The sequence below is a fragment of the Henckelia pumila genome, chromosome 4, assembly GCF_033568475.1.
Source record: "Henckelia pumila isolate YLH828 chromosome 4, ASM3356847v2, whole genome shotgun sequence".
NCBI classification, from domain to species: domain Eukaryota; kingdom Viridiplantae; phylum Streptophyta; class Magnoliopsida; order Lamiales; family Gesneriaceae; genus Henckelia; species Henckelia pumila.
Genome location: NC_133123.1, coordinates 110,306,220 through 110,378,308, shown reverse-complemented (window position 1 = coordinate 110,378,308; position 72,089 = coordinate 110,306,220). Strand labels below are relative to the sequence as shown.

General features: G+C 36.0%; 2 protein-coding genes, 1 long non-coding RNA gene and 1 other non-coding gene across 4 annotated transcripts; 2 read left to right on the top strand and 2 right to left on the bottom strand.

The window, feature by feature from the left end:
- Positions 1–24,299: 24,299 nt before the first annotated feature.
- LOC140866361 (uncharacterized) lies at positions 24,300–26,747 on the bottom strand. The gene is made up of 2 exons (XR_012144866.1): positions 26,577–26,747; positions 24,300–24,557 (listed from the first exon to the last, which is right to left on the bottom strand). It is a non-coding gene; the product is annotated as an uncharacterized lncRNA (long non-coding RNA).
- A 17,444-nt stretch (positions 26,748–44,191) lies between these two features.
- LOC140861544 (uncharacterized) lies at positions 44,192–45,178 on the top strand. Its single transcript, XM_073264566.1, has one exon. It carries the CDS (start codon positions 44,192–44,194, stop codon positions 45,176–45,178), a length of 987 nt encoding a protein of 328 aa, XP_073120667.1.
- Positions 45,179–45,420: 242 nt separating this feature from the next.
- On the top strand, positions 45,421–47,565 carry LOC140861542 (uncharacterized). Its single transcript, XM_073264565.1, has 3 exons — positions 45,421–45,697; positions 45,845–46,614; positions 46,921–47,565. The coding sequence occupies exons 1-3, from the start codon at positions 45,421–45,423 to the stop codon at positions 47,563–47,565; spliced, it is 1,692 nt and encodes a 563-aa protein (XP_073120666.1).
- Positions 47,566–65,016: 17,451 nt separating this feature from the next.
- On the bottom strand, positions 65,017–65,122 carry LOC140869968 (small nucleolar RNA R71). The gene has a single exon (XR_012146954.1). It is a non-coding gene; the product is annotated as a small nucleolar RNA R71 (small nucleolar RNA).
- Positions 65,123–72,089: the final 6,967 nt, after the last annotated feature.

Below are 72,089 nucleotides of genomic sequence, written 5' to 3'. Positions count from 1 at the left end.
TTTAGAGTAATCACCTACAGCAACTTAATCCAGAAAGCTGTCCGAAGTCTATCCAACAAGCAGTGCCGAAACGTAATCAAGGAACTACATTTTCTGTCCAATTTCGAAGAAGCATTCAGTCCATTTCACGTGCAGATTTCCTGTCCTATTTCCCTACACGATTTGCTTATAAATCGAATACGGTAAGTGAGCTTCTATCTTTCTTTTGTGTAATATAAGTTTCTACACTTACATTCATTTTTGTGTGTGAGTTAAGCTTCATAAAATAAATTTTTTATGTTTTTGAAAATTCGATCGACATGATACGTATATTCGTTTCACTTTGATATGCTATTTGTTGGCTATTCGTGATATTATTTGAAACATGTTAGAATTATTTGGAAATATTTGAGATGCACTGTTAAGAGTCAATTTATAAATGGTTAAGGAATTTCCGATGATTTGATTTGATTTGATATGGCCCTGATGTGGTGGGTTATAATAACCGTTCATTTGGCCTCGCCCCTTAGAGGAGTAACATATAAGGGACTGATCAGTAAACCACAAAAAATGAGATAATTAACAGTGCAATGTTTGCTTCGTATTTGTGTCAGATTCAACATGCTTATTTTATTTCGAAATTATAAAATATACATGTGTACATGTAAATATATTTTGGGGTTTATCATGCTTGATCGGCCCCCATTTGCTGTGTGTTTCCCAAAACACTCACCCCCTTACCTTCCTCCCCAGATAAGAATGAATATGTGTTAGATGACGAAGAATAGAATATGTTCTGGGGCTGGTGAGGACGAATCAGTTCAAGTTAAAGAAATATTTTTACTTTAAATTTCAGTTTCGCTTCGCATTGTCGCACTTGTGTTTTTCTCTATAAAAAACGTCATGGTTTATGAAATAGACTGGTTTTTGGCAAGATTTGTACTACGATACTTGTTGTTTTAATGTTAAATTGTTAAACGCCGATGTCTACTAGGCCCATTTTTGGGGCGTGACAGTTCTCTTTCACCATATTACTACATACGACGACATGAAAAAACGATGGCATTCACTAAAAATGACTAAAATAGATTAAGAAAAGTACAAATATTTTTAGACAACTAGAAACGGATCAAGAAATGTGATCCAATGGTGTGGTTCAACAAATGTGGTCCAATCTACACTATTATATCAAGATCGGATCATATTGAATATTTTTCTAGGAACAAAACTAATTAAATAATGTTGGAAAAGTTGAATGAAATAATAAATGGAAAGAGTTTGTCCCATATTGGGAGTCTTTCAATGTCTTCCCTTCCTTAAGTACTCCAAGGTTGACTTATGGGATTGTGCCCTTAGGTCACCTGAAGTTTTAAGAAGGGGCAAGACGCATAGGGGTGTGAAACTCAACTTAACCTGTCAATCCGACATGAGTAGACCCGAAAAATATCGGGTTAGGGTCCTGATTTTTATTTTTTTCTTTAAATTTTTTACAACTAATCTTTCAAATTAAAATTATATATAAGCTTAGATTTTATTATTAAGTGATTAAATTAAATATTACTATTATTATTGTGTGTTTTGAATTTTTATTTAATTATTTTGTTAAAAAAAAATCGGGTTGGTTCGGGTTGATCGGGTTAGTCGGAGTAGCTGAGTTCGGGCTCGGGTTAGTCGGATTAGCCGGGTTCGGGCTCGGGTTGATCGAGTTAGTCGGATTAGCCGGGTTTGGGCTCGGGTTGAGCATTTTCGGGTTGGTTTGGGTCAGGTGCGGGTTGAGAAATGTTTTAAAACTATTTTCATCAACCCGACCCACCCGAATTGACACCCTTAAAGATGCGGCTAGTCGATAAACTAAACACACACGCGCGGTCGGTGAGGTGGTGGGGTCTTATGACCCTATTATTTTTTTGGAAAAAAATTAATTAAAAATAATATTTATTATTATTTTATTACATTTTATTATTTGCATCTCTCAGTTTATTATTTGCACCTCTCAGTCACAAAGTGATGCATCACTTTTGGATCAGTGTGTGTCTGCTTGATGATGAGTTGCATTCATCCATGTGAGGTGTATTCGTTGATACAAGGTCGTATCCCTTGGTCGCAACTATTAGCGGTCTATAAAGAGTTCTCATGTCTACAGTCGAGATGTACTTTGAGATACATCCTCCGCCTTATACCTTCTCACTAAAAGTTTATGCATATTATGTTTGCTGTCATCAAGAGATTTTTTCTGTTGCTACCTCTTGACTAACATCGTTATATTTTAGAGACGATTAATGTCGCCACTGTTAAGCACTTTATATAGGACAATTTTTTCTTTCGGACTAAGAGTTTCACTTTTGTCTCGATGTACCGTTTTTTTTTCTGTTTCATATCCAGTACTCTAGATACTGAGATACACAACTAAAAAATAACACATATAAACTTGGAAAATATAAATAAACATCCTTCTCGTAATGGAACTCTTTGTAATGAACGAATGAAAATATTATGCAAATGCAAATGGACGAGAATTTTCATAAAAATGAGTTCGAAAAGTATTTTATAATTAAGTGTAAGGCCCGGTTTACTTCACCTCCTTATGCGGAATTTATTAAAATCAATCTAACTATAAAAAAATTATTTTTTCATTCTAATGAGCTCGTCCAAAGTTCGTAATGTAAATTTACTTTAAAATATTAAATACCCTCGATATCATCAATTCAAGTTTACAAAAATATAATATTCATGTCTGCAAACCCTAGGAATGACATCCCAAATCATCTTCTTTTTACACAATCTCGCCTACACATTCTATTTATCCCTATCAGAGTTTCTATCGTGCAGGACGTTGAAATTTGAGAAGCAAGATGTGACTCACATATACGTAATATACCCAGTACGTTGACCCGTAGGAAACAAAAGGTAACTCGCTTACACCATAGCACATGTAGAGATAGAAAATATAAAAAAAACAAGGACTTTTGTGACGAGTATCAGTGATGTTTCTTTCACTCAATTAATGAAGAAAATAAAACAAAGTTACTGTACAGTATCTAGAATAATTGAACAATTGAGATTCTGCATTATGTTCATTTCTAGAATGCTCCTAACCCTAGGAATTGTATACAACAATTGTTGAATTGTGCTTCTGTCAGATTGAATGGGAATAGAGAAGAGATCAGATCAAAGTACAGTAGCCAGATGAGTTCAGTGATCAGATGAGTTCATGGTCAGATCGAATAATGGGATCAGATTGAAAGTGAATGGTCATATGAGTTCTTCGGATGAGTTCAGGCAGATAGTTTTCTCGAGTATTTTGAATTGGTTAGAAGTCAATGAATTGTCCGTGAAGCTGTAAGATTGAAGGCAGATCGAAGTACAAGAGCATATCAGACTGATGTGAGATGACTTATCGGGTTGGACCATGTTGACTTTAAGATTGGGTCAAAGGAAATTGTTGACCTAAAGCCCGAGAAGAAAGTCGGCGTATTTTTCTATATAAGCATATGGAAGCTGGTCGTAACCAACATAACAAAAAATCAAAAATATTTGAGAGAGAAGAAAAAGAGAGAATTCAAAGGAGAGAACTGGGGCGTAGATTGTGATGGGAAGATTCAAGGATTCAAAGCTTGAATTGTGTCTATATGTATCATTAGAGTTGTCTGGTCTGGTTCTGTTATAAGCTCGGGTTTGAGCTTGGATTTCTTCTGTTCGTTATTAATAAAAGTGTTGTGTTGCTCTCCCGTGGACGTAGGCGAATTTCTTTCCGAACCACGTAAATACTTTGTGTTGTTTAAATCCCTTTCGCGTGAGTTGGTGTTTGATCTGTGTTGTGTGGATTTTATCTAGGATTGTGTTCTCGGTTGCTTTGTGTGTGTTTGTTTGTTAACTTTCCCGGAATATCAAGTTTGTTCTTGTTGATTCCTAACAACAAGATAAATAAAAAATGGTACTATGAGCATTATTATCGCATCATATTTCTTAATCATGCCCACTCAAGGTAAATGTGGTGGAAGAAACTACATTTAGCTTGGAACGAAATTTTTCAAACAAGGTCAAGGAGAGTGGTTTTGTCAATATATCAACAAATTGATCGAGAGTTGGTACGTGATAAACAAATAATGAACCAACAAGAACTTTATCTCAAACTAAATATAAGTCCATCTCAATATGTTTAGTGCGAGAATGAAGAACTAGATTGGCACTCATAGAAACTGTACTAAGATTGTCACACCAAATGACCGCAAGATTATTCAAGCTCATGTAAAGGGGACTGAATCCATGAAATTTCAGCAAAAACACTGGCTAAGATTCGACATTCATCTTCAGTGCTAGATCGAGAGTTAGTATTATGTCTCTTGCAGATTGTTGGATCGATTAGGTTTTGGTGTTTAATCAATTACGGCAAAACTGGACTCAAGCTAAACTGAAATATCATTAAGTCAAACTGAAACAAAATTGAATTGGTACATATGATTAACCAAACACCAAACTGGACAAGTCAACTGAATTTAGTAAACTAGTCCATGAGCTAAACTCATATATACTCGACTGGAAAATTTTACTAGAATGAATCGTTTATCAAAACTGGAAGCATTTACCTAGAAAAATTCAACAAAAAACTGATTTGGAATCAAACGGAGTTGATATAGTACAAGTCACTCGACCAACATTCCAAGCTATCAATTTACATTAGAAATTTCAGTTGAATATATGGATAAAGTTTCCCGTACAAACGAATACTGTGCATGTCCCATTTAACAAGATTAATTGATTGAATATGGTTAAAGAAGGGATTAAGGGATTTAATTGGATTTAATTAAAGAAATTTGAAAATAGAACTCGGGTGAGATCGGAGCGTCCGTTCTCAGAACGGACCGTCCGAACCCAACACCAGCTGTCCAATGAGGTGTCAACTTTGGATTGACACGTGGCGACGATCGGACCGTCCAATGATTTGGCTGGACAGATATCACGAGATTGCGACACGTGGCAGAGGCATGCAGATCAGACCCTCTGTTCCTGTGATCGGAGCATTTGATCGTGCTCTACAAATAGGGGTTCCGAAATTCAGTTTTGTGCACCATTTCTCATATCTTTCTCTTGTTTTCTGCTTGGTTTTGGAGCTTTGGAGTCTTCCTAGGCATGGTTCAGGGCATTGGCAAGGTGCTCCGGAGTTCTAGCAGAGCGGTTCCAAAGTTCTAGGGCTATAGCCATCAATGAGCTGACGACGGACGCAGGTATAAGTCTAGACTCTTACTAGCAGGTATAAATCTAGACTCTTAGTAGCTAATAGGAGTAGCTATTAGTCTAGTTAAGGCTTTTAGAGCAAGAATTTAATGTATGAGTATTTTTGCATTGTATTGCTGATTATAGGCTTGGACTTAGAGCTGGTATAGCTTGCCTAGTATCTAAGGTACGAAAGTATTGTTCGAGATACCCTCACTGAGTATGCATGTATTATGTGTTGTATTGTTTATATGGCATGATTTTATCTGCATATATTATGTCATGTTATTATGCTTCATGCATGATCATATTGAGTCTGTATTCTTGAGATATTCAGTAGTATGGTGCTCACCCTACATGTAGTGGATGGTTGGACACGTGGACTCGTGATCAGGTCACTATTATCTACATTAGGTATATAAGCCACCTCCTGGTGCGACGGCACAGAGTGCTATATACCTGGGCGCTGGTCTGTGAGCAGGATTTTTTGATCTTGTGTCTTGGTACTCGTACACTTTCATACAAGCACATATAATATTTGTATGCTCATACTTTCAATCTGACCGTTTTATGCTCACGTTCTTGTACTATTTTTTTGACACCCTATTCCATGGGACAGGTTTGCAACTGGATGAGGCGGATGGTTCTGGGAGATCTTAGGCTGCGAGTTGACAGCAATTGAAGATGTTTGTGTTCTGTTTAAGCTTTCAGTATTTATGTTATTTGGGTTTATACATTACCTTCGATATGGTTGTATAACTTAATTATTTACTGATTTCTTTCCTTGGAATTGTACCTGGTTATGTTTTTCGCTGTTTAAATCTGATTATTGTTTTATTAAGTTAACTGCATGCTTAAGCTCTTGATTAGTAGGTGAACACGGTACGGGTCAGTACATTTATGGTATCAGAGCATGCATAGAAATCTTGGGATCTAGAATTTTCCTTGGGAATTAACTTTTTGATCGTCGTGTAGATGGCGGGATATGATGATGAAATTATCCATGGTAGCGTGGGTGGACGCTGGGGCGTTGAGTACAATCATGAGCATTGTAGGGGCCATCATCACCATCGCCATGATAACCGTAGACGCTTCAGTATGCATCAATTCATGCAGATGATTCCTAAGCCGTTGGTTGGAGATGAGTCTCCAGAAGATGCAGAGAATCGGATAGAGTGCATGGAGAACTATTTTTGGGAATTTTTCTGCACAGAGGAGCAGAAGTTGGAGACTCTTAGTTTCCTACTGGAGGGTCGTGCTCGGAAATGGTGGAGGTCTGCATCTACACCCTTCATCACGGCACGAGGAGTAGCTACTTGGACAAAGTTTTGCACAACTTTTCATAAGCTGTATTTTCCTTCCGCACTTTGACAGGCGAAGGAGAGTGAAAATCTGGGATTGAAGCAGGGCACAATGTCAATTGACTAGTACCAAGAGAAATTCTTTGAGTTAATGTCCTATTTTCCTCAGATTTCTGACATCACTGAAGCAAAGTACAGTCTATTTATCCAGGGTTTTAATCCAGAAATCCATGACCGTGTATCTATTGGTGATGAAATGACTTATGAGGGATTGGTTAGTAGATGTCACCAGGCAGAGGACAGCATTCGCCGTACTTTGCTTCAGTGATGTATCTATTGGTGATGAAATGACTTATGAGGGATTGGTTAGTAGATGTCACCAGGCAAAGGACAGCATTCGCCGTAACAGGTCTTTTCCTTCGTCTAGACCCGCAAGTTATTTGGGTCCCCGTGCTCAGTCTTTCAAGAAGTCTGCTTCTTCTTCTTCCTTCGGATCTGGGGTAGTGATGCATTTTGGAAGGAAGGGTCAGTGTAACCATTGTGGTAAGAATCATTAGACTAACAAGTGTCGCAAGACTGCAAGAGCATGTTTCCGATGCGGGGAAATGGGCCAAATGAAGAAAACTTTTTCACAGGCTGGGGGGAGTTGGTTTTGGTTCTCAAGCCACCGTACATCAGAAACCACCAGGGCAATCTGTAGGAGGATCCAATCTGCGACCTCGTACTTTTGGTCAGGTGTTTGCATTAAGGAATGATCAGGCAATGGAGGATAATGAGAGGGATATCGCAGGTACGTTTCTATTATGCGGTATACCTGCTTTTGTTCTTATTGATACTGGTGCATCTTATTCCTTCATATCTACTCGATTTTTCCAGCATCATAAGTTAAAATACATTAACTTAGACGTGGTAATTTCTGTTTCTACACCGATAGGTCAGTCTGCATTGGCTAAGCTTCTAGTTTTGGGTTGTCCCTTGGAATTTGAGGGTATTGTTTTGTCAGCAAATCTCATGGTATTTGCAATGGAGGACTTTGATTGCATTTTGAGAATTGACATGTTGACCACGTACCGAGCTTCAGTGGATTGATATCAAAAACTTGTATAGTTTCACCCGGTTGGTGGTGAAAACTGGTTTCTCTATGGTGAGGGAGCGCAACCTCCGATGCCTTTGGTATCTGCTTTGATAGCTTGTCGAGCTCTGAAGTTTGATGGGGAAGATTACCTCATCTATACAGTTGATTTTTTGATTTTTCCAATGAGAGTGTTGGTATTAGAGGTCTCCCAGTTGTTAATGAATTTCCGGATGTTTTTCCTGATGATATTCCGGGTTTTCCTTCTGTCACAGAAGTCGAGTTTGGTATTGAGTTAATGGCAGGGACTTCGCCTATTTCGCGAGCACCATATCATCTGGATCCTTCAGAGATTCTTGAGTTGAAGAATTAGTTGCAGGATCTCTTTGATAAAGGATACATTCGTCCTAGTGTATCTCCATGGGGAGCTCCTTTTTCCCTTTGCGAAGAAGAAAAATGGGTCTATGCAACTGTGCATTGATTATCGACAGTTGAATCATGTGACCATCAAGAATAAGTATCTTTTACCGCGTATTGATGAATTTTTTGATCAGTTGCAAGGTACTTCAGTTTACTCCAAGATTACTTGAGATCTGGATATCACCAGATGCGAGTCAGAGATCAGGACATAGACAAAACTTAATTTAGAACTAGGTATGGACATTATGAGTTTTTGGTGATGCCATTTGGGTTGATTAATTCATCGGCTGTATTTATGAATTTTATGAATCGAGTATTTCGAGAATTTCTGGAAAAGTTCGTAGTTGTCTTTATTGATGACATCTTGGTGTATTCACGTGACGTGAATGAGCATGCGTATCATTTGAGACTTGTATTGCAGACTCTTCGGGAGAAGCAATTATACGCAAAGTTGAGTAAGTGTGAATTCTGGCTGGATCGTGTAGTATTTCTTGGCCATATTATATCTAGTAAGGGAGTTTCAGCTGATCCGAGCAAGATTGAGGCTATATTGAACTGGTCGCGTCCAAAGACAGTGGCTGAGATCCATAGTTTTCTGGGTTTGGCATGATATTATCGTCGTTTCATCGCAAATTTCTCGCAGCTAGCTCGACCATTGATGCAACTTACTTGGAAGGGAGTGTAATTCGAGTGGTCCTCAGAGTGTGAGGAGAATTTTTGTGAACTTCGTCGACGGTTGACTTCTGCGCCTATGATGACATTACCGTCAGGATCTAGAGGGTATGTGTTGTATTTTGATGCTTCATTACATGGGTTAGGTTGTGTCCTGACTCAGAATGAGAATGTGATAATATACGCTTCTAGACAGTTGAAAGTTCACGAGGATAATTATCCAGTGCATGATCTTGAGTTAGCAGCTATTGTCTTTGCGTTGAAGATCTGGCATCATTATCTATATGGCGAGAGATTTTAGATCTTCACAGATCATAAGAGTCTCAAGTATTTGTTCACTCAGGCTGAGTTGAACATGATACAACAACGTTGGATGGATTTATTGAAATACTATGATTGTTAGATCAAATACAATCCGGGAGCTTCTAATCTCACCGCTGATGCCTTGAGTCGCAAGGTGAAAGTATCCGCACTTCAGAATTATTTGATATCCAGTGAGATTGAAGATTGCTGTTCTTCAGGGTATACCGTCAAGCATAAGAAAGGTATGCAGAGTATCCAGATGTTGTGATTTTATCTGAGATAGCTTTGTATTCTCGGATTCCAGATGCTTAGTATCCGATCCAAAGACCCAGCATTTGGCTCGTCTAGCCAACGAGGGTAGAATGTCTGGATTTCATTATTAGTCAGATGGTTTTCTTTGTTTGTCTGACCGTATTGTAGTTCCGGAGGATGATATTATGAGAGAAGAGATTTTATCTCAGGCTCAACGTACTAAGTTGAGTATTCATCCAGGGAGCAACAAGATGTACAAGGACTTGCGTACTCGGTTCTGGTGGAAAGGAATGAAGTGTGGTGTGTATCAGTATGTTTCGAGATGTTTGGTTTGTCAGAAAGTCAATACAAAACACCAATGACCTAGAGGATTGCTTCACAGTTTGCCTATTCTTGAGTGGAAATGGGAGTTTATCGCGATGAATTTTGTGACCCATTTGCCTGTATCCTTGAGGAATTGTGATGCTCTCTGGGTTGTGGTAGACCGACTCATCAAGACAGCACATTTCATTCCTTATAACCGAGACTATAGTTTTGACAAGATGACTCGTTTGTACATTAAGAAAATTGTACAATTTCACGGAGTACTAGTAAGCATTTTCAGTGATCGAGACGCCAAGTTTACTTCCAGATTCTTGGGGAGTTTTCAGCACGCTATGAGTACTACTCTTAGTTTGAGTATTGCTTATCACCCTGAGACTGACGGGCAGTCGGAGTGCACTATCCATACTCCTGAGGATATGCTTCAAGCTTGTGCTATGGATTTTGGTCCAGCTTGGCATGACCAGTTGCAAATTCATTGAGTTCTTGTACAACAACAGTTACCATCGCAATATTGGTATGGCACCATTTGAGGCATTGTACGGGCGACAAAGTCGTACTCCACTATTGTGGGAAAAAGTGGGGGAGCGACAGGTAGAGGGAACAGAATTAGTCCAGCATGCTATTGGTATTGTTGGACAAATCAAGAAACAGATTAAGACTTCACAAGATTGTCAGGACAGTTATGCAAATACCAAGCGTAGGCCTTTGCAGTTTTAGGTTGGTGAAAAGGTATTTCTGAGAGTTTTACCATTCCGCAGGATTCTGAGATTTGGTCTCAAGGGTAAGCTATCTCCGAGATTCATTGGTCCGTTTGAGATTTTGGAAAGTGTTGGAGATTTGGCTTAGAGATTGTCTTTGCCGCCGTATTTGTGTATTATCCACGATGTGTTCCATGTATCGCTGTTGCGACGGTATGTGGCGGATGAGTCCCATATTTTGTAACCGTCTGAAGTTCAGTTAAATACATATTTGACATATCTGGGGACCCTTGCGTATTCTGGATCAGAAGGTTAAGATGTTGCATACCAAAGCTATTCCTCTTGTTCTAGTTCAGTGGCAGCGAACTTGAAAGTCGTATGTGTGTAGACTATCCAGCTGTTTTGATTGTTTTGTATTTCAGTTATATCTTGTAAAATACTCAAGTTTGAATAAAGGATGTTATTCAGTATCTTTTTTTGCATACTTAAGATGTAATTTCGAGGACGAAATATCATAAGTAGGGTGAGAATGTAGTAGCCCGGTCCCATTTTACAAAATTAATTGACTGAATATGATTAAGAAAGGGATTAAGGGATTTAATTGGATTTAATTAAAAAAATTGGAAAATTGAACTCGGGTGAGATCGGAGCGTCCGTTCTCAGAACAGACCATCCAAACCCAACACTAGTTGTCCATGAGGTGTCAACTTTGGATCAACACGTGGTGATGATCGGACCATTCGATCTGGAGATTGGACCGTTCGATGATTTGGCTGGACAGATGTCATAAGATTGCGACACGTGGAAGAGGCATGCAGATCGAACCGTCCATTCCTGCGATCGGACCGTCCGATCAAGCTCTATAAATAGGGATTCCAAAATTCAGTTTTTTGCACCATTTCTCATATATTTCTCTCATTTTCTGCTTAGTTTTGGGAGCTTTGGAGTCTTCCTAGGCGTGGTTCGGGGCGTTGGCAAGGTACTCCGGAGTTCTAGCGGAGCGATGCCCAAGTTCTAGGGCTATCTCCATCAAAGGGCTGACGACGGACGTAGGTATAAGTCTAGACTCTTAGTAGCTAATGGGAGTAGCTATTATTCTAGTTAAGGCTTTTAGAGCAAGAATTTAATGCATGAGTGTTTTTGCATTGTAGTGCTGATTATAGGCTTGGACTTAGAGCTGGTATAGCTTGCCTAGTATCTAAGGTACAAAAGTAGTGTTCGAGATACCCTGACTTAGTATGCATATATTATGTGTTGCATTGTTATATGACATGATTTTATCTGCATATATTATGTCATGTTATTATGATTAATGCATGATCATATTGAGCCTGTATTCTTGAGATAGTTAGTAGTAGGGTGCTCACCCTACATGTAGTGGATGGTTGGACACGTGGACTCGTGATTAGGTCACCATTATCCACATTAGGTATATGAGCCACCTCCTGGTGTGATGGCATAGAGTGCTATATACCTGGCCGTCGGTTTGTGAGCAGGATTTCTTGACCTTGTCTCTTGGTACTCGTACACTTGCATACATGCACATATAATATTTGTATGCTCATACTCTCGTGCTGAGCGTTTTATGCTCACGTCCTCGTACTGTTTTTGGGACACCTTATGTAACGCCCGAAAAATTTGCTACGTAAACCCGCATGCATAACTTGGGGGATTTAATGATTTTAATATTTTAGAATAAGGGGTTAAATGATTTTAAAATTTTATAAAAATGGGTTAAATGATTTTGAGGTTCTATTATGCGAATTAAGTGATTTATTTGCATGCTTTAAATGTTATTACGACACTTAACCCGCTATTATGTAATTTATGAATTTATTTAATAAAGTTATTTTGCGATCGCGTAGACGGGACCGTGGACGAATGAGCTAAAGACTTTTTATCCAAAATTTTTACGAGGGATTTTTAAGGGTCATAAATTATTTATTTTGAGATTTTATTTGCAGAAAATAAGAGTTTCACATATATGTATATATATAAGCCCGATTTTCACCAAAGTAAGCCATTTTAAGGGCATTTATCCCACTTTTAAATTTAGGGTCATATTTATTAATAAAATTACATGTTTATATTAGATTATTTTGTGGGTTTAGATGTGTCTAAATTTTTTCAGTTAGATAGTAAGCCCAGCCCAACTTTCATACAAACTTATACCAAGGTTTTGATCCCATATCATCCTCCATTTTCACGTTTCATCTCTTAGCCGCCAACCACCAGATTCAACAGCCTTCTCCCTTCATTGTACACACACATCACGATCACTTTGAAGAAAAACAAAGGATTTGAAGCCCCGCTCGTCCCGAATAACGTTCTACGCAACGGTATTGAAGTTTCGAGCGTAAATAACGCAAAGGCACGTTTGATTTCCATTCTTGAACACCATTTAGATCATATACACTGATTTTAATATGAATGATTTGTGAATGCATGTGTTATTCAGATTTGAAGGATAAACTTCATAGTTCATGCAAGATTTCACGTTTTTTATGCATATGACCTACGTTTGGAGTTGTTTTTTACTTGTCCTTGTTCAAGCTTTCTATCCATGTTAGGGAGTTGATCTAGGGTACCTTTGGGTCAGGTTTGGTGGGTGGAATGGGCCTGGAGTAGCTGGACATAGGCTTGAAAGCCGTTGGTATTGAGCTGTGCGCACAGGTTAGGGTTACGGGGAAGAAGGGTTCGGTCTCCCTCCTCAGGCCACGACTTGGGGTAAGACTTGATGGGTTGGAACCTACTAGATGTTGGCTAAGGTGGAAGTGGTTTCGCGGTCATTGGTGGTCGGAGCAGGCCGTACGATCAAAAATACGGCCGTTGCTCCTGTCTACGCGCGATCTAGGAAAACAGTTTAGTGCAAGTGTTTGTTCTCCTTCCTTATTCCACGGTTTGGGCTGATTCTTGGCTTGATGGAAACGTCTAGGTGTGGGCTAAGTATAGGGGGTAGTGCTCTGGCCGGTGGTGGCCGGAGCAGGGCGGCCGACAGCTTTCTTTGCTGCTGCTTATGGCCGCAGCTGAAGGGAGAAGAGGGATAATGTATTTGGGCCTGGTTCGGGCTGGGCTCGGGCTGGGTCTGGTCCGACAGGTCATGGGTCATGTCAGTTGGGTTCGGGTCTAGATTATGTTAGTCGGGCTCGGGTATTTTTATTTTTAAGTAATTATTAGATTAAGTGTTATTTTGGGCTAAAGTTAATTTTTATAAAAATTAATTGGGCTAGTTTAATGGGCTTAAATAATTAATGAAATGAGCCCACTAATTTTTCATGGACCGCGTGATCAATGAGAATTATTGGGCCAAGTTGTGTCGGGTTTAGTAATTTTAACGGTCTAATCCCTAGGTTAATGGACTAGTTAATAATTTATTGGATTAATTTTAAGATAAATAGTTTAATGGGCTTAATTAATGTTTTAAATGAGCCCATTAGTTTTCCATGGACCGGGGGTCCATGAGAATTAATGGGCCATGTCATGTTGGGATTAAGGCTTATTGTGTCAGTCTAGAAATTTTTGGTTTAAGTCAAGTGGTCAGCAGCTTGAACAAGTCCTTGGAAAATAATAAAATGTTCGTAAATATATATTTAATTCATGCTTTATTTTTATTATCTATATAAGTATGATTTTTAAGAAAATTAATTAAATATATATTTACGGGAAAATTTTCAGCAAAATAAAAGAATAATGAGAATTTTTAAGTTCATGCATCATGTAAGAATTTTTATGTTAAGCTTAAATGCATGTTCAGCAAAATAATATTTTATGAAAGTTGAAGTGAAGGTGGAAAGTGATGTGGTTGGAGTTCGGGATACTTGGGTCCTGTGACCTTCTTGTTAATGTTTATGTTATGATGAGCTTATGGATCCAGCATTGAGTGTTGGTGAAGTGGCAGCACAGAGGTGGAAATCCCACCGCCACGTACGTTGGTTTTTATGATTGATCAATCGTTAAGTATGAGGCCACCGACATGGAAACGACCTGTTGAGAATTAAGAAATTAAGACATGCCAATTTATGAAATTTATTAAGTATGATGTTTATGATTAACTTATACATGTTCATATGCATATATTTTTAAGATCATGCACATATAAGTATATTTACGTATTTTATATGATGTGTGCTTGTGTGTGGTTTCATTTGTTACATAAGGATAGAACGTGCTGAGCCTCTAGGCTCACTAGATTTAAATGGTGTAGTAGAGCATGAGAATAATGAAGAAAATGTGTTTCCGACTGGCGGCGAGGGCGTATGAGCATCCAGGAAGCTAGTACCCGCGACCATAGCTCTATTTATGATATTTATGTTTGAGAGTTAAACTAAATGTTCCGCACATGTTTTATTATTTTGGATTTTTAGAGTATGCATGAATTTTAAATTTAAGTATTTATTTTAAGTTTGCATGGATTTATGGAAGAAATATTATTTAAGAATTTAGTAATGGGATTTTTATGCATGATATATATATGTATGGGCATGAATATATGTATTAATATTATTTTATAGTAAATAAATAAATTAAAGTATAAAGTATATTTTTTTAAAAAAAAATCAGTAGTAGTTTTTAGGTCGTTTCACCATATTCCATGGGGCAGGTTTCCGACTGGATGAGGCGGGTGGTTCCGAGAGAGCATAGGTTGCGGGCTGACATCAGTTGAAGATGTTTGTGTTCTATCTAAGCTTCCAGTATTTACGTTATTTGGGTTTATACATTACCTTCGATATGATTGTAGAACTTAAGTATTTACAGATTCCTTTCCTTGGAATTGTACCTGGTTATGTTTTCCGCTATTTAAATCTAATTATTTTTTTATTAAGTTAAATGCATGCTTAAGCTCTTTATTAGTAGGTGATCACGGTGCGGGTCACTAAAGTACAGGAACATTATTTTTGGAACGGAAGTCAGAGACAAGGGCGTGAGCTAAAAAAAATGCAACATATAATATATTTGTAATAATTCCAAGTTTGAATAATATGACTGTTGTAATTGGAAGCTATAAATAGCAGTTCAAGATCAGTTAAGAAGAAGTTAGAGGCTCTATAAAATCAAAGATTATTCTTTCGCGCACTTATTGTTTATCACTCAACTGAAGCTATCAAGATCTATTAGAGTCTACTGATCAAAGCACAATTTACATTGTTTTATATCGATCAAGTGTAGGATCATATTGTGCTAAATTTTGAAGTTGTAACACTTTTGTAATAGTTTTGTCAAGGCGTTGTAAATACATTGTAAAAGAATCAGTCAAGGACTGCATTCTTCAGTTGAGGAGCTAGGAGTTTCAGTTAGGCAGTGTGGTAAGTCCTAAACTGAATCGTGGTGTTGCAAGTAGTTGAAATACACAAAGTATTCTAGTGATAATCCTTCTAGTGAGTAGAAGAAGAGATGACTTAGGAGTAATAAAGTCTCTGAACATTCAAAAAGATATCGTGCATACTTACTTTCAGTATACCTTTTTTATAATCATTTTACACATTTTTCAATCTATCAGTTGACCTCTTTTCGCACATAATCTTTGTTGGTCAGGAGTAATAAAGTCTCCGAACATTCAAAAACATATCGTGCATACTTACTTTCAATATACCTTTTTTATAATCATTTTACACATTTTTCAATCAATCAGTTGACCTTTTTTCGCACATAATCTTTGTTGGTCAACTGATATAGACAACCGAGAAAGATAGAGTATAGTATTCACCCGACTAACTCAGCATCGTAGAATTAAGAATATGTTATAGTTAGTGTGTGTGTGTGTGTGTGTATTCACCCCTCTCTAAACACATTCTCTGTAGTGACCCTACCTGGATCACCTACTAACCAGAGTCTTAGCATGCAATAACAATAATAAAAAAACTTAATCAGAGTTACTATGGAAAATAATACAAACCAAGGTGAATAGCAAAAATATCAATTACAAGCTTAATCTAGAAACCACCGGCAACCCCTTCTACCAGGTCCTGATCACCGACCAACCACTGGTCTAGCTCCTGGTCCATCTGCATAACTGTCTCCTCGAATGAGGTGTCCAACAAATACAACAACATGTACGTGAGCGACTATGCTCAGAACGTAAAGCACGAGTATACAAACCTTACTATGATACATGCAAATGACTGGGTACTAGGTATTCAAAATATCTGCTCTGTCTTGGCGCCAATGAGTATATAGTACCATATGGGGTCAACTCCACAGGGTACATCCACACATTCATCTGAACCACCATTACGTCAGTCTCCGTCAACACGGCGTCTCTCGGTGTAAAATAATAACGAAGAATACAGGGTTGAGCGACCCTTCTACAATGGCTATCTTGAAGGAGACTCGGCTCAACATGAATATGCATGTGCAACATAATATATCAAAGCAGTGAAACATGTATCATGACACATAATATGCAACACATAAGAATTCATATACGTTGGCCATCTCAATCAGTATTTTACGTACCTCAACAACTATCCTAGATGTACAAGTATCTACAGTCTAAGCCTACAAATCATGATAATAACATATTACTAATACTGGTCTATAAGTTTTAACTAAGCTAATACATACTCTCTAATACTAATAAGGATCTTGGACTATACCTGCGTCCATCGTCGGCCCACTGATGTCGAAGGTCCTGACCTAAGAACAGCTTCGCTACAAGCCCCGTAGCACCTCGCTATCGTCCGGCCCTCAAGTATAAGGCTAAAATCCTAAGAATATATACTCATACACTCTCAAACACCTCCAAACACACACTAATTGTGAGGATTTAGACGTCTATTTATAGGCAAGGGTTTGAAAGCTCCGATCCCACCCTTCAGACGTTCCTATCTCATGCATGAGATTGCGTGTCAAAACATTGGTGACACATCACTAGTGCACATGACCTAACTCTTCGGAAGTTTCGATCTTTCCTACGGTGGTTTCGATCTCATGCTCAGCTTCCGAGCTACATCGCTTAGTCCGAACTCTTCGGACCTTCCGAGCTCACAATGGTCCATGTTCGGACCTACCGAACTAATAGTGTCAACTTTGACTGTGGGGACCTCGGGTGCTAATCTCATCTTAAGGGCAATTATAAGTTAAACATAGTTAACTCATAATCAACAACCAAGCATGAAAGAATTGAAAACAAAAAAAAAATTAGAGAGCGGCTAGCTCGAGCGAGCCTAGGGTGCGCTCGAGCGAGAACCACTCGGGTCAAGGACCCTCTTGGCTCGCTCGAGCGAGCCCAGGCTGCGCTCGAGCGAGTTGAGTTCTGCCGGCCTGCTGAATTTCTGCTCTGTTGTTGATCTTTCTTGTTTTGTTGATGTGAATGCATCTATACATGCCAAATATGATGTACAATGAAAGAACACATCAAAAACACAAACTAACCATGTATTGCTATCTCAATCTTTCCAAAGGTTGTACCAAACATATACACATTCTAGATACAAACATAACAAAGTGTTCTACAAGGTTTATTCATCTACAAAGAAAGTTCCAACTAAAATCAATACAACGTTTGATAGCAAATCTAATCATAGCCCGAAGTCACCACGTGCTAATCTTTCTATCTTGAGCTATTCATGACCTCTTTGTCCATCTCCTGCCCCATCTATTGTCATGCACACATACAAACAAAGCAACAGCCGGATAACTGCGGTGAGAAATACATCTCATTTTGAACAACATGCATATACATCATTTAAGCATATTGAATCTATATGACATAATAATCTGAAATCACAAAACATGTAATAACATGTAAAGTATAGAAGCATATTCGATTCTTAAAGTCAAGCATAACTGTTCATCTATAGCAATCTCAACCAAGCATATAAACACATTCACATCTTGAATGACATATAATAACATGCTAGCATTTATAAACGCATATTCTAAACCATAGAAATCTCTAGGTCAATGCATAAATTCAATGCATGTTTCAAGGAATAGGCTATCAAGCCTGATAACAATCAAATCTCGGTTCTTGGGATCCCGGGGAATAAAATCTCAAACCAACCACCGACTCTCCCAATCAAGGTGGCGTCAAGTATCTTAATTCCTTTAACATTGGTGCAACTATAATGAGTCATATAGCTCTGGAAGCGAATCTACAATCCATGCCACTCAACTATAGTTCTCCAAACGTCATTTCGCAATCTAGGCCAATCAGCCCTCTATGCTTTTCAAGGTAGGGTTCAAGATTAATGCAACATAATCATGATGCATTAAATCATACAAATATGTATAAAAATCTTGAACACACAATTCAATAATCATTCAAGGCAACAATAATAAGTAAATCACATAAGAGCACTTAAACAAATAAGTATGTGATTTTAGGAAACTCGAAAATCAAAACAATCTCGAGTTGTTCTTCCCATCTTATTTAATGTCTATTCGTACCTTTGATCTTGATTCAAATATCTTGAATCTCTAGCAATTCTGTATCAACACAAGCTGTCAAATCTGTCCTCAAATTCTGTTCATTTCAATCGGTGCTACTTGAAGGTATTCTTGATTCAACTTCAACATTTCAAGTCATTCGAACTCGAACTTGTCGATTAGAATTCGATATCTTCACATTCAATTCTGAAATGAAGCATGAACAAGCTCAATACAAGCTTCCAATCTTAATCAATGCCTATTTACTATTTACACATCTCAAGACTTGATAATACAACCGGAATTCAAACCGGCTGCGTAACAGTTTCGAAACGGAAATTCCGAAAGCTTAAACATCAATATGATCATCATCTTAACAATATAAGATCACCAATTTCAGCAGCATAACACGTGAGTATCAGCCCCTAATTTTTAGATTTCTGATAAATCTTTCTAAAATCATAAACATGTTCAAACGACGATCTTTTCTTGATCCGTCTTAAATATGCTATCGTCGTATATACTAAAACACGTTTATACAATCAAATCTTAATTCTAACAACATCTTAAAATTTAATATTGTATAACTTCATAAAACTTACGTCAAAACGAAGTCGTCGACGCCAGGATCGTAAAGATACGATCAATCGAAAATTCTATCGGGCGGATCACTTTTCATCAGAGCTTGAAATGTGAAATTTTCTTAAGACAATTTCTTCCAACCTTGCTCTCGGATTCTTGAAAAACATTCCGAATGAAATATGCACAATGAATATATACATCCCACGTGTGATTACCACTTGCATGGGAATTGCACTTTGGTCCTCCAACTTTGTCATAATTGCAAATCAGACCCCGGACAAGCGATTTAATTCAATTCAATCCTAAATAATTTAAGAATATTAGAATTTAATTATAAACTCTAAATATTCTCAAATTAAATATTCTCGGATTAAAATTAAATCATTTTGGACCTTATCGCACTTTAGTCATTGAACTCCTCAATATTTGCAAATTGGTCCCTGCTCGGATTTCATCCTCAAATTAAATTCTTCTTAATATCAAACTCATAATTGAAATATTAAATCCCATAAATATTTAATTCAAATATGTTTATCTTTTAATTTAAGAATTACGGCTATTAAAATCTTAAAATCCGAAAATCCTCAAATTAAATATTTTCTATCCGAAATTAAATTTATAATTTCTTAAATTCTTCAAATTAATATTTTCTCTTATTCGGAATTTAAATCTTAAATCCCATAATTAATAACTTAATATTTTTGGGCCTTACAATTGCGCCCTTTTATGTGATGGACTGGGTGCGTCCCTCTGCCTTTGGCCCATCTGGCCTCAGCTCTGGGGGCCCGAAACCATACTCATGGTCTTCTCCCCACCTGGCTGGGGGAGTTTTTGCCCTCCCCAGGAGTCGAACTTGTACCACCAGGCTTAAGTACAAATTCTTATGATTCCTGGTACCACTTGAGAAGACTCCTGGGGAGGGCAAAAACTCCCCCAGCAAGTTGGGAGAAGACCATGAGTATGGTTGCGGGCCCTCAGAGCTGAGGCCAGATGGGCCAGAGGTAGAGGGACGCACCCGGTCCATTACATTGACTCTTGGACCATTTTTTGACATTCTCGTATAGATTTCTTGGTCCGATTAATCGTATTAAAATCCCTTAATCAAGTTTAATCATTTAAGCACGTAAAATGGGATACGAGTTACTACATTCTCCCCATATTAAAAGGAATTCATCGTAAAAATCAGTTCTAGGTCTTACCTGAAAATACAATAGAATTTCCGTGCAAAATCACTCTTACATGTCATCAATCTTACACTGGGAAACATTAACATGCCCAACTCCTGGATCAAAATCAGCCAACTCTATCATTCTAAGAAACCGTAATACATTCAATCACTGAGGTCATTATACGAAAATCACTGCATACAGATACTACTTCAGTTCTAAAATCTTGTCATTCATGGTCATAAGTTACTGAACTCACTCTTATCATAAAGCTTAATATAGGAACGGTCTATCTAAAATGGATAACAATACAGTCTACCAACTATCCTCAGGAACTGTGTATTTATCTGCTACACTGAGAAAATAGTGTCATCCTCGAGGACTGACTGACTGCAATTCATGTTGCTTTGAAATCTATCTAGAGATAAGACAAACGTGTCTTTATTTACAAACAACTAATTACCAATCCAACCAGAACTGAAACTGTAGAGGTCTACGTTGCGTGTTGGCATAACTGGCCTATCGATCCTGAGCAGCTCTAACTCTCAACCCAAAAACGTTGAGACGCACCAGAATCACCTAACATAGTTCTAGCAGATTCTTCGAAAGTTATATTCCTCCTTTCTGCAAACACCATTTTGCTGTGGTGTTCTAGCTGCTGAAAACTCGTGTTTAATTCCATGATGCTCTAACTAAAAAGTTGTTTAAAAAGCTTGATCCACTGAAAATCAGTCAGGTCTTTTGATTTTAAAAGAATTACCCCGGTGAATCGTGAGTAGTCATCTACCACAACTATAGTATACTTCATTCCCCATAATCTAGTCACTGGAATAGGACCGAACAAGTCCATTTGCAGCAGTTCCAAGCTTCGAGTTGATGAATTATACCCTTTGTTTTTTAAAAGAAGACCTAACTTAATTCCCAAGCTAACATGCTGAGCATACTTTGTCTTTATAAAAATCTAAGTTTAGCAAGATAATGACCAGGACATTCTTACTCAGACTATAAATAGCCTCGATATTTAGTTGGTTTAGTCATTTATGCCACAACCAGTTCTTCTGATGATTTGCAGCTACAAAGCATACTTGATTTACTTGTTTATTTGTCCAAATGATTTGGTATGTTTTTCCACATCTAATTCATGTTAAGAGAAGATCGCCAGTAGAAACTCAAGTGAAATGGAAATGACACAGAAAATTTTTATGGATGTTCCGAGATTAATGACTCCTACATCTCCCTTCTTCTTTTTTGGAAGGATTCAATAGAATATTTGAGTATTACAACTGTTTGCAAGACCCTGATTCAATTAAGGACTTAACAATGCCTTTAACTGAAACTCCTAGTACTCAATTCAATACAACATACAATCCTCGACTGATTTACAAGTAAAATGTGTATACATTGAAAAACATGGCATAAAGTGATCCTGAATGATCAAATATGTAACTTGAAAGATTGTGCTATATCAGTTGTTGTGAACTTGTGATATTGAAAGATCGACTGAAATCTTGAATACACAGATAACTTAGAATGCGTTAAATTTGGAGAGACTTCTTCAACTGATTTTAAGCATATTTATAGGCACTGATCTGCAACAGTCATAAATTGTAGGGACCCGACCAGGATCACCTACTAATTAACTTACTAAGAATGAAATCAATGAAAATCCTAAAACAGTAATCCAACAGCAGAAATAAAATGAGTTAAAACCCAAAACCGACAGTATACAACCGGTGACTGAAAACCCAAAGTAGAAATAATGTTATACAACCAAATCAAAATCAGTATAAAAACCATTGAAACAAACCCTTCAATAGGAAAACACAACACTGCAGCTACTGGTCCACTCTCCACCCTACCTCGAACCATTAGCCTAGCCCAACTTGAGCCATGTACCGTCGGTTGGGATGTCCAAGAAAACAAAATAACAAGGATGTGAGCGAAATATGCTCAAAACGTAAGCACGAGTATACAAACCTACTATGATGCATGAAAATGACGGGGGTACTGGTCAAATCTCAAGTCCTGCTCAGTCTAGGCGCCAATGAGGGTATAGTACCACCTGGTACCAACTATGCTTGGTAAATCCAAACACTTGCTGAGGACCACCGTAGCGTCAGTCTCTATCATCACGACATCTCTTGGTGTCCGAAAATATAACAAGAATAAAGGGCTGAGAGACCTCACTTAAATGGATGTCTCGAAGAAGATTCCGCTCAACATGAATATGCACATGCAGCATAATATATAAAGCAAAAATACATGGATCATGGAAAATAAAATGCAACATATAAGCATGCATAGTCGCTAAAAATCTCAGTCAGTACTTACATACCTCACTCAGGCAGTCCTATCAATACAAGTCTAGGGTCCAAGCCTACAAGACAACAATTATCGTATCACTAAAGATGGTCTAAAATTCTTAACTATGCTAATAGATACTCTCTATTACTATTAGAGATCTCAAACTATACATGTGTTTGTCGTTCGCCCTTTGTTGTCGAAGGTAGGGGAGATCAAAATTCGGATAAAACCAAAAAAACGAAATTTTATTAAATTAATAAATTTATTTATATTATATATTTTATGAGATGATATCTAATGAATAAAGAATCATTTTTAATAATTCTTAGTGCATTATTGTTTATTTAAGTCATTTAGACTTTGAATTTAAAGATTTTACAAAGAAATCATCTAAAAAGATAACATATTATGTTTTAAAATATATTTATAATATTAATTAAAATAATAGTATGAAATACGAAATAACTGACCGAAATAACCAAACCATTTTAGTCGAAAACCGAACCGAACCGTTTTAGTAGAAAATCAAACCAAACTGTATGAAAACAATTCGGATATCGGATTATATATTTCTAAAACTAAAAATCGTAAAAACCGAAATAAAAAACCAAAAACCGAACCAAACCGACCGATGAACACCACTAGTCGATGGCTCCAACTCCTGAGAATTTCTCCACAGCTCCTTTAGAAGCGCCTCGCTATTTCCTGGGCCCCGATTAAATGTTTGAAAACCCTCAAAGAACTCAAGACAAGAGAGAGAAGTTGTGAATTGGCAAGTTGAAAGTGAGTCTCGGATTTCCTATTTATAGGCGAAGATCGGAACATCCGATCCCTGCATGCGTGCCACGTTCTGAACTACCCTGATCGGAAGGTCAAATCTCATGCATGTGATTGCGTGCTCAAACACTGGTGACACGTCACTTAGTGAACATGGTCTAACCTTTGGAAGCTTCGATCGCCTTTCGGTGGTTCCGATCTAACCCTCAGCTTCCGAACTGTGCATCTTTATGTTTAGTGATTTTGAATGCACTTCGGAGGTTTCGAACTCATCGGTGGTTCCAAAGTCCAAACACTAATTTTTTTATCCAATTAAACATCTGGCTAATTAGGATTCTGATATCTTAATCACATTTTACTACTTAATATTGTAAAACGGGGTACGGATTACTCCATAAATGCTCACAAAAGTATCTGTTCTTGTAACGCCTAAAATTTCTACGCTAAACCGTATGCATAATTAGGAGAATTTAATTATTTTAAAAATAAATTAAGGGTTAAATGACTTTTATGTGCCATGTTTATGAGTTTTAAATTTATTTGTGGCATTTAACCCTAGTATTTTGAGATTTATGAGTCTTTAAGTAAAATTCAATTTACGAGTGCGTAATTGGGACCGTAGACGAACGGACAAAAAGTTTTTATCGAAATTTATGTCTAAGATTTTAAGAGCCCAAAATAATTATTTTAAAATTTAATTTATAGAAAAGTTCGGGTTATATATATATATATATATATATATATATATATATATATAATATAAGCCCATTTTTCAACTTAGTAGGTCATTTTAAGGGCTTTTAGGGTATTTTTGAATTTGGGCTTTTTTGTATTACGAAAAAAAAATTATTTAAAAAAACACCGTCTGTTGTGGCGGGAGTTTTGGCAGACCCCTACCTGTTTATTAGAAAATAAAAGGGGAAATACAAGAGAGGGGGACTAGGCCAAGACCTCTCTAGAAATCATTACAATTCAAGAAATTTTAGAAGTAGTTCTAATATAAGGAAACCCAGTCCTATCTAATCTGCAAATGCCTTGAAGTCTGCCTTGAATTTGCTCCAAAAGAAGAACAGTCGAGTCCCAGATCCCCAAGTTAGCCAGTTCGTCTGCTGCAGCATTCTCTTCCCTATAAACATGAGACATAACCACTTGAAATGAAGATAAGATGTAAGACCCCGAAAATATTAAGTTATTAAATTTCGAAATTAGATATTGAAATTCAGAGTTAAAAATATTTAATTTAATGATTTACGGATATTAAGATGTAAATTCTGGGATTCTTAAATTAAGAGATGAAACTATTTGAATTAGATATTTATGGGATTTAAGATATAAATTTCGAGATTAGAAATAAAGAGGACTCAATTTGAAACGACCGATAACTAGAGGATTTTATTTTATTTTAGAATATTACATATATGCCCAAACATATATGCGTTTATACTAAAACTAGGTTTATTTAAAGTAGTATAACATATAATAAGTTGATTGTACTCTAGCAATTTAAAAAGCTCGTATAATTTAAAGGAAATCCATGCATGAAGAAACGACATCGTAAAAATACGAAAATCCAAAGTTTGGAATCCAACCACACGCAAATCATAGTGTAAGTAGGAAACATTTGCGGAAATTAGTTTAGTGCAATCCTCAGTAAAAATCTCGTAAAAATGCGAAAATGAAAATACTGCAAAAGTCACGGGCAAGCTAGCCAATTGCGGATGCTCAGAGGTCCTCACCACCTGTCGGGACCATATCCTCAAAACTAGCATCAAACTCACATGCACACCACTTAGATCTAGTGAGCTTACAGGCCCAGCATGATCTACCTTTAATAACAAATACTACTAAATAAAACAACATGCAAACACGTATCGTATATAGAAGTAACTTGAGGAGTCTAATGCATGCATGGTTGTAAAATCATATGCATCATACTATATCGTAAACATAATCATAACATAAATAAATACGTCACATAAGTTATGGCATGTAATAAATCATAAAATATTTTGTTGTGTGGGTTATCTCAGTGAAGTGTAACCTAATTCGATTGATCAATCTATAACCAACGTACGTGGCGACGAGGGTCACCGAACCTGTGGGGTTTCCCTACGCCTCCTATGCCTCGTCACCAAACCTCTGGGATTCCAAAGGCTCATAATCATAAGTGAAAAGGTCATCGGACCCGGTATCCCGACCTCCATTCCCGTATTTGTCACAAATCACATCAATTATCACAAAATATTTTTCTTTCACATGTCATTAACTTAACATAAAATATATTAATGAATCGTGAATTAAAATATCATTTTCTCTTCAAATATTTGCTCGTAAATATATATTTAATTTTTTTTTCATAAAAATAATATTTATATCAAAATATACTTATACATATATTAAATATACGGACTATTTAGTTTGCCACGCCTGGTTCGAGTTGCTGCCCCATACCTAAAACCCTTAAACTTAGGTTGGTCCGCTACCACTTGTACTAACCCAAAATATTACTTACATTAGCCTCATAAGACTTAAATTGGTCCAATAATACTTAGATTGGCATATTAACCAAAATTTAAGCCCAATCCATACTTAAGGCCCATTTAAAATTACTTCAAGACTAAAATTTACTATTTAAGTCCAAAAATCATATTTTGACCCAATATTAAATTTTGACCCAATGTACAACTTGGACCCTAAATTAATTTACCCGTCACGAATTAAAATAACCCAGACCCAAGACCATAACCTATGACCCTATAACGCTTGACCCGAACACGGACAAAAGAAATCTCTTTTTTTTTTTTGGCTTCACCTAACGCAATTGCTCTTCACCTAGTGCTACTGATTCCCAACCTAGCACAGCAACCCACAAAGCTTAGCCCAGCCCTCCCAGGCCGACACCACCACATAACCATGACCCTAAGGGTTCAACCCGACCATCAACCCTGGTCAGCAATGACCGAACCTACTTGGCCAGAAAAAAAAAAAAAACCAAGCCAATCGCAAACAGGGGAAAAAGAGGAACATGGTGCACAAATCTTAAAATCATGAGTTCAAAATCACACACAATGCAAACACTGATTTTTATTCTATCAACTAACATTATATCAATCTAAATGGGTGCCAATAAAAGGGAAAGACATGCCTTAAATGAGAAACGAAGGGTAGGAAAACGAAGCCGGCGACGAGGCGGTCGAGATTCCGCAAAAATCTTGAACTTTTCCTTGAGATTTTGTGATGTGTGTGCAAGTGAAATGAACGGAGGCTGCAAAAAGGATTATCTGGTTCTCAGAAACGTTGCGAGGAAGAAGGTGAAAGGTAGGGCTTCCACGGGTCTTTAAGAAAAATGGTTCATGGGCCCAAATATAATTACATTCTTATGGGCTTTAAAAATAAATAAGAACCCTAGCCCACCTTGAAGAATTTGGGCAATTATAAATTGATAAATTCTCGAAATAAATCAAAGGCTCAAACTAAAAAGTACCCAAAAAGCCCTTAAAATGGCCTATTTAGGTTAAAATGGACTTTAAAATATTTATATATATATATAACCTAAATTTTATATAAAATAAATCTTAAAATAATTATTTTAAGCTCTTAAAAATTCTAGGATAAAAATTCCTATAAAAATTTTATCTCAATCGTCCACCGTCAAGCCTATGCGCTCGCAAATTGATTTTTCTTCAAAAATTTATAACACTCAAAATATATAAAAATCCTAAATAAATTTAAAACACATAAACATGGCGAATAAAATTTATTTAACCCCTTAATTTATTTTATTATTATTTTATTCTATTTTAAATAATTAAATTTCCTAATTATGCATACGGTTTATCGTAAAACAAATTCTAGGCGTTACAACTCTCCCCACTTAAATGAAATTTCGTCCTCGAAATTGAAGTACGTACCAAAGAGCTCAGGATAACGCGTTCGCATGTCGGCCTTGGCCTCCCAGGTAGCTTCGTCCTCAGAATTATTTAGCCATCGAACCTTGACCATGAGAATAACTCGCGTCCTCATCCTTCGCTCCTCTAGCGCCAAGATCTGCACCGGTCGCTCCTCGAACAACAAATCTGACGCCAACTGTAGAGACTCAAAATCCAAAACATGCGATGGATTGGAGATATAATTCATCAACATCGAGACATGAAATACGTTGTGCACTGCTGCAAGGCTAGGTGGTAACGCTACACGATATGCCAACGTACCAATCCTCTCCAGAATCTCAAACGGAGCTATAAACCTCGGACTGAGCTTGCCTCTCTTACCAAAACACACAACGCCTTTCATGGGCGCGACTCTAACAAAGACGTGGTCATCAAAGGCAAACTCGAGGTCTCGTAGCCGTCGGTCAGCATAACTCTTTTGACTACTCTGTGCGGTCCTCATCTTATCTCGAATCCAAATCTTGATATCTGCAATCTGCTGCACTAACTAAGACTCTAAGATAATCCTCTCGCCAACCTCATCTCAATGCATGGGAGATCTACAACTTCTCCCGTAAAGAGCTTCACATGGAACCATACCTATAGATGTCTGATAACTGTTGTTATAGATGAACTCGACAAGAGGAAATCTCGACTCCAACGAACCTCAACAGTCGATAGCACAAGCCCTCAACAAATCCTCGAGGATAAGAATAACCCGCTTTGATTATCCATCTGACTGAGGATGAAAATCAGTACTGAATAATAACTTCATCCCCAAAGCTGCATGTAGACTCTTCTGATTCTCTTGCTTAAATCAAATCGGATCGAGGCATATCTATTCGAATCGACTGTGAATCTACTTCAAAATCTAACTCGAAATACTATAATCCTCAATATCAACAGTCTCACGACTCTATCTAGTGTCCGCCAAACACTAAACTCTAATGGTCCTATCGACCATATCAGTTATGAGAAAGTATGTGGTTTATCGGGACAACTCAAGAAGCTTCATTCTTGAGTTTCAAACCCCTGACTCTCGATGTCTTATTATACCTTTTGTTCTCGAGTTTGCAATGCTTCATATTGATAGGTATATTTTATACACTTAATTTATATATGATTTTAATTGTTAATTGTTTGTTTCGAGCAGATTTATGCGGAGTTTTGTTGTTTTTGTGTTTGTAGGAGATTATGGAGATTTTATGAAAAAAGAGAAGAGAAAATAAGATTTTGTGAGAAAATGGAGAAAAGGAAAAGAAAAGAAGAAAGGAAGAAAAGAATCGAGAGATGTTAATGGGCTTTCTAATGGGCTTATTGGCCAGCGCTACTTTTTAGCGCTAAAGAGAGGAAGAGAAAGCGCTATCGCGCTGTTCTTGTCAAGGAAAGAAAGTAAATTCCAGAGAGTTATACGCGCCCGCGTGAAAATCGTAGAGCGGCCACGCGTGACGAGATTTCAGAGTTTTAGAGTTTTTTTCGGGAAGAAAACTTTAGTATTTTATGGGCTTAATTCTTGGGATTTTGTGTGACGATATAAAAGGGATTTTATTATCAGACAAAAAAAAGTTAGCCGCCACACACAATACATCAGATATCAGAGTTTGATCGTGGAGTTTTTCTGAAGAAATCTGGAGCTTTAACGTGAAGAACGAAGACGGAGATCGATAGTCCGGACACGGCGTCGACGACGGATTTGATTCTTATATTTTATTTATTTAATTTTGAATTTATGTCTGGATTTTTGAATATGATTTGGTGTTATTTGAATTCAGTTATGAACTAAATTTTTATAGTCTAGAGGTCGGATGGAACCTGGTGTAGACACTTTCATGAATTTTTTATTTTATTGAATTGAGTTTCTTCTAGATTAATTGTTTTTTCTTGAATTGATTGTCTTTTCAATTATCTGATCAATAATTGAATTGTAATATTTATTTGAAATCTGACACTCGGGAGAGGAGATTTTGAATAGGACCATTAGAAAATACACTGTTAATTATTTATATCGCTCGGGAGAGTGTATAATTTTAATAGAGCTTTTAAAAAGAACATTGTTTTGAATTGATCACTGCAAGTAGATTCTTAATAGGGATAGTGAAATTGAATTGTAGTTGATATAGTTTATTCGGCACTCAGAAGAGGGAATAATACACTTAAGTGTTCTTGGATATTAATTGATTGAAATTCATGAAGATTAATTAATTAGGATTGACTGTTGTTGAAACCAGGTGAAATCTAAACCTCTATACCAGTTTTTTCTGATTGATTATATCTGAAAGTTGTGTGTGTGCTGTTAAAATTCATTGATTATTTTATTTTTCTGCAAAATTATGAGATTTTGATTTTCTAGATAAAGTTTAGACTATTTTAATTACAAGCACTGAATATTTTTATTTTACTCTCTGTGGGATCGATACTTGATTTTATCACTATATTAAAACTTGACACTCGTACGCTTGCGAGTATTTTTTACAACATGTTTTTGGCGCCGTTGTCGGAGAGTAAATTTTGATTATTTTTTAGTCTTGTTACCAATTATTCTAGATTTTAATTTAGAGTTTTATTTATTTTATTTTAAGTTACTAATTTATTTCTTCTTATTTTTAATTGCATTCTATGCGACGATCTCAAAGTAAGAATTCTTTACTTTTTGATATGGAGATCGAGCGCACTGCACGTGCTTTAAGAAGAGCTAGAAGAGAAGAAATTGAGACAATGACTGAAGAAGAAGCACAACAACCTCCACTTGTTCCAATTAGAGATCACTTTCGACCGACGATCCAGGCTCACTATTCTGGAATCGCTCGAGGGACCATTAACGCCAACAATTTTGAACTGAAGCCGGCTTTGATCAACATGGTTCAACAGAACCAATTTAATGGGAGAGCCACTGTTGATCCTCATCTACACCTACGGACTTTCTTGGAAATAACTGATACGGTAAAAATTAATGGTGTTCATGAGGATATTATTCGATTACGCTTGTTTCCTTTTTCTCTCAGGGATCAGGCCAGAAGTTGGCTCCAATCACTCCCGCTAGGGAGCATTACTACTTGGGAGGGGATGGCAGAAAAATTTCTTGAGAAATATTTTCCACCTGCTAAATCTACCCAATTGAAGATCGAAATTAGAACTTTCCGGCATATGGAGTCTGAACAGCTCTACGAGGCGTGGGAAAGGTACAAAGAATTACTTAGACATTGTCTTAACCACAATTTTTTAGATTGGGAACAGATCGAGTGGTTTTACAACAGACTGAATGCGCCTACGAGAATGAATGTGGACTCTGCTGCTGGAGGTACTATATTTGCAAAGGACCATGTTCAGGCCTATGATATGTTGGAGCAGATGACGGTCAATAGTTTTAAATTTCCATCTGAGCGTATGGGAGTTAAGAAGCCAGTTGGAGTGTATGCAGTGGATCCTCTCACATCTATCACTGCTCAATTATCTGCACTGACTACACAGGTAGCTGCTTTGAATAAAGTGAGTGTTACAGAACCAGCAGGTGTTCCGGGTGCGATGGACGAATATCACTATCATGAACAAGCCCAGTATATCAATCAAAGAGGTTATGGAGGCTATCGAGGTAAACCTGTCCCTAATACTTACCATCCTAGCTTGCGTAATCATGAAAATATTTCTTATGCTAACAACAAAAATGTGTTGAATCCTCCGCCGGGGTTCAATACAAACAAGGATGAGGGTAAGCCCTCTTTGGAGGACGTTGTTAGTAACTTTGTGCAGGAATCTGGTAAGAGGATGGCGAGGACTGAAACTCGTCTAGATAGCTTGGAGACGCATATGGCCAACATGGGTGTTGTGTTGCAATCCATGGAGACCAGCATTGGGCAGTTGGCGAATGCACTGAAGGATAATAACCGAGGCCAGTTTCCGAGCAACACTGAGGTAAATCCAAAGGAGAAGTGTAATGCCATAGAGTTGAGGAGTGGAAAAGAAGTTGGAGTCCAAGAACATGTTGTTGAAGAGAAGAAATTTGAGGAAAAAGTCGAGGAGAAGGAGACTGAACTTGAAGAGAAATCGATGTACAAGCCTCCACTCCCCTACCCGCAGATGTTCAAGAAGAAAGCTTTAGATGAGCAGTTCTCCAACTTTTTGGAGATTTTCAAGAAAATTCATATCAACATCCCTTTTGCTGATGCTTTGGATCAAATGCCGAATTATGCGAAGTTCATCAAGGAGGTGATGTCCAAGAAGAGGAGGCTGCTAGAGAATGAAGTTATGAATCTAACTGAAAAGTGCAGTGCAGTGCTACAAAAGAAGATGCCACAAAAGCTTAAGGATCCGGGGAGTTTTACTATCCTTGTTCTATTGGTGGTTCTAATTTTACTACTGCACTTTGTGATTTAGGGGCCAGTATTAATTTAATGTCATTATCTATTTACAAGGCCTTGGAGTTGGGAGAGATGAAATCGACTATGATTTCATTGCAATTGGCGGATAGAAGCATCACATATCCATTGGGGATTGTTGAAGATGTGCTAGTCAAGGTGGATAAATTCATCTTCCCAGCGGATTTTGTGATCTTGGACATTGAAGCGGATCATGGTGCTCCACTAATTTTTGGGAGACCATTTTTTGCTACGGCGGATGCCAAAATTGAAGTGAAGAAGGGTGAATTTTCAATGGGTGTGGAGTGCGAACGAGTGATTTTTAACTTATTCAGGAAGACAGCCAATCCACCCATCGAAGAATTGTGCTTAATTGAGCCGATTGTGAAGTTGGAGAGCTGTCCAAGAGCTGATCTTGCAATTGATTCATCAAAGGAGAGAGCGCTAAATTCAACAAAGAAGGCCACGACGAAAAAGAGAGCAAAATTTAAAAGGCGGTTCGTGGAATTTATTTGGCCTGTTAAAGAGAAGGGGAAGAATTAATACCGGTGAAAGTCGGGCTGACGACTATAAACCAAGCGCTTTTTGGGAGGCAACCCAACATTTTTGTTTTTTTTTTATTTTTATTCAATTCATGCTTTAATTTTTTTTTTGTTCATCAGTTATTTATTATTTTTGAAATTATTATTGAGAATTTTGGAGGCTGATATTTTTAAATTTGTTAATTTTTTTATGATTTTAGAAGTTTGGGCAGAACTTTGTGCGTGCTCGCTCATGACTCCCCCACGCCCGCCTGACCTCTACGCATCCAGTGCGCGCAATCCAACAGCGCACACTTAAGCGCTATCGCGCAATCCAACAGCGCACACTTAAGTGCTATTGTGCATACAAGCCACGCTACACCTTGCGCTATCGCGCACTCCAAGGGAGCAGACTTAAGAGCTGTCGCGCATCTGAACCGCGCACATTCAAGCGCTATCGCACAACTTAAGGGCTTATTTCTACTTCCAGTCTGCTAGTTTCCAGTCCCTGTCTAAATCTCACAATCTTGCACGGCCTTGCCATCGTAAATATTCCACTCAACAAAATATCACCATCTCTGGGATTTTGATCTTCATCACAAGGCCGAGATTCTCAGAATTTGTTCTTTCTCCATCCACGCTCGCACAGAAACAGGGGCATCTTGGAGGGCTTGGGAAGTTTTCTTTTTAACGGTAAAAAAGCTGAAATTTTCTCTACTACATTTGAGTCATGTTATATTTTGTGATTTGAGGCTGTTGGGTTGTTTGAATTGTGGTGTGAAGAACGTTTGATGCCAGTGAATTTTGATATCATTGACTTCGTGCATACCAAGTGTTTGTTGAATTGCTTGGGTTAAAGTTGTGTTTGAACGTTGCTGGAATTGTTTGGAGTTTAGTGCATTGTTTGAGGCATTTTATTTGAGTTGAATTATTGAGTTACAATGCCACCGAAAACCAAAGGAAAGGGAGCACTTTCTTCGTCCTCTGCTGCCTCGTATGATCGACACAGATTTTGGAATGCCACAGCAGAGGAGTACTACATTGATGTGATGGAGAAATGGATGCAAAAAGAAAGGGGGATGAGATTGAGAGAGTGTGATGCTCCGACGTTAATTGAAGCTCAGAGAAGAGGTTGGGAGACATTTGTCAGGAGTCCGCCAGATGCTGTTATATCGTTGATTCATGAGTTTTATGCAAATTTGATGGTCAAAGATGTGGATCTGAAAGTTTGAGTTCGAGGAAAATTGGTGGCTTTTGATAGGAGTATGATTAATAGTCTCTATGGCATGCCGAACTTGGAAATTGAAGAGGATGAGTATCAGGTATTCAAGAATGATCCATTTCCAGATAATCTTGTACTTCAGACTTTGTGTCATGATGGTGCGGAATGGAAGAGGAATGCGAAGGATGAAGCTGTTACATTTTCATCCATCTTTCTTAGAAGAGAAGCAAATAATTGGCATGAGTTTGTGGCTGCCAAGATGTTGCCATCTGGGCATACATCCGATGCGACTAAGGTTAGAGCTGATCTTGTGTACTGCATTGTGACTGAAAAATCTGTTGATGCTGGGAGAGTGATTCAGGATTCTATCGTTGTTGCTGTTAGGGGATCCTCGACTATCAGTTTATCCCACTTGTCCTTGATTACTCAACTTTGCCGGTTAGCCGATGTTGTGTGGGATGATACGGAGCAGCTTCTTCCGATTCGAGGTCCTATAAAAATTACTGGTGCACTGAGACGGGATAAGAAGAAGAAGGCGGCCAGTACTTCTGAACAGGCAGCTGAACCACCGCAGCTCTTTGAGCCACTACCACACTTTGAGCCTTATCAACCTCCCCATTTGGAAGGACCTATGTCACTACCGTCACATCCGGCCAGTGAGTATTCTATTCTTGATGATTCTAAGGTCGTGCCTGCTCAGATGAAGAAGCAGTGGAAGATGATGCAAGCACATATGACATACATGCATGAGTTCACTGCAGCTCTCGCCCAGAATTATCCTCCCACAGTTGTGCCTTATCCACCTCCTCCATAGTGGTCACCTGATGTTACTGCTGATGCTGCACCTTCTTTCCATGGAGATGATGATGATGACGCCGAGTCCTGATGCTCGGTGTTGAAGGTAAGAGTCCCTTGTTCCTTTTCTTATTTTTTAATCATTAGGGACAATGATTACATTAAGTTTGGGGGGTGAATCAGTGTTTGATTTAGTTGGTTGGTTGATAGTTGTTTCGTTGAGTTTTATTGTGATTCATAGAAAAAAATTTTGTTTGAGTTTAGGAGTGTTAGTTGAGTTGTGAATTAAGTCGAGAAATAATTGGATGCATGGCTGATGAGAAAAAAAATTTTGTGCTATCACTGAAATCCATGATTGTCTACCTATCTGATAAATATTTTTGAAAAAATGGAACCAATTGAATGAACAATTTTCTATATACTCTGTGATTAATACTTGAGAATATGAGTTTTGAAATATGCAAACATAGATATGATTGAGGCATTATTTGAAAAATTTGGGCCTAATTTGCATTGAATTAATTTATCCTTAGTTGCCCATTTGAGCCTACACTTATATGAGTACTTGAGGTACAAAAATCTGAATTTGTTGTGAAAATCAACGTTTACTGCTGATGATTATCTTTTCTGCACTGATTGAAATTTGTATGATTTAATTGTGGATTGAGACTTGTCTAGAACTAGTTCGAACACTCTTCGAGGCGAAATACGGGCATAACTGTGATTAAGAATGATTTAGGCAATTTTTCTGAATTTGTTTGATTCTTTCAAGCTACGTATAATGCATGTATCCCTAGTACATTGTTTGATCCTTATTGAAAATCGAATGGCATGCGTATAAACGTGTAATTAAACTCTCATTCGTCATTATTTCAAGGTCCTACATTGACTACCTGAATAGCCTAAACATTATTTCCTACCTTTAAGGAAGTAATTTGAATGCTAAAATGTTATATGCTCCTAGTTTTTATTTGTGAATATGGAATGGTGTGGTGGATGAATTTAAAATTAAGAAAGAGGTAGTAGAAAAAAAAAAGTGGTTGAAAAAGTTGTGAAAGAAAGAATGAGAAAAAAATGAAGTGAAAAAATAAGTGTAAAATTGTGAATGAAAAGGAGTTGAAGTTAGATTGAGCATAAATATAAATTACTCCTTATTTTGAATTCTTATTCCGTCATTTGTAGTCATGAGCCAGACCTTACGTTATAAGCTGATTAATTCCTATTGACCAAGTCTCAGTTGCCCAATATACTAGTGGAGAAGAGTTGCGAGAATTTAGCCTATGGACTGTTAATTGATGCTTTTAATAATTATGAATTTTGATCAAAACACGCACACACTATTATTCTTTGCATTTACCTGATTGTGAGTGTTTTTGATAGATATCCTATATTTGATCTCTTTCTACCTTGAAAAGTCCTCATGATCTATGAATGTATGAATTGAACTTGGATAAGGGTGTTTTGAAACGTGAGTTGCGAAAATTATGAGTTTATGCGGTTATTTTGTTATGGCTGAAACTTTCAAGTGTTAGTAGGTTGGATGAGATTGGATTTGAATTTTTGAAATTATTGCTGAGGCCATTTCTTCATAATATTTCTTGACTATTTTTGGTGATTTGAGTTTTTGGAAGTATTGTTTTGATAGTTTTGCTCGGGACAAACAAAAGTTTAATTTTGGGGGTATTTGATAAGTGTATTTTATACACTTAATTTATATATGATTTTAATTGTTAATTGTATGTTTCGAGCAGATTTATGCGGAGTTTTGTTGTTTTTGTGTTTGTAGGAAATTATGGAGATTTTATGAAAAAAGAGAAGAGAAAATAATATTTTGTGAGAAAATGGAGAAAAGGAAAAGAAAATAAGAAAGAAAAGATGAAAGGAAGAAAAGAATCGAGAGATGTTAATGGGCTTTCTAATGGGCTTATTGGTCAGCGCTACTTTTTAGCGCTAAATAGAGGAAGAGAAAGCGCTATCACGCTGTTCTTGTGAAGGCGAGAAAGTAAATTCCAGAGAGTTATGCGTGCCCGCGTGAGAATCGTGGAGCAGCCGCGCGTGACGAGATTTCAGAGTTTTAGAGTTTTTATCGGGAAGAAAACTTTAGTATTTTATGGGCTTGATTCTTGGGCTTTTGTGTAATGATATAAAAGGGATTTTATTATCAGACAAAAAAAAGCTGGCCGCCACACACAATACATCAGATATCAGAGTTTGATCGTGGAGTTTTTCTGAAGAAACCTGGAGCTTTAACGTGATGAACGAAGACGAAGATCGATAGTCCGGACACGGCGTTGACGATGGATTTGATTCTTATCTTTTATTTATTTAATTCTGAATTTATGTCTGGATTTTTTAATATGATTTGGTGTTATTTGAATCCAGTTATGAACTAAATTTTTATAGTCTAGAGGTCGGATGGAACCTGGTGTAGACACTTTCATGAATTTTTGATTTTATTGAATTGAGTTTCTTCTAGATTAATTGTTTTTCTAGAATTGATTGTCTTTTTAATTATCTGATCAATAATTGAATTATAATATTTATTTAAAATCTGGCACTCGGGAGAGGAGATTTTGAATAGGACCATTAGAAAATACACTGTTAATTATTTATATCGCTCGGGAGAGTGTATAATTTTAATAGAGCTTTTAAAAAGAACATTGTTTTGAATTGATCACTGCAAGTAGATTCTTAATAGGGATATTGGAATTGAATTGTAGTTGATATAGTTTATTTGGCACTCGGGAGAGGGAATAATACACTTAAGTGTTCTTGACTATTAATTGATTGAAATTCATGAAGATTAATTAATTAGGATTGACTGTTGTTGAAACCAGGTGAAATCTAAACCTCTAGACCAGTTTTTTCTGATTGATTATATCTGAAATTTGTGTGTGTGCTGTTAAAATTCATTGATTATTTTATTTTTCTACAAAATTATGAGATTTTGATTTTCTAGATAAAGTTAAACTATTTTAATTACAAGCACTGAATATTTTTATTTTACTCTCTGTGGGATCGATACTCGATTTTATCACTATATTAAAACTTGACACTCGTACGCTTGCGAGTATTTTTCACAACACATATCTGAACCATCAACACAACAAACTCCTCAATCAAAAATCTGTTCACACTCTTCTCAATCTTTAAGGCTAACAAGTCACAACCCTTGTTCTTTCGTCATTCGGTTTCGAAGTTGATCTTCTTAACTTGAAGCCCCATGTTTTCAATCTGAAAACACATCATACATATCCAAGAATATCAGCGAGAACTCAAACAATATCCAGCTCAATTACATCTCAAAATTCAAGGAAAAACTAGTTGCAAACTTTGCTCAATTCTTAGCAGATTCGAAATTTAGATTCTCGAACTCAAAACATTCAAATACAATCTGATATAAAGTGTAAATATGCTGCATATATCAGCAATCAACTCCAATCTAACTCGGCTCAAGCAATCTAAACTCAAATTTCATCAAATTCTTGAACCGACGGCATAACGATATAAAATCAGTAATCGAAACAATATCGAACTCGAATCTCAATATCATATCAGCATATATCACATAAAACCAGCAAAATACATCCAAAATCTAAATCTATCAGATTTTCAAGGGTTCGAATTAATGCTGGAAAATCATAACAATTGTAAACGGCATCCAATCTCCGAACCGATTTCGATATAACACTATATAGAACTCAAGAACTCATAGTCATAATCACTTCTGATTTTTCCAACTTCCAACTTTCAAAACATGCTGGAAATAAGATAAAACTTACTCCAAATCGAATCTCTCATTGCAAGGATCGCAGCGCTATGTCCGGAATTGAAATCGGATAACCGGATCAAAAGATATCTAAGTTTGAAAGGTCAAAAATGGCTTCAACCCTTCTCTTTTACTTTCTCTCGGTTCTTGCTGAGTTTTTGGGCTGAAAATCTGATCAATTTATTGCCTTACACGTTTTTATGGCCACTTGCAAGGAAATTGCACTTTGGTCCCTGAACTTTGGCTTAAATGCAATTCAGTTCCTGGACAAGCGATTTAATTCAATGTCAATCCTACATAATTTAACAATATTAGAATTTAAATCTAAACTCTAAAAATTCTCAAATTAGATGTTCTTGGATTAAAATTAAAAATTGCATTTTAACCCTTGAAACTTTGATATTTTCAAATCAGTTCCTGCTCGAGTTTCACCTTCTAATTAAATCCTCTTCAATTTCTGGAACATGGAATTTCCATCTTACATTCCAAAATATTCAATTCAAATATTTTATTCTTTTAATTTAAGAATCCCGGAATTAAATCTCAAAATCCGTAAATTCTCAAATCAAATATTTTTGACTCGCAAATTAAATCTATAATTTCCATAAATAATCTAATTGAATATTTTCCAATATTCGGAATTTAAATCTCAAATTCCATACTTAATAACTTAATATTTTTAGGCCTTACAATTCCTCCCCTCTAATGAATGATTTCGTCCTCGAAATCACAAACAATCTTACTACTGAATCTCGTCAGTGTAAGCTGACTGAAGTAATACTTACTTCAATTCTGTAAGTTCGGGATATATTTATGATATCTTTTCATTTCTATCTTCTCATATTCTCTGCTCTAATCGCTTCAGATCACTTTGTCAATGTCCTTGTAATCCCTGAGCTAACTTAAATCTAAGCTGCTCTTTCTTGTGATTACAATATGTAACGATCATTATGATCAGTCCAAAATCTTATCTACCTTACCTGATTACAGTTTACAGGTAAAAGTTTAGCTGAAGTAATTCATACTTTAATCATACAACCCGAAATCTCTACTATCATATCTGAATATATCTTTTCAAGTTCTTTCTTCAAATTGCGTCTATTCTGCTGACTGGAATTTGATTTATCTCTGAGCTGTTTCTCTGTCCGGTTTAGTATCTATATCGGATACTTGAAGTAACTCAGGCTCTTATCAAATTCTACTTCTGCTGACGACAGTACATCGAAAGAATCTAATTGATTCTTTAGCTTAGACATATAGATCATATCTGATCTCTCTTATCAATTCTGGAAGGAATATATCTGTCAGTAACCACATTAACTGTATTGAAAATATCATACAGTACAATTCAGCTTTCGTGACGACTTGTTTCTTTTTATATATCCTTCCATGCTTGGCAAAGAACATATATCAAGTCTACTCTGTCATGCTGGTTATCATTTCGAAATTTGTATCTATCATACACTGTTCATCTTTCATTCTATACAGATCAATCTTCACATCTTCTTTCTTTTCTTAAATTATATCTGATTTGATACTTTAGAAATACTATCTCAACACAAGAACTCTGATTTTCTTCGCATCTACTAATCAAAACATTATCTCTACATCTGTCAGATAGCTGTCACATGAATTAAAATCATCAGGAGGCAAAATCAATCAGTTGGTACCGAATCAGGTACTAGAGTTCTGAGTAACTTATCAAAATCTAGATAGTCACCTCAGACAATCCATAGATCAGAGGATGGTATAATGCAATCGCATACAACCAATCACTCAGAATCTCTGTTAATCAGTGCCACAATCTATCCAACATAATCTAATGTTTTCATCTCAACAATAGATTTCAATAATTCCTCTCTTTTCAAACATCTTTATCTTCCAAATCAAATCTGTATTACATCTAATACCGCATATACAAAAATTTGTCGAACTCTATCTCAATTCAAATCGCAAATTCTTGACTATCTAAATAGTTTCGAATTACAATTCTGTCGAAACAAAACTATTTGCATTTCGACTCCAATGTGGCTAAACTATATAATAGACCACTTGCATTCTTCTTTTCTATTTCTTCCTTTGGAAATCTTGATATCCAAAAATTCAATTCTGTCATATCTGCATTCACTTCCTTTCATCAACACTGATTTCCAAAGTCGTTCATACATTTTCAAAAAACTAGATGGATATTAAATATGTTGTAGTGTGCCTCTTTCAACGTCGAATATTCTATATCGAGAATATCTGGCATCATTCAACGATTCTTCACCACAAAATCCATCAATTCTGCTCTGTTATCTTCAATTCATATCTTGACCTGACATTCTCTAGTGAATTCTAACTACTTTGATTTACTTTATATGTCTCTTTCATCTTCTTAACAAATCTGGCTTAGTTTTAATCGAAATCATTCGGATTGGTTATGCATTCGTCTGCATATTCAAGCCATAATACACAGAAATCTGAAATCAATTGATCGAATGCCGATCTCATTCCTCATTTTTGTTTCCCAAAGTATTAAAAATCACACAATCAACCTATAATCTGGATAGTAATCTAATCTTTCTATCAGTTATGAGCCAATAATCTCAATAAATACTGAAATATCCATCAAAGGATTAATAATTCTCAAAATCCAAAGAAATTCACTACAAGAAAAATGCTCATCAACAACACTCAATAGACAACGTTTTTATGTAAAAACCGTTGTCTTGCACTTTATAACAACAGTTTTAATTAAAACCGTTGTGTTTTACTCTTGTGTTAATAAAAAAGACAACATTTTACTTAAAACCGTTGTCGTTTAAGGGTATAAGACAACGGTTTTAAACGATTGTTGTCTATGAGCGTGTATTTTGGACCTACGACAACGGTTTTAGAGGACTGTTGTCTATGAGAGTTTTTTATTGACAAAGGACAACGGTTTTAGAACACTGTTGTCTTTAAGCTTCTTTTTAATTTATTATGTCATTTTTAATTAATTTTTTTTAAAAAAAATAAATTAAAACCTAAAATCGCTTTTGCAACTCACGCCTTTAATTTTCTCACTCCCACACTTAACCTTTTCACTCACCCTCGATCGGCCTCACTCACGCTCAGAACTCTCAACGCCCGATGGAAAAATCTGGCCGCAACTCCAATCTCTTCCTTCTCCGGTGATTTTTCTCTATCGCTTGCGTGGATTCATCTCGTTTCTGTCCATCTGCTCCACCGTACGTTCAGCACTCTGCCGTGACAAGAAGCCCTAAATCCAAAATTGTATGTTTTCAGAAGTCACCCAAATCGGTTCGTGAAATTTCAAGATCGTGAGCTTTTCGTGAATGTTGATGACTATAATCATTTTTACATAAACCTCTATATCATTGTTGGTTTGCTCGCAGGTTTGAAGCAAAATCCCCTGGACCCATGTAAAACAGCGAGCAATAGGCGTTTGATGAAAAGTGTATATTGAAGGCTTGAATTGATTGAGACATGCTGAACCCAAGGGAACTTTTGCATTGGAAGCTATCAAGTGGGGAACAGATTATTTCATAAGGCACACCCTCATCCTCGTGTCTGTGGGCTCAGTTATATTTATAGCTACATATTATTAGATGAATAAATTATGATATATTTAAAGCAATGCAATATCTTTTCAGATCTGCTTTTTGCGTGGCTTCTCTGATTTGGGAGTTGGAAACTTTGTAGTCACAGGTTCGTTTTTCTCTGATTTTTTCTGTTTGTCTTGCTTCCACATGTTGTAAATGTGCTCTATCTTTTCAGATATTCTTGTTGTGTGGCTTCTACTTGGTACGCGTAATGGGTTTGCTATTCAACGTGATTTATGTTCTTAAATCTTTGTTTGGTTCACAGTAAAACGTGATTTATGTTTTTAGGTGTATGCTTAGATTCTTTTTACCCTTCTATGTGGATTAGGGATGATGTTTACCTCCAAGAAAGTAACTGACTGACAGTAAATTTATTGGCTTTACTTAGACTCCTTTTGTGATAAATCATCGTCCTTGTTGTTTTCAGATATTATTTGATAAATTAATCCACCGTAGCATTACTAAATTTTTGAAAAGATTCATTTTGTGATTGTGACTTAAAGTTGGAGAAGAGATATATATTGAAATCTTGAACTCGGATAGATTCAAAGTATAGGCGCAAATCCCATTACTCATCAGCTCATAATTACGATTTATTAAGATACAACTCTGCACGCCTAGCTAATTGAGTCGAGTTCAAATTGTAAATCTTTATTTTATTTTGAATTTAAAATGATTTCAATTTAAGTTGCATATTGCTTCCGTAATCGATTAATTTATTTTCCAGTAGTTAATTTTATATTAAAAAAAAATTTAAAAACACTTGCATTATTCTGAACTTCGCATAAATAATTGAGTTTGCTTGAGTTAAATCAATAAGTATATATGAATATATTATATTATTCATCTACTCGTTTAATGGTCCATATATAGAAAGAAATTTTAATAGAATAATATATAATGGGCATGCCCATGCTTAAATCAATAATTCAATAAATTCTTGCTGACGAGAGATTTTTTTAATGTGTAAAATATTGTCACCTTTTGAGCCTTCAATATTTTAAATAGAGGCTGCAAGAAAGCTCACCTTTTGAGCAGATTTCCTGTTTGGACTTTCCATGATGAGTAGTTTTAATGAAATGAAGTAAATATGTGTATATATATATATATATATATATATATATATATTAATATTAAGCAGTAGAAAGTCCCTTTGTCTTTAATGCCACAAGTGGCTGACTTGTGCCTTCACACAACAAAACAAATTACTAATAGTATCTATGTTTGTTTGTTTTGGTCACCCATTTTAATTTATACATTCAATAATATTAAAAAACATATATTTATATATATTTTATCATATATGTTATAGCTGGTGATAACGGTGTACATGAATAATATTTCTCGTTTCGTGGTTGTAATTTTTTTCCAGAAATAATATGATCATATGCGTCTCTATGCAAGAAAACAAGGTTTTGTTTGAAGTAAAAGCCATTAGGAGGGCCTTTTATTTTAAAATTTGTATGTGTTGTTAATGTTGTTGCATTGCAATCTCCTACTATCACCCAATTAGAAACTAGCAAAGATGTTTATTTGGTTTTGGTCATACATTACGTGCTTGGAATTGTGCTGTGTTGGAGAATGACACCAAATTTTGGCCAGCTTTTTTATTCACATCCACTATGTATATATAATGACATAAAAAAGTTTTAATGGGGACTTACATTTATTAGAGGGGAGGAGTCTGCATTTTTTCCAAAGTCCACATTGTTCTGAGCCCTTCCACGAAAACAAAGCAATAAGGACAAAATATACTACTTTTGAATTATTAGACATGCACAAAAATCAGCCATGGAAAAGTCCTTCCAGACAACTAATAGTATAGCAGTATACGAATTATTAGACATGCACAAAAATATTCTGGTGAGTTTCTTGGTCTTTCTCTGTTGTGATTAACATAGCAAAATAGTATATGATCATTCCCAAAACTAAGCTCAAAGTTTTTTTTTAAATAAAATAAATTGATTTAAATTTCTGAGGTTGATTTGTGTGGGTACTGGTGTCTGTTTCCTCTGTAAGAGATCTCTGAGAAGAAGGGTGCAAAGGAATTGTTCATTTTTATAGTTTCTTGGTGTATGAAAAAGTTAAGTTCATATTTTAGAGCAGAATTAATATTCATTTTCTTACTAAAAAGTTAATCAGTGTGAACTGAGTTTAGTAATTAATTACTATTAAAAATTGTATTAATTAAACATAACATTAATCGTATATTAAGAATCAGAAGGATAACCTGTTTGTCCGCACTTGGTGGTCAACTCGATTCATAATTTTATTGCAAGGATAGATACTGGACGCTAACATTGCAAAAGTTAGATTAATTATGTATAATGTATTTCTTTCCTTTTTTAAGAAATATTTTTCTCATGCAGTTGTGTAGAAAATATGAGACATGTTATATTTCATGTTATATTTTTTTAAAAATATGGATTATATTTTCTTATGAGTACTGTTTTTTCTGTCACAAAATTTTATGATTATTTGGTTACTATTTGTAATTGGGGTTATGTTAAGATCTTGTTGTATGACCTACAAACTATTTTGAAGGTAGGTTCTAGATAATTTTTGGGTGATTAGCTACATCAACAATGGACAAAGAATGGATGTGTAAGGATAGGCTATCACTTGAATATGAAATCGGAATAGAGTCTTTCTTGCAATTTGCAATGAGCAATTCTAATGATCCTAATGCAATTCCTTGCCCATGTGCAAGATGTGGTAATTTGAAGAAAAAAAATGTTCAAACTATAAGGGCGCATTTGATCTATAATGGTATAGATTTGACATATCATACATGGATATGGCATGGGGAAAGATCTATGACAGTGAACTCAATGAACGGTACTGATGGATTTGGGCAAGATGAAGACGCATCTTTTGCTGAAGAACCTATAGATATGGTACATGTTGTATATGATTCGTATGCTGAGAATCCAAGTCAATTCAATAAGCTACTTGAAGATGCCGAGAAAAGTTTATATCCTGGATGTACTAAATTCACAAAGTTATCTGCCATTGTGAAATTATTTAACTTGAAGGAAAAATATGGTTGGAGTGATAATAGTTTCACCGATCTACTTAGTTTGTTTCGAGAAATGCTTTCAGATGACAATGAATTGCCTTCATCATTGTATGATGCCAAGAAAATCTTACGTGCACTAGGGATGGAATACGTGAAAATACATGCTTGTCCTAATGATTGTATCTTATACCGGAAGGAGTACGAAGATCTTGCCAATTGCCCTACTTGTGGGACATCGAGGTGGAAGTTGAGCAACAAATCTAAGGTAAAAGAAGGAGTTCCTGCAAAGGTCTTGTGGTATTTCCCACCTATCCCAAGATTTCAAATAATGTTTCGGGATAAGACGGTATCCAAAGAGTTAACTTGGCATTCTGACAATAGAATTCGTGATGGATACTTACGTCATCCAGCTGATGCACCATCTTGGAAATTAGTTGATTGCATGTGGCCAGATTTTGCTTCCGAGACAAGAAATTTGAGATTGGCTATATCAATAGACGGGATCAATCCCCATAGTTTGATGAGTTTTCGTATAGTTGTTGGCCAATTTTAATGATCACCTAAAATCTTCCACCATGGTTGTGTATGAAGAGAAAATTTGTGATGCTCACTTTGTTGATTTCTGGTCCTAGACAACTGGGAAATGATATTGATGTTTACTTAGCACCTTTGGTTGACGAATTAAAATGCTTATGGGATAAAGGTGTTGAAGCATACGATGCATATCGATAAGAAAGTTTCTCCCTTAGAGTTGGGCTACTATGGACAATCAATGATTTTCCAGCATATGGGAACATGTCAGGTTGTGTTGTGAAGGGATATTATGAATCTCCTATTTGTGCAGAAAAAACTTATTCGACAAGGTTGAAGCATTGCAGAAAAATGTCATACATGGTCCATCGAAGGTTTTTACCTTCAAATCATCCGTATCGAAGACAAAAGAAGGCATTTAACGGGAACCAAGAGTTTAACACTGCACCACGTCCATTGAGCGGCCATGAAGTTTTGGAAAGAGTTGAAAGAATTAATTATCGTATGGGAAAATTCGGCGGAAAGCTTCAGTTGAAGATGGGTGATGGAGAGAAATGCTGGAAAAAGAAATCAATTTTTTTTGAACTTGAGTATTGGAAAAATTTACATGTTTGACATGTTCTTGATGTGATTCATATTGAAAAAAATGTATGCGAAAGTGTCATCGGTACGTTACATGACATTCCAGGAAAAACAAAGGATGGAGTAGCAGCAAGACTTGACCTTATGGAGATGAATGTGAGGTCTGAATTGGCACTAAGGATTGGGGATAAGAAAACGTTTTTGCCACCAGCCTGCTACACTCTAAGTAAAGATGAAAAGAGAAGTATTTGCAATTCATTATCAGGAATGAAGGTCCCCGAAGGTTACTCTTCTAATGTTAAAAACCTTGTGTCGATGAAAGATTTGAAACTTGTTGACCTTAAGTCACATGACTATCACACTCTAATGCAACAATTGCTTCCTGTGGCCATTCGCGGTGTCCTTCCAAAACATGTCAGAGATACAATCACTCGGTTGTGTTTCTACTTCAATGAATTATATAGTAATGTGATGGATGTCTCAAAGTTGGATGAATTGCAAAGAGAAATTGTGATGATATTGTGTTTGCTTGAAAAGTATTTCCCCCCTTTATTTTTTGATATAATGATTCATTTAACAGTTCATCTCGTTCGAGAGGTGAAATTGTGTGGACCGGTTTGGAGCAGACACATGTACCCATTTGAAAGATACATGAAGATTTTGAAAGGTTATGTGCGCAATCGCAATCGGCCTGAAGGGTGTATAGCTGAATGTTATATTGCTGAAGAGGCAGTTGAATTTTGCTCAGACTATCTTTCTAATGTCCACACAATTGGGATACCATCAAGGGACCGTGAAGTACAACGCACCAAGCCTTTGTCAAAAGCAATTGTGCACTCCGCTAGTCATAATGAGTTGCAGCAAGCACATCTTTACGTATTGACAAATGATATTGAGATTGATCCTTATATTGAGTAAGATCCTCAACTTATCAATACTTCCTTGTGCATTCAACACATTCTATTGATTTTTGAATTCTAATAATTCCATTAGGGAACACATGGTGGAGTTGAGGACAAGATTCCCTCATAAAGCAAAGTCCAAAAAGTGGTAACAAGATGAGCATAACTGAACGTTTATTACATGGTTGTATGATTTTGTAAGTTCCAAAAGAACCAAGTATAAGCATATATAAAACCCTTGCTTTCTTATGCAAAATATTAAGATTATTGTTAAATCTAGGTTGAACGTGCAATTGACCATTCCACGCATCAAATATCAGAAAGATTAAAGTGGATATCACGTGGACCTAGAAAAAAAGTGTTAAAGTATTCTGGTTATTTGATTGATGGGGTTACTTATGCTACAAAAGAACGTGATGATGTAAGAGTTACTCAGAATTCTGGAGTAAGCTTAGTCGCAAAGACCATGCAAGTTTCCAGTGCAAAGGACAAAAATCCAATTATGACAGACATGGTTTTCTATGGACTTATTGAAGAAATATGGTCACTTGATTACCACAACTTTCAAATTCCAATGTTCAAATGTCATTGGGTGGAGAATAACAATGGTATTAAAGTAGATGATCTTGGTTTCACATTAGTGAATCTGAACAGAATTGGATTTAAATCAGAAAGTTTTATCTTGGGAAGTCAAGCAAAGAAAGTATTTTTCGTTGAAGATCCTGAAGATCCATTATGGAGTATTGTACTTGCAGCCCCTACAAGAGAATCATTCGAGAACGCAAATGGGGATGAGCTGGAAGACATTGTAATCCACTATGAATCTTCTACCAGAGGCTTACCATCAATGGAAGTCGACGATGAAGATGACAATGAGCCCCAATGCCTTCGTGAAGATTGTGATGGAACATGGATCGACAATTAATAAATAAAGATATTATTTTGCTGTAGAAGATATATTTGTAGACAATATTGAAATGCATCTTCATTCTAAATATTATTTTGAAGACTATTTCTAATTTTATGCATCTTTGTGTATGCTGATTTTAATTCAAAAATGACTTTATTATGGTGTTTCTTACAATATTGATATTATTTTTTACTTTTTAAATGACTAGATTACATCTAGACTCAATGAAATCCTTTGGGAAGCTCAAAATCAGGTCCAATGAGGAGACAATTGAAGCGTGGAGCAAGAGAATTGGGCAGCCTCCAGCAGTGATTGGGAAGGGCAAGGAAAAAGTTGCATCTACATCGACTAACAAGAGCGTCGAGGGCAAGGAAATGCAAGAATCAGCAGACACCGAAACAACAAGAACATCTAGAGGTCGTACACATCTAGATAAACTTGCTAGGCAAAGGGTTCAGGGCATTCGGAAACAGGTAAGATTCAATAAACTTGGACAACCGGTGGGAGATGCTGCTATTGAGATGCAAAGTTACATAGGCATACTTGCTCGAGAAATGGTGAAGATAAATTGCAAGACGTGGAAGCAAGTTCCAAATGCAGTTAAAGAATCGATATGGGAGTCTGTTAATGTAAGTAAATGACTTTCTTTGTTCACAATCTAGTACTCATATTTTTACAATATATTTAATGTTATAGGATTCTTTTTAATGTATTTCCAAATCTGATTTTTTCAGTTGTCATATGATGTTCCTGCAAGTTGGAAGAAGGGATGTTTGAATTCAACAAATAATAAGTGGCGCCAATTTAAATCTCATCTCACTCAGACATATATTATGGACAAGCTTGACAAACCAGAAGAGTTGAGTGAACCACCTAGTGGCTATGGTCTTGCAAGAGATGATTGGACTTCTTTTGTCATCACTCGCATGTCTGATGACTTCAGTGTAAGTTTAATTTTCAGTTCAGTGCAAATTAAAACACATTAAGGTTCTTGACATGTGGAATGCTTCATTTGACTAGCAACTAAGCGACATCCAGAAGGAGAGAAGAAAGATGAACAAATATCCCCATCGCCTTGCTCGCAAAGGATTTGCACGATATGCCAAAGAAATAGTATGAATTATTCCTTTGGCACCTTTTAATTTTTTATAGCACTTGCACAATTAACAAATTTAGTTACAAATTTATTTCTCATATGTGTAAATTGTTCGAATTTGACATATATCATTTGATTTTTCTTATTTGTAGGTAAATGATTTATGTGACGATGGTGAGATCAATCGAGCACTTATTTGGAAAAAAGGAAGAGTCAATAAAGAAGGGGAGTTTGAAGGCTACGAGTTGAAAAAAACAGTAGACAAGATTGTGAGAAACTATACAAGTACAATAATTGTATAATTTCAATAAAACCTTTTGAAATTAATTATTTCTTTCAATTGGATGACAGGATGAGTATATACATCAGAAGATTGAGGGTAAATTGGAAATAAAAGGTGCGAAAGAAGATATCCTCACCAAAGCGCTTAATACAGGAGAACATGGTGGACGTGTCAGGGCTGTTGGAGGTCATATCACTCCAAAATTATATTTTAATGTTGGTAGATGTTTGAAGACTGACATTGTTGACCGAGAGGTGATGATTGAGCAAGGGAAAGAGTTGGTAGAGGCTAAAAAGTTAATTGCAAAACAAGATACACGCCTTGAAGAACAAGATACACGCATTAAAAAACTTGAAGCAATCATCTACAAAAATGGTGCTTGGGAGAATGACGTTGATGACAAAGGAAGTTGCTCAGTACACTTGCAACAAGTGAATGATAATGAAGTGAAAATCAACAAGACTTTCCCAAGTTTTGAGGTGTTCAAAGATGTTGAAATGCGAGTTGTGGACAAAGAAATTTCTTTAATGGTATATTAGTCGTCGTGTATATTAATTAATGTTATTTACGTAAAGAGTTGTTACAATTCAATGACACAACTATTTTTCTTTTAGGGTGAATCAGTTATTTTGACCTTGGATTCTAGCACAGAAATTGTTGCATACGGAACAGTTGTTGAGGTTAATGGAGCTGGTAAGTTGCTCCATGGTCTTCCAATACCCAAGAATTGCATGCGTGTATCCATCGATGAAGCAATGCAAAAATCAGCACGTTTGCCATTTCCAATTCCCAATGAATGTGAAATTCTTGGTGATGCTGTTGGAACACATGTTGCTTGGCCAGAACATTTGGTAACTCTACGACACTAGGTAAATGAAATTTATTTAATTTCTAAGTACATATGCATTTAATTTTTGGTATTGCACCTATGTTTACATTTTCAATTATTAGAAGCATCAAAAGAAGATAACTGGCCATGCAAAAAAAAATCAGACTTTGTCGTCAAATGTGCCAAGATCGGTGCGATCGTTGTATTGTTATTGTAAGCAAGCTTTTGATAACGGAAAGAAATTGTCAATTCATTTGGATGAGGAGGTATTTGGAGATAACTATGAACTAAACTTGCACCATGAGGACATCAGTCCTTTGTATCTGTTGGAGCCAATTTTAGCAAATTGTATGGTTGCTTACATATGGTAAGTCTTCAAATTGCCTTACACTTTGTTTGTTGTTTTATTAAATATAATAATCACTTGCTTTATTAGTAAGCTATGTATTATTTAATGTAATTCTGATTGTATTCTCTTCAAAATTGTAGGCATCTTTATAAGAAGTTGGTCAAGGAAAACAATATTGGTAAATTCAAATTTGTAAATCCACACAACATCCCAAATTTTCAAAGAACCACAAATGACAAAATAGGTAAAACTGAACGGTTGAACCAGAGGGCAAGCTTTTTATCAGACCAACTGATCGGTGCATTAGTTAATCAATTGGTTTTGGTGCCAAGTAGTAGCGGGTAACTAACATCCATAATATCATTTTCAATTGATTTTCTTAGACATTTGTATGTTTCGATTGCATGTGTGTGTGTAATTATGATCTTGTGTTTGTGTAGATTCCATTGAAATCTCACTGTCATTGAACCTCACAAAGAAATGGTTTACTTGTTGGATTCTGCAAGTCAGCGAATTCGCGATGACGAATGGAAATATGCCGTGGAAATGTGAGTTCATAATTAATTTTAAGTATTAATTTATTTTATTATGAAAACTCATAAATCATATATTTTAAATGTATGCATGAAGGGCATTAAATTTTTTCAATTCAAACAAAGGAAAGAAAGGAAGAAAGCATGTCTAATGGGAAGTAATCAGCGTATGTGTACTTCTATTTCAATCTAAAATATTGGGTATACTAGCCATTAAAATTTTGACATTTTTAAAGGCTCCTAGACAACAAGATATGAAGCAATGCGGTTACTATGTGATGAGATATATGAGGCAAATTACTGAAAAAGTTGCAACTATCGAGGGAGATGCACTACGATCGATTGTAATATCATCTTCGTCAATATCTCATATATTTGGAAGTTATCTACTTATCAATTTTTAAATTATTTTAGTTTTGTTTCAAGCTCATATACATTTTTGTTTGTTTTCACAGTTCACAAAAGCAGAGTACTCTCAAGAAGAAATTCATGAAGTGCGATCTGAGGTAGCCGAATGCATACAAGATGATATCTATGAATAGGTATGTACATGAGTTTGTCATATTGAGTTTGAATAGGGCTGTTTTGAGCTGCATTTTGGGAATGTGTTTGGAGTCTACTTTGAGTTGTATTGGTGGTTATTTTGTGGCTATTTTGGAGGTTGTTTTGGGGGTGCTTTTAGAGCTTGTTTGGAGCGGCTTTGAGAGGTGATGGGGCTGTTTTGGATTGATTTTGGAGAGTGTTTGGAGTCTATTTTGGGGTTGTTTGGAGGTTGTTCTGGGGCTATTTGGAGGTTGTTTTGGAGTCTACTTTGGGTTGTATTGGTGGTTATTTTGTGGCTAATTTGGAGGCTGTTTTGGGTGTGCTTTTTGAGCTTGTTTGGAGCGGCTTTGAGAGGTGATGGGGCTGTTTTGTATTGATTTTGGAGGGTGTTTGGAGACTATTTTGGGGCTGTTTGGAGGTTGTTCTGGGGCTGTTTGGAGGTTGTTTTGGAGTCTACTTTGGGTTGTATTGGTGGTTATTTTGTGGCTATTTTGGAGGCTGTTTTGGGTGTGCTTTTAGAGCTTGTTTGGAGCGGCTTTGAGAGGTGATGGGGCTGTTTTGTATTGATTTTGGAGGGTGTTTGGAGACTATTTTGGGGCTGTTTGGAGGTTGTTCTGGGGCTGTTTGGAGGTTGTTTTGGAGTCTAATTTGGGTTGTATTGGTGGTTGTTTGTGTCTATTTTAGAGGCTGTTTTGGGTTGGTTTTTGAGCTTGATTGGAGTGGATTTGAGAGGTGATGGGGTTGTTTTGAACTGCTTTTGGAAGGTTTATGGAGTCTATTTTGGGGCTGTTGGGAGGCTGTTCTGGGGCTGTGTGGAGTGGTTTTGGGAAGTGCTGAGGGTTGTTTTGAGTTTGCTTCTTTTGTGGAGAATGTTTGTGGCTTTCTCGAGAATATCATGTTCATTATCAAATTTTATTCAACTCATTGCAGACTTGGTATTTTGTGGAGTTGTTTGGAGATTTTTTTTGGGATGTTATGAGACTATTGTGACTTCATTAACTTTATTTATTCTTCTCTATAGGAATGCATGGAATGATATCTTAGAAGATGCACAAGTGGAGAAAGTTTATCAGCAAAGCAAGATATTTTGGGTTTGATATGCACGATTATCTATCTTTTTGGGGTTTTTTTCGTTTTGTAAACCTGGTTCAAAACTTTTTGGCATATTTTATGTCTCGTTTAGTTACTGGTAGATTGTGAATTTTTTGATAAATCGTCTATTGTAATTCAAAGATATATTTTCTTAATTAATGCTATTTTGGTGATGTTTAGTTTTATTTTATATAAACTGTTTTAATTACTTCAAAGTTTTGTTTCTTAATTATAAAATAATTTAAGTATTAAATATTAAATATAAATCAAAAGTATTTATAATTCCATTATTATTAAAAAAAATATTTTTGCCTAAAAGACAACGGATTTTTCACGTTGTCAAAGTGTTGTCAATCTCAAGTAATAACAACGGTTTTTATTTGTTGTAAAACTGTTGTTTATTTCACCCAAAGACAACGGTGTAAAAATGTTGTAAAACCGTTGTCTATATCACCCAAAGACAACACATTAAAAATGTTGTCAAACTGTTGTCAAATATACAAAATCACAACAGTGAAAAACCGTTGCACAAATGTTGTCGTATATCCAAAGACAACAGTTTTTAACCATTGTCTATGAGCGCCCCTTTCAACAACAGTGCTTTTAACAACAGTTCTCTGGGGCCTACGACAACGGTTAATAACCATTGTTAATGACCGTTTTTCTTGTAGTGAAATGAGTCAAGATCGAGAAATCTCTCAATCAGGGTCATCCATAATCAAATCTTCTGGATAACAAACTCTGCTAAGTGAAAACAACTCACCTGCTTCATATAACTCAAAACGAGTGAATCAATTCTGGCTCTATGAATAAAGAATGAGAGCCAAAAAATATCGATTGAGGTTGAATAACAAAAACCCCAAAATCGATCTCAAAAAATTCAAGAATCATATCTCCAATTGATGTAATATCTTCAGCATAATCAAAGAAAAGACTCAACTGGAACTGATTTCCTTATCAACATCTATTCTATAAACTCTCAATCACAATATTCATTTCGTAATCTTATGTTTCTCTGTTGAATTCCAGTTCACAACTTAATCTAAAGTCGACAATCGCATCTGGAACATATTTGCAAACTTCAACCATTGGTATTTCTAACAATTCCGTTTTACCTTGTGAACAAATCTAGTGCACAGAATATAATTATTTCGGGATTTTATTGTAATCACATACCGAAATAAAGAAATCTGAATTCTAGATTCCATACCATATCATCATATTCATATGCACTTCCTATTTTGGTTATTCCAGTTTAATCATTTCCGAGAAGCAATCTCCTGTTATTCTGCACTTGATTAGTGCATCTTCGTCTATCATGAAAACATCACTAAATAATCCCAAGTACGAACGCATCATGTTCAAGCATATCTCGTCAAAATTCTAATTCAACTAGTCAATCAAATCCACATATTTTCTTCTTATACAGAGATCATAACATAACAAAGCTTTCAACTATCAAAATATATCTCTTGCACCAAAAACATAAACAGGTTAGCTAACCAAAATCATCTGTTACCTGCAATCTCATTTTCTGGTTCATTTATGTCTGATCCTCTATATGGCTCTAGGATTAATCTTCATTCTGATTTCGTCTTAATCTACTTCAGTTCATACACATTCTGGAAACATGTGTCATTTGCTTGCATCAATTACATCTTTCTGAAATTTCTCTGTATTGATTGCTAGGATATCTCCCCCGACAATGAGTACAAAACCATCAGCACACTTTGCATTCTGACCTAACTAGTCTGTTTCGGTCCACTAGAGCTAAAGGACTACTCCCATAACTCTTACACTGTTGACTCTTAAAATGAGGTTAATCGTTTCTGCTACTGCCACTACCTCTGGCCTCAAATCTACTCTGTTGTGGGAATTGCAGCTGAGGTTGTGATTATCTCACATCCTCTGGCATGTCTAATGTTCTTTCTACTTCAGAAAACTAGTTTTAACTTCCTTGGCCCTGTCTATGGCTTCCATAAAAACTTCGGTCGTCATCATCTACTCAAATATAAATCTCTGAGTTCAGGCCTTTCATACACAACTCAACTTGAGGTTTCTTCATCATCAACTACTCAAGGAACACATAGCAGCAACCTTGAGGATCTAATTTCATATTCCTCAATAATCAAATTGTTTTTCCTCTAATTAGCATATTCTTCTTTCTTGGCTTATTCTATTCCCATATCTTTTCTATCTTATATGGAAAGAAATCGCTGATAAAACAAATCTGTTCTCAACATAAGCCAAATAAATAAAATACCTCGGCTCTCAACGGATTTCTTCGTAACAATCCACAAACGTTTTGTCAAATCTTGAAGTTGGTATTCAATCATCCTGATTCTACATTCATCTGAATGTTGCAAAGAATCATCAACTGATCAAGCTCTATAAACCAACTTCCACATGCACTGGCATCATCAGTACCTTTCATAGTATGCAGATGGTATATCTGAAATCTCTTCAATACTATCTTCATCAAGGTAAGCATAACATTCTTTGATTCATTCATAAACAGTTCGGCTCAATCTGAGACACTTTCTTTATCTAAAGACTACTGTTCTGTTTCATCTGGGGTACTGTTCTGTTTCATCTAAGGTACTTACCTTACTCGAAACAAAGCACTGTTCTGGGGTGCTTACTTCACCCGGAAAAACCTTATAACAAAAGATATAAGAATTTACACAAATTATAACTCAGTAAGGCAAGAATTTCTGTCAATAGTAATCATACTCGCATGCAATTCATCAAATCAAGTAAAGCATTAATCATTCAATACTATAAATTCATACGATTGAATCAAAAATGGCCTCGCTCGATCCGTAATTTATGACCGATCGAGCGAGACTAGGTTTACTCAAAACTGAACACAAGCTCTTGACCTCTCGCTCGATCGGTTGGAAATGGCGGATCGAGTGAGTCAGAGCTAGCAGAAAATTTGCTCTTCATTTTGCTGTCAAATGCCATTTACTCAAGTGCACCATCATCAAAACATTTCATATCAAATCTTGACTGAGTTGTATACATACTATACGAAATCAACATGAATCTCAACATGCTTGTCCATATCAAAAGTTATTACAACAAGATCTTAATACAACTTGTTCAAGAATCAAAACAAGATAAGAACAACAAGATCTCCAATCCCTATCTAAATGCGGAACATAATTATCCTCAACATGCTATTATTTTAAACATGTTCTTCTGAAATACATTTCACAATATAGCATACAAATGGCATAATCTTCAATATTAATACTTCTCCGTATACAAGAGTCATAGCATACAATATAATCCAACTAGTTCTCAAGTTGTAACAACAAGTTCTTGACAGCAGTTTCTAGTCTTAAGCCCGAGTCTCCATGCTAATCTTGATCTCTCACATTCTTCTCTGCCCTGTTTGTGTCCCACCTATTGCCATGCACACATACAAAACAAGACAACAGCCGGAAATATCCGGTGAGAATATAATTCTCAGTATAAAAGACATATACATAACAGTTCATATCAATTCAAAGCTTCAAATCAATAATTCAAATCATACTTCAAATCAAAAGATTTATATAGCGCGCTAACGAAGAATCGATTCATAGTAAATCATTGCCATCAAGATTCGTATACGATCTTGGCATGGATATCCATCTATCATAGTCGTCTGACTCGAAAATAAGGTCCACGTGACCTTGGCAAAAGAATCAATTCAATTTTCTTCATATCATATATAACTCAAATAAAGATCCACTACTTGAGATGGATCGACAACATCAAATTCTAAATCAAGAATAAAGAGCAACAAGTATGTGGTTTATCGGGACAACTCAAGAAGCTTCATTCTTGAGTTTCAAACTCCTGACTCTTGATGTCGTCTTATACCTATTGTTCTCGAGTTTGCGATGCTCCATATCTGAACCATCAACACAAAAAACTCCTCAATAAAAAATCTGTTCACACTCTTCTCAATCTTTAAGGCTAACAAGTCACAACCCTTGTTTTTTCGTCAATCGGTTTTGAAGTTGATCTTCTTAACTTGAAACCCCCTATTTTCAATCTGAAAACACAACATACATATCTAAGAATATCAGCAAGAACTCAAAAAATATCCAGCTCAATTACATCTCAAACTTCAAGGCAAAACTAGTTGCAAACTTTGCTCAATTCTTAGCAGATTTGAAATTTAGATTCTCGAACTCAAAACATTCAAATACAATCTGATATGAAGTGTAAATATGCTGCATATATAAGCAATCAACTCCTATCTAACTCAGCTCAAGCAATCTAAACTCAAATTTCATCAAATTCTTGAACCGACGACATAATGATATAAAATCGATAACCGCAACAATATCGAACTCGAATCTCAATATCATATCAGCATATATCACATAAAACCAGAAAAATAAATCCAAAATATCAGTCTATCAGATGTGCAAGGGTTCGAATGAATGCTGGAAACTCATAACAATTGTAAACGGCATCCAATCTCTGAACCGATTTCGATATAACACTATATAGAACTCAAGAACACATAGTCATAATCACTTCTGATTTTTCCAACTTCCAACTTTCAAAACATGCTGGAAAGAAGATAAAACTTACTCCAAATCAAATCTCTCATCGCAAGGATCGCATTGCTATGTCCGGAATTGAAATCGGATAATCGGATCAAAAGATATCTAAGTTTGAAAGGTCAAAAATGGCTTCAACCCTTCTCTTTTACTTTCTCTCGGTTCTTGCTGAGTTGTTGGGCTGAAAATCTGATCAATTTCATGCCTTACAAGTTTTTATGGCCACTTGCAAGGAAATTGCACTTTGGTCCCTGGACTTTGGCCTAATTGCAATTCAATTTCCGGACAAGCGATTTAATTCAATTTCAATCCTACATAATTTAACAATATTAGAATTTAAATCTAAACTCTAAAAATTCTCAAATTAGATATTCTCGGATTAAAATTAAAAATTGCATTTTAACCCTTGAAACTTCGATATTTGTAAATTAGTCTCTGCTCGAGTTTCACCTTCTAATTAAATCCTCTTCAATTCCTGGAACATGGAATTTCCAACTTACATTCCAAAATATTCAATTCAAATATTTTATTCTTTTAATTTAAGAATCTAGGAATTAAATCTCAAAATCCGTAAATTCTCAAATCAAATATTTTTGACTCGAAAATTAAATCTCTAATTTTCATAAATAATCTAATTGAATATTTTCCAATATTCGGAATTTAAATCTCAAATTTCATACTTAATAACTTAATATTTTTGGGCCTTACACAGACTTGCTTAAAACCATTGAAAAAACATAGAATTTTGATCAAAGCAGTTAGAATGCAATAAAGAATGTCAGATCAAGACATGAGTTGAAACCTCAGATCATAGTGGATGGACGTTATTGTGAATAATTAGACGTTTGTTCCAGATGTTTCAGAAATAAGATATGAGATTCTGAAAGAGACGCACAACAATAAATCCAATATCCATTCAATAGGCCTTTTGTCAAAATAAAAATAAAGCAGATGTGGCAGAATTCGTGCGTTTCAAAGCCACAACGTATAGAGAGTTAAGTTGAGAAAAGTTGAAAGGCATTGACCAGATGAGTTAAGTTATAGTTTAGCAACTCTAGAATTGAAATGAGATCGCATTTCGACAGATTTTGTCACTGAACTATCAAGATAACTAAGAATTTGTGATGCAGACTGTGGTAGTTATCGCCAGACTGGTTAGATTTTCTATATAAGATGTTATATCGATATGACTAGATAGCTTATATGTAGGTCAGAATTGTTGTGAGATTACATGATAAGCCAATAATTATTGTTTTAGATTGAGACTTTAGGTTTACTATTGATTTATGGTACATATTGTCAGAAAATCTGAGTACTCTTTGATATCAGAATACAGCTTATCATCCTCCGACTGATGGATACTCAGATCATACTATCCAGATTTAGAGGATATGCTCAGACTTGACGGATAATCAGAGCGAGTTATCCAGATTTTGAGATAATGCTCAGAGTTGTAGTGCTAGATCTAGACACTAGTTGAAAAGATTTATTGTCACTTATTTAATTTTATTACCAACAGCTATCAGATAGAAATAGATATAGTTGTTTTAGAATCATTATAAGATAAGAGAGATAGAATTTCCCTTATTTTGGGATAACATTTTAGAGGCCTTAGTTATCGGGCTAGATTTAATCAGAAAGAGGACAAAGAAAGCGAAGATCGATCCAAACTAGAAGAAAGGCAGTGTAAAACATATAGATTAAAAATGTGAATGTGAGATATAGATCTCGAATCTGTTAGCAGAATGACAGTGTAAACTTGATACATGTCCTTTTCCGGGCATAGAACGATTTAGAAAGAGAAACAACTCGTCACTGAAGCTGATTTCACTGTATAAGATCTCAGATAGATTTAGTGATTTCACTTACAGATGAATTCTTTTAAGCTCTATAAGACAGATCATATATGTTCCACGTGTCTAAGCTGTGGGGACCTCGGGTTGCTAATCTCGTTTTAGGGCAACTAATGATTAATTAAACAATTAATCAAACATTAAAAGAATAAATAAACCAAGAGCACAAATTTTTTTTTTTTAAATTCCATCACCTCGCTCGATCGGTCAAACTTCACCGATCGAGCGAGCTATAAAAATCAAACTCTCGGGTCTGCATCATTTTTGGTCTCGCTCGATCGGTCAAATCTTACCGATCGAGCAAGCAAGAAAATTCAAGTTTTCTGCCTGATAAAAACAGGCCTCGCTCGATCGGTCAAGTCTTACCGATCGAGCGGCCACTCTGCACAGAAAATCTGCAGAAATGTTTTGTGCTGACAAAACTTGGATCATCAGTCCAAATAAATACAATATCAACTCAATTCATGATTTATAAATTCTAAAACATGCATATCAACATGTATAAAGTTTAAAGCATCAAATCATGCTTTCATTACATCAAACAAATTGCATAAACATCACAAAACTACAAGAGATTTAATACTTCAAATCTCAACTTCAAGTTTCTAGTTTTCTTGCTAAGGTTGATGTAATCTCACTATCATTCTTCCGCTTAAACCCGAGTCCACACTTGCTAAGTCTCGCTCCCGAGCTATCAACGACATCTCAGACTAGCTCCTGCCCCATCTGTTGCAATGCACACATACAAAACAAAGCAACAACCGGATAAACTCCGGTGAGAAAACATTCTCAGTATAATCGACATATAAAGCATTAAATAACTCATATCAACTCTATTTGTAACGACTCAACAATAGAGTAAATAACGCATATCTCGATTAAGAATTGATTCATATTTCATCATTGCCATCAAGATTCGTATCCGATCTTGACATGGATATCCATCTATCGTAGTCATTCTAGACTAGAAAATAAGGTTAACCGCAACCTTGGCACAGAATCAATTCAATATAGCCTCGTATCATAATCGTATCGACTCAAATCAAAGATCCACTACCTGGGATGGATCGACAACATCAAAATCAAATTGAAACATAAACAAGTATGTGGTTTTTGCGGGACAACTCAAGAATAATCGATCTTGAGTTTCAAACTCCCTGACTCGCGATGTCGTCATTATACCTTCGTATTTCTTCTGTTTTGAACGCTTCAAATCTGAAACATAGCATCAAAACATTCATATCAATCTTCATTCTAGTCAATCATTTCAGAATCGAATCAAAATCATCAATATATTGTCAATCAACATCATTTCAAACCTCACATCTTCTTCTTTGGTTCGAATTCGGAGTCTTGAGTTGTTAGCCTTCAAAACTAGTCTGAAACTGAGAAATAAAATTGCTATATCATCAATAACATCTAAAAGAACATCTCATCTCAGTCATAGGCTATCAAAACGTCTTCAAATCATCAATCGACGGCGTAGCGATTAAAAATCGGTAACCGACGAAATATAAAATTCGAATCTAACTTATTTAATCTCATGAAATTGTGATATATCAGAACTATAACCTCATAAACCAGCATATCAACACAATCAGCTGCTATAACTCTCTATATACATACTGGAAATCATAACAAGTTCATTCAAGAATCAATCTTCGATTCGTTTTCGATATCGGAATGTAAATACGTTGAATAACGTAAACATAACATCAATTCCTGATATATATCAAATTTCAATCTTCAAAACTTGCCGAAGTAATTCAAAACTTACATCAAGTCGAAGTACTCGTCGCAAGGATTCCAGAACTCTTTTCAGAATCGAAATCGGATGATCAGAACAAAAGTTACGGGGTTTTGAAAATCGAAAATTCAAAAGGAAATAAGGTTTCGGGTTCTGTTCTCTATTCCTTATTCGATTTTTTTGAATTCCAAATGCACTAACACGTTAATAAGCTGAGTAAGCAATTTCAATAATCGGATATGTATTGCTTAATTGCAATTTAGTCCCTGAAACTTCACCAATTGCAATTCAGTCATCGGCCTTCGTTATACCGCTGGTTTGAGTTTTGGTTGATCGATCAAGTCTTGTAGTTGTTTAAGATTGATGAGATTGAAATAATATTGGAAGCTGATTTTGAATTTTATAATACTTCATTTCAGACTTGAGTTGAAGATCATCGAGCTCGAGTCAAAGTATTCAAGTCGGCAAGAAGATGAATCAAGAAGTAGATCAACTAGATGATTGAACAAGCAAGATTGGAATGAGCAGAATTTTAAGAAGCTTGTTGTTGATCAAGTTTGCAAAGATTCAAGAAGGTTGGAATCAAGAATAGAAAGGTATGGATAGACATTATCTAAGATAGGAAGACAACTCGAGATCGTTTCCAACTTTGAGTTTCCTAAATCACATACTTGTATGATTATGTGTTTTAATTACCTTGAGCCACAATTCCTAAATCACATACTTGACTGCTTAAGAATGTTTGAATCATTTCAAATTGATTTTTATAGATTTATATGCGTCTATTGAATTGTGGTAGAAAGATTATAGCTTATTTTGCATTCATCTTGAGCCACAATTCCTTTGTGATTTTAACGGCAGATTAGCCAAGATTAAATGGATGTTTGGACTTATTTGAGTATCATTGGTGGTAGATTATCTTTTAGAGTTAGATTACTGAATATAGTGTACCAAAGTCCAGGAATAAGAAGCTCAACACCACCACGATCGGGTAAGTAGGTGGGAGATATGTTGTGCCTTCTTTTCCAGGATCCCAAAGAACTTATTTTCAGACTTCTTTTCAAGAATTCAGAAACCCATTGATATTCAACAAGCATTGAATTTATGCATTAAACTAGAGATGTCTATGGTTTAGAATATGCTCTTTTAAATGCTAGCATGTTATGGTGTTCTCTTTAAGATGTGATTGTGTTTATATGACTTGTATGCTAATGCTCGTTAAGATCAGTTATTAGATGAGATTGCTAGCTTATCAGATTTGAATTCAAGATTTAAGAACATCTATGGTTTTAGCCTCAAGAAGTTATTATGCTCACATGCTTTAGATGTGTTCTTATTTGATTATCATGGAATGAGTTGTGTGAAATTGTTATGCTTAAATTCTTTATATGTATGTCATTCATACTGAGATTTATTCTCACCGGAGTTATTCGGATGCTGTTTTGTTTGTATGTGTGCATTGCAACAGGTTGAGCAGGAGCAATTCCAAAGAGTCTTGGATAGCTCGAGATTTAGAGTTTTAGCCGTGGGGCTTCGGGTCTAGAAGTCAAGTGGCTTTGTATTTGTATTGAAATAGATCAAGCTTTGTCATATCGCATGTTTAGTTGTTGAGTATCTTGTTTACTCTAGTTATTCCATGTATTAGCAAGATTTTCTTCAGAGATACATGTATGTTTCTTGGTCAAGTTGAGTTTATAGATGCATTTTCAGATTTGGAACAGCATGAGAAAAGTTCAGAATTTTTAGCAGGGCACGGACCCTGGACTTCCCTCCGTGCTTGGGTCCATGTGCCTTCGCATTTGTTTTTGGTATTGTTTTGGTTGTGCACGGACCCTGTACATGCATCCATGCATGGGTCCGTGTGATTTTGTGTTGAGGCAGTATCACCCTTGTTTTGAGATTTTGGGCACGGACCTTGACACGGAGGTGGCACGGGGTCCGTGTACCTTAAAGCCATGGAACTTTGGCTACAGATTAATGCACGGACCTGATCACGGACCTGTGCACGGAGACCGTGTATATTTTAAAAAAAAATTAGTACTTATTTCTTTTGGCTTGCTTATTCAGATTGAATACTTGTAATTACTTGTGTTTCATAATCAGATTTATATTGATTATGTTTAAAAATTGAGATTAGCATCTGAGGTTCCCACATAAGTTGTTCTGAATTTGTACTAGAATATTGGAAATATTCCAACAAGTAATATCTGCCTTAATGATATGAAAGGAAGCCATAGAATCAACTTATAACCAAAGAGGAAAATAATTATTCTCTTTGAAAATGATGAGCCCTCGAAGAATAGAAATTAATTCTGCTCTGATATTTGATCCTGCTTCAATCCTCTCATGAAAATCCCAAACTTTAAACCACATATGATCACGAATAATTCCACCTATAGCTGAAACTCCACCATCTTTAGAACAACCATCAGTATTAAGCTTGAAAGTACCTATCGGCGGAGGTATCCATTTCACCACTCTAATTGATAAGTGCATTTTATGCACTTAATTTGGTTATGATTTGAAATGAATTTTGCATTGTTCGAGCAGATTTATGCGATTTAGTTGTTGTTTTTGTGTATGTAGGAGTATTATGAATTGGTGAATTTAGAGATGAAAAGAAGAAGAATTTACAAGAAGGAGCCACATATTCATGCATAAGCGGAAGAAGGCAGAGAATTGAGAGATTCAAAGGCGCAGATGCGGTAAATTAGGTGCATATGCGGCAAAATCCAGAAACTTGGAAGGCAAAAGAGCGCATATGCGGTACAAATTGGTGCAGAAGCGTGAATAGCCAGGGAAGTAAAGAAACAAGGACCGCATATGCGGCAAAAGTTCATGCATATGCGGTAGATGTCCAGAAACCTAAGAACGAATGGAGCCGCATCTACGATTACTCTAGTGCATCTACGGAAATTGGGAGATTTTGAATATCTGCATATTTTGGGAATTAGATCAGGTTTTTTAGGAAAATCTTTACGTTCAAGATTGATGGGCTTTTATGGGCTTTTATGGGCTTGGAATAAAAAGAGAAATTTAGAGAGAGAAGCGGAGATTCAGAAATTTTGCTGTAATCAATCGGCTTTAGAAGATTGTTGGAGAAAACAAGAGCTCGATAATTTGGTACGAAGACTGAAGACGGCGGCATCCGGCGACGAAAAGCTTAATTCTACTTCGTTCTAATTTCTTTTGAACTATATTTTTTTTAGTTTGATGGATTATTTAAAGAACATGTCTTATTTGATTTTGAATTGCGTTATGAACTAATTTCCTAGTCTAGAGGTAGACGGGTCTTGACTGGAAACCATGATTGAGATATTTTGATTTATATATTTGAATTCTTCGCACAATTTATTTGTGTTTTCCTGATTTTAATTCTTTCAATTTACTGGTCATAGATTGAATGATAATTTATTTAGAATCTATCACTCGAAAGAGGAGATTTTGAATACGACATAGGAAAATACATCTTTGGTGTTTATATTATTCGAGAGGCATATAACTCCATAGAAGTTACTAGAAGAATTCTTGTGCCATTTACCGGATTTAATAGTTGAACTTAGATAGGCATATTGAGTTGGCTATTGAATCCGAATTTCTGCTTGACACTTGAGAGAGGTAGTAGAAAAATAGGAATTATTGGCTAATAAACTAGAAGAATTTATAATTAAACAATCATTAGAAATAAATTATGGTGGAAAGTCAAGTGAAGTTGAACTTCTAGCATTCATCGCTTATTGAATTTTCATCTTGTGAACTCATGGTTATTTAATTTAATTTCTTGCAATTTTTAGTGTTATTAAAATCAAACCATTTTCGTAGCTCTACATAGGATTAAGATATTATTAGTTGCAAATATTTGATATAATATCATTTATTCATTCTCCGTGGGATCGACTTGGACTTAATTCCTATATTATAACTTGACATCGTGCGCTTGCGCAAAGAACACGCAACAAGTTTTTGGCGTCATTGCCGGGGATTGAATTTTATTTGATTTATATTAAATTGTGTTAATTAGTCTTAATTTTGATTAGAGCATTTTATTTTATTTTGTTAGTTCTAATTTTAAATTTTTCCTGTCTATGCAGTTTATGCGAAAAAGCCAAAGTTACGACTTACTGCTCTTTGATCCAGAAATCGAGAATAGCTAAAAGAGAAGAGTTGCAACAAATGGCTGAAGAAAGGGAAAGAGTTGTCAATAATGCTCTGGTGCCAATCAGAGATCACTTTCGACCGGTGATCAACAATCATTATTCTGGAATAGCTCGGCAGAATATCACGGCAAATAATTTTGAGTTGAAGCCAGCTCTGATTAATATGGTGCAGCAGAATCAGTTTAGGGGTGCAGCTACTGAAGATCCAAATTTGCACCTGCGTACTTTTCGGGAGATTGCTGACATAGTGAAGATTCATGGTGTTACTAAGGACACCATCAGACTACGATTGTTCCCATTCTCTCTTAGGGACAATTCTCGTAGTTGGTTGCAGTCTTTACCTCTTGGGAGCATCACTACATGGGAAGACATGGCATCTAAATTTCTGGCTAAGTACTTTCCACCTGCCAAGTCTGCCCAGCTGAAAATTGAGATCACTACTTTCAAACAACAAGATTATGAGCTACTTTATGAAGCTTGGGAGCGGTACAAGGAATTTCTTAGGAAGTGTCCGAACCATAATTTTCCAGATTGGGAATAGATCGAATTATTTTACAATGGTTTGAATGGGCCAACTCGTATTTTTGTGGATGCTACTGCAGGAGGTTCCATATTCGCTAAATTTCCTGCGGAGTCTTATGATATGCTTGAGAAAATGACTGTTAACTGTTATCAGTGGCCGAGTGAGAGATCTGCAATAAGGAAGCCTGCTGGAATTCATGAGTTTGATGCATTCACTACTTTAACTGCTCAGATGGCTACTATTTCTACACAGTTGGTTGTACTGACCAAAGGGAATCAAAGTTCTACTGACACAGCATCACTGGAAACTGCCGTAAATTCTGCTGATGGATTTGAGAGTGTGGATCAAGCTCAATATGTGAAAAACAGGAATTACAACAATTATCGAGGTAATCCTGTATCCAATCAGTATCATCCTAATTTGCGTAATCGTGAGAATTTTTCTTATGCAAACAATAAGAATGTGTTGAATCCTCCACCAGGGTTCAATACTCAGAATGGTGAGGGTAAGGCATCGTTGGAAGATTTGGTGAGTAATTTTATTGCAGAATCATCCACAAGATTTAAGAGGAATGAAAATAGTCTTGATAGTATGGAGACGCACTTGACCAATGTGAGCGCTTCTATGAAAAATCTTGAAACACAAATTGGTCAACTTGCAAATGCATTGAATAATCAACAGAGAGGTTTGTTTCCTAGAAATACTGAGGTTAATCCTAGGGAGAAATGCAAGGATATTACTCTTAGAAGTGGTAAATAACTTGGGACTGATAACCCAAAGGCAGTGGATGATGAGGAAGTTGAAGAGATTGTGGTGGAGTTCGAAAATTCTGATAGCAAAAATTCCAGAAAGTCTGCAGTTGTACCTGAGAAATCTCCTGTGCCAAAAGCTATTCTGCCATATCCTCAGCGGTTCAAGAAAAAAGCGTTGGATGAAAAGTTTTCTAAGTTTCTTGACATCTTCAAGAAAATTCATATAAATATTCCATTTGCTGATGCTTTGGAGCAGATGCCACATTATGCTAAATTCATGAAGGATGTGATGGAGAGGAAGAGAAAGCTTGAATAGTTTGAAATGGTGAAGTTGGCCGAGAAGTGCAGCACCATCCTGCAAAAGAAATTGCCACAAAAATTGAAAGATCCAATGAGTTTTACTTTTCCTTGTATTATTGGTGGTGAGACTGTTAATAGGGCATTATGTGATTTAGGTGCAAGTATTAATTTAATGTTTTTGTCTATTTTCAAGTCTTTGGATCTTGGCGAGGTGAAACCAACCACGATTACTCTACAGTTGGCTGACCGTTCTCTGACATATCCTCGAGGAGTTGTGTAAGACGTCTTGGTAAAAGTAGATAAATTTATTTTTCCTGTTGACTTTGTAGTGCTTGATATGGAAGAAGATCAAGATGTCCCTCTAATTTTGGTAAACCATTCTTGGCGACTGGCAGAGCGTTAATTGATGTGCAGGAGGGTGAATTAACTCTACGAGTTGGTGGTGAAGCTGTCACTTTCAATATCTATAAAACCATGAAATACCAAGATGAGGTACATTCTTGTAATCACATTGATTTATCTAATTCTTATGACAATAATTTTTTTTGTAGGAATGGAGTTGGAGGACGCATTGGCTAGGTGTTTAATTAATTTTGTGAACCAGTTTGATATGGAGGATTGGGAACTTAGAGAGCAAATTCTTGCTCTTGAAAGTTTGCGAAAAGAAAAAGATGGCCAAGAAAAAATTGAAGCATTGTCTGAGGAGCCCAGCAAAGAGGTACCAAATTCTATTCTTGAATTGAAAGAACTGCCTGGTAATTTATGCTATGCATTTTTGGGAGAACATTCGACTTATCCGGTAATTATTTCATCCTCTCTTACTCATGATGAAAAGGATAAAGTATTAAGAGTTTTGAGAAAATTTAAATCTGCTTTGGGTTGGTCAATTTTTGATATCAAGGGAATTAGTCCGAATATTTGCATGCATAAGATTTTAATGGAGGAGTCGTATAGTCCTTATGTTGATCATCAGAGGAGGTTAAATCTTGCAATGAAAGAAGTGGTAAAAGCTGAAGTGTTGAAATTATTGAATGCTGGTATTATTTATGCTATATCTGACAGTTCTTGGGTGTCGCCAGTACAGGTTGTGCCGAAAAAGGGAGGTATGACTGTGGTTAAAAATGAGAAAAACGAGTTGATCTCAACTTGTACTGTTACTGGTTGGAGAGTTTGTATTGATTATAGAAGGTTGAATAAGGCTACTAGGAAAGATCATTTTCCTCTTTCTTTTATTGATCAAATGCTTGACAGGTTGGCAAGTTATAAACATTACTGTATTTTAGATGGCTATTCTGGCTACAATCAAATTGATATAGCGCCAGAGGATCAAGAGAAAACAACTTTCACATGCCCTATGGTACTTATGCTTTTAGGAGAATGTCATTTGGTTTGTGTAATTCACCGGCTACTTTTCAGCGGGGCATGATGGCAATTTTTTTTGACATGGTGGAAGAAGTTATGGAAATTTTTATGGATGATTTTTCTGTGTTTGGTTCTTTGTTTGATCATTATTTTCACAATCTGACCCTTGTTTTGCAGCATTGTCAAGAGAAAAATCTAGTGCTTAACTGGAAAAAATGTCACTTCATGGTGCAAGAGGGAATAGTACTTGGACATAAGGTGTCATCTAATGGGCTTGAGGTGGATCGAGCAAAAGTGGTTGTAATTGAAAAACTTCCACCGCCAAATAATGTGAAAGCCATTAGAAGTTTCTTGGGACACGCCGGGTTTTATCGTCCCTTTATTAGAGATTTTTTTAAAATTACTAAACCTTTGTGTAATTTATTAGAAAAAGATACATCTTTTATTTTTGATGATGCGTGTTTGCAGACGTTCACGAAAATCAAAGAGACACTTATTTCTGCACCGATTATGATTGTGTCTGATTGGAAAGAACCATTGGAAGTGATGTGTGATGCCATCAATTATGCGGTAGGAGCAATTTTGGGGCAAAGAAGAGACAAGATGTTTCGAGCGATTTACTATGCCAGCCGCACTCTTGACGGAGCACAATAGAATTATACTACTACTGAAAAAGAGATGCTGGCTGTGGTGTTCTCCTTTGACAAATTCAGGTCTTATCTCATTGGCTCTAGAGTAATTGTTTATACTGATCATGCAGCAATTCGTTATCTCTTTGCCAAGAAGGATGCCAAGCCAAGATTGATTCGGTGGATACTCTTATTACAAGAGTTTTATTTCGAAATTAGAGACAAGAAAGGGAGTGAAAATTTAGTGGTGGATCATCTTTCTCGCTTGGAGTTGGAAGGAAAAGTTGAATATGAACTCATAAAGGAACAATTTCTTGATGAACATCTTTTGAGGTAAATTCTAAACTTCCTTGGTTTGCTGACTTTGCTAATTTTCTTTCTTGTGGTGTTTTGCCTCCAGATCTTAATCATCACCAAAGGAAGAAATTTTTCTATGATGTCAAGTTTTATCTATGGGATGATCCTTTTGTGTACAAGAAGTATTCGGATCAAGTGATAAGGAGATGTGTGGATGAAGCTGAAGCAAAAGAAATTTTGGAACAATGTCACTCTGCACCGTATGGGGGTCACTTTGGAGCCTCACGGACAGCCGCCAAGGTACTTCAGTCTGGGTTTTATTGGCCAACTTTATTTAAAGACAGTTATACCTTGGTAAAATCCTGTGATAGATGTCAAAGGATGAGGAATATATCTAGGCGTCATGAATTACCCCTTACAAATATTTTAGAAGTTGAATTATTTGATGTTTGGAGTATTGATTTTATGGGACCGTTTCCCATCTCTTTTGGTCAGTCTTATATTTTGTTGTCTGTTGATTATGTTTTGAAATGGGTGGAAGCAATCGCCACCCCCACTAATGACTCTCGTGTAGTGGTAAAGTTTGTGCAGAAAAATATTTTCACGAGGTTTGGCACTCCAAGGGAAATTATCGGTGATGAAGGTACGCATTTTTGCAATAAAATATTTAATTCATTACTGATGAAATATGGTATTAGGCATAAGGTGGCATGTGCATACCATCCACAAATAAATGGGCAAGCAGAAATATCCAACCGGGAAATCAAGCAAATTCTGAAAAAAACGGTCCACACTAACCGGAAGGATTGGGCGATCAAGTTGGATGATGCACTATGGGCAAACCGGACCGCGTTCAAAACTCCGATTGGCATGTCTCCATATAGGTTGGTTTTTGGGAAGGCATGTCATCTGCCAGTGGAGTTAGAGCATCGAGCATATTGGGCCATGAAAAAGTTAAATTTTTATCTGAAAGCTGCTAGCGAAGAGCGACTGTTGCAGTTGAATGAGATTGAGGAGTTTCGTAATCATTCTTACGAAAATTCCAAGCTCTACAAAGAACAGACGAAAAAGTGGCATCACAAAATATTGTTGAAAAGAGAATTCGAGCCTGGACAACATGTGTAATTATTTAACTCTCGTCTCAGATTGTTTCCAAGAAAGTTGAAATCGAGATGGTCTGGCCCGATAACCGTGGTGAAAGTACATCCCTATGGAGCCATTGAACTGAGTTGTCATGACGGCCAAACCTTCCAAGTTAATGGCCAGCGGTTAAAACATTATTTTGGCAATGAAGTGCGGAATATGGAGAACATTGCATTGATTGAGCCAGTGTAAAAGCACCAGCTATCTTAAATTACAAAACAGGGTTCGTCGAGTCTTCACTTTATAATCCCAAACTCTATCTTCACACCCCAATATCCTCAAAAGCGTGTTCCACCATTACAAATCTCACTTTCGGTCAGTGCTTATGATTATTCCGGCATCCAAACTTGATTATCACGATTCTTCACTTTCTCCAATCGACGCCGATCTCTGGGCTTTTGGGGTTCTACGATTCATGCAAGATTTCTATCCAACAGGCTTCGAATTGTTGCTGCCTCTGCTCGAGTCTACAAAATCGCGCTTGGTACTTGGCTATCCCTCTTATGTTGCTTGATTTTTTGTTGGTTAATAGAGGATGAAGAGAGAGTTAGACCTAAGCCTCCAAGGTGTTTGATAAATTGTATAAGAGAGTGTGAAGGGGCTGAGTGTTGAAATCTTTATTGTGCATTTTTTGCTGTGATTTGTGGGTTATTTGGTGATATTTGGTTGAGTTGAGTGCAAAGATGCCGCCAAAAACAAAAGGAAATGGATCAGCTACGTGGTAACGCTTATCGTGTCACGCCCAAATTACCCAACTCAAGCAGATAATCACTGAAAATGTAGTAATGTGAGTAGGGATCGTTCCCACGAGGAAAGGTAAATTCAATGTGTTTTAAATAAAATAAATGGGGGTTTTCAAGTTTGGATTAACTACTAAAAACTTTAAACAATCAAAATTCACTAGCATGCAAAATTTAAATAAAAGATTGGAGAAATTCAATAAGAGACGAGACTTGGTATCGATCGATTACACCCTTGATATTCATTCATTCAATCATCGATTCTCTAAATAATTAATCTTATTAAATATTCGTCATTGAAAATTCAATTCCTGTTTCACCGTAATATTAGTTAATTAGAAAACAGCATTCTTAATTAACCCTTACCAATGGACCAACCCAATAACAGCAATCTAGATTTAAATCTACAGTAGCATTCAAACTAGTAAAACTGACAAAACTAGACAACACAACACCAGCGGTTATATTTAGCCTATCCAATAATTGACCCTACGAAATAATAAATTCAACAGCAGAAATTATCACACGTAGTTGCTTCGCAAATTAGAGGTTTCAAACAATTAAGGATTTGAATTCTAATTTAGCTATCGCTTGCAATACAAAATCCTAAGATGGCCAATCCTAAAATCTCGCATACAAACATAAAATAAAACAGATCAAATATTGATACTTAATAAAGATTAAAACACTACAAATCAAATCTCATAAATGAAATATACCAAGGGTTCGTCTCCCTCAACCAAGTAAAAGAGTTTAGCTACAACGATTCATAGCAAAATTCACAAAATTCAAAGAAAAAGAAGAAAACTAGAATTAAGAATTTTAGAAGAAAAACCTAGCCTCCAATGTGTCTCTCCAAGTCTGATAAAAAATCCTCCTAAAACGGAATAATAGTCTAATAAAGGCTCAGAACTAAATTAACAAAGTTTCCAAAAATATATTTTTTTTTTCGGAATAACGACGCCCGCTCGATCCGCAACATTTGTTGTAAAACGTGTTCAGATCAATTAAGAATTGATACCCGGTGCAGCGGAAGTTTAAAAATTTTATTTTATTATATGAAACAATTCCATATATGGGTATCAAAACTTTTACGATTAAATTTGTTCAAGTAAAAATAAAACACAGTTAAATTTTTACCTCGTCAAGCAAAGGCTTAATCGTGGACTCCAACAGAATTTAATCTTCTCTTCTTGTAAATCCCGGGAACCGATGACAATCACGATCTAACTCCGGAATTAGGTCCACGAATGAAAAACAGAAACCCTCTGATTGACTGCACTAGAAATCAATCAGAATTTTTACGTAGAGAATAAACAGATATGATCTGTTAATTCGATTTGTAATTTTTCACAAAAATCACAAGTCGAATTTTCTCCAAAAGGAACAGAGGATTTCGAAAATCCCATTGAAAATTCTAGAGTGTATTTTCGAAAATTGCAATTTACAATGTGTGTGATTTTCGAACCCAACACCTCTATTTATAGATAATTTCTAGTTATAATTGTATCATAACTCTAACTCCTTAAAGCCCACAATCCATAACTTAAGCCCAACAAGCCAAGCCTGTTGTTATAGAAATTAATATAAAATTCATCATGACTCCGATTGATAAACTGATTTCACCAATGTGCACAAAAACCATTTCTGCATCTTTTAGAGTCAAGATAATTTTTCTGAATCCGAATTCAGTGATTTCCAAAAATGTTTATCCCTATGTCATTTTAGGAAATCCCACTCCCTTTA

Excerpts from the sequence above, each read along its gene's own strand:
- LOC140861542 (XM_073264565.1), top strand. The coding sequence starts at position 45,421 with ATGTCAGGTTGTGTTGTGAAGGGATATTATGAATCTCCTATTTGTGCA. Across the intron at positions 45,698-45,844 it reads AAAGCTTCAGTTGAAGATGG|GAAAAACAAAGGATGGAGTA; the intron begins GTGATGGAGAGA and ends ATGACATTCCAG. Across the intron at positions 46,615-46,920 it reads TGCAGCAAGCACATCTTTAC|GTTGAACGTGCAATTGACCA; the intron begins GTATTGACAAAT and ends TGTTAAATCTAG.
- LOC140861544 (XM_073264566.1), top strand. The coding sequence starts at position 44,192 with ATGGACAAAGAATGGATGTGTAAGGATAGGCTATCACTTGAATATGAA.